Genomic DNA, 72,089 nt, shown 5'->3' with positions numbered 1-72,089 from the left:
TTTCAGATTTGTCGAGAGTGCCATGTGTAGGCTGGGAAGGGTACTTCATATCTGTTTTTAGTCTCCCCTAGGCCTATATTCTCTTAGTTTTTCTCTTTGAGGAAGGAAAAATCCCCCTAGGGTTTAGAGTACACCTCCACATTGTTAGGAAGAGATTGGCTGAGTGAGGAGTCTAAGGTTTTCAACATTTTCAACCACTAATTTTTAGAGTTTGATCCATTACTTTTCAACCCTTTTGGATAGGTTTATTTTACCTTTTATCCCTTTAGAGTTTGGGTTTTTCCTTTCCCCCTTAGGATCCTGTTGACACCTAATCCTCAGCGGTTGGGTGTACCCGGAATGTGAACAGTCATCAAGTAGATGAACTGATCAGTCAAATTCCTGTATATAAACAATAGTTACCTAATGAAATTTATCAATCAGTTTTCTTCTGCCAAGTCTGGAGTTACCTGGCCTGACATGGTATCAGAGCACAAGTCCCAGGTTCCTTTTTTTGGCGTGCCTTGTAACTCCTCTGTCCCATATTCTGCCATAACGCATCTGCCTACTGATGTTAGTGTAATTGCATCCGTTGGTTAACACCTTTGCTTTATTCCCTTCTGTTCTTGATAATCTGCCTCTGCCAGCGCTCTGTCCACTAACGCATCTGTCCACTGACCTTTCGATGCCAAAGATCTGTTGTGACGGTTGAAGGGAAAGCGACTGCTGTTTGAGGGGACTCGAAAAGATAGTGTTGAGAGAGGGATAGAACCATTAGCCATTGTTATCACTGTATTAACCTCGTACCTCTTGTCTAATTCAAATGCATTGTAAATCGATCCCAACACCCAGAAAGCTGGGCCTGCTATCAGAAGAATATGTACATATGATTTATGGATTGATACCAGGAGGTCTTCGTATCCGAAAGTTATGAAACCGGTCAATGAAGATTTATCCCTGACAGACCATTTAAAACTTCTCGATGCAACCTCTTTATTACCCCGTTCGATCTTATGGCAGTGCATACCATGCAATGGGTTTAATTGACGGCCAAAATAGTCACGATTTGGCCTGTATCTCTGCCTGAAATTGTTGGAGGTTTCGAGGATTTGTACTGGGAAGGGGGCCGAACCCACGACCGCAAGGATATGGTATGGTAACTGACATGGTATCATGGCAATAGCCGTCTTTTTAGGAGAAACGAGTGAAGAGACAAAGCGACACAGACCCCAAGATATGACAGACAAGATACGTTGATGCTGTGAGGTTGGATTCCAGATCAATACGTTTATTATTTTCGATCCAGATTTTGTATTGTTAAATCTGAAAGAAAATGAGATTATGTTTGATGTATTCGACTTTCAAGAACGTTTTCTTAACACCTTTATGACCAGCTCTTTAATGGATAGTTTTCTATGGTCAAATGTTGCAGAACATAACTTGAACCTATAATTTTGAATGGGCACTCACAGATAGTAGTATAGGTGATGCGAACTGCTTCCATTATTGTTCTTTAATCTATAAGGTTTCTGATTTGGTATTGCGCGTTTTATTCCATTAGAGTGTGAATGTCCGAATGGTAATGCTGTGAGTCAAAGTATTGCGCAGTTTATGTAAGCAGTCAAAGTATTGTGCAGTTTTCAAAGCGTTTATTTATCATTCAGAGTATTGCGCTGTTCTTCAAAGTGTTTATTTATATCAATCAAAGTGTTTGATATTGCGCACAGTTTTCTTTTGAATGATAATGCTGCATTGAAAAGTTATCATTTCAATGTTGATGCTTCTAGCAAACATTAGAGGGATTTGAAGGTTGTAATGTAAGGAAGTTTTTTTTTATCAGCAGAAGTAATTTTTTTTACAGAATGCATTCAATCATTTCTATGGTAGGAATAGTTCTCACTGGCAAGGAGAACTATCCTGAATGGTCCCGGATGGTAAAACACACCCTCATCTACAATGAGTTGTGGAAGGGAGTGTGTGTTGGAGAAGGAGACAATGACCCAGTACAGCCTACATCAGACAAAGAGCTCGTCATTTGGGAAAACAAGAACAGCAAAGCCTATGCATTAATCGCAGCATCTGTAAATGAAGAAGTAAGTCACCATATTTCATCATATTCAACTACCTTTGAAGCTTTACAAAAGCTGAAAGAACTTTATGACTCACATTCTACACTTGAAGTTGTTCAGCTCATGATTAAACTCTTCACTCTTGAACTAAAAAATAATGATCCTCTTGCTCTTGCATCTGAAGTAAAATCCATAATGCATGATATCAAATCCACTAAGGTTGAGATGGATATCCCTCTTATTGCTTTTCTCAAGGCACTCTATCCTACTTACTCCAATTATCTTGAGTCTTTACAAGCAAATGGAAATCTTAAAGATATAACCTTTGACTCTCTTGTGAAAAAGTTTGCTGAAAGAGAGAAAGCCTTTGGAAAGAAGACAGTCCCTGAATCTTCTGAAGAGACTGTCTGCCTTGCTCATAAAGAAAAGCATCCTGCTCATGATTCTACAAGACGAAGAGGTGGACGAAGAGGAAGAGGAAGATACTTCAGAGGCAGGGGGGCAGACACTCTCAAGCAGAAAAAGCAGATCTGCATTGCATTCGCTGCAAACGAAATGGATCACATGATGCTTCTACATGCAAGCTACCATGGGACAAAATTGAGCAGAAAAGAAACCAGCAGAAAGGTAAAACTGATGATACAGACAAAGGTAAAGCACCTGAATCCGCTCACTATATTGAGGCACAATGTAACATTGGAGTAAATGAAGATTTGTTTAATGCTTCACTTGCTTCTTCGAAAAATGATTGGTTGCTTGATTCAGGAGCAACCTGTCATATGACTCATAGGAAAGATTTTTTTGAAGATTTCACTGACAATGTTGATGGAGCAGTATACTTTGCAGATCAGTCAAAAATCAAGCCATCAGGGCTTGGCACAATCAGGCTTAAACTGCCTGGTCTTCCAGACTTTCTTCTGGATCATGTTCTATATCTCCAACAGCTCAAGAGAAACTTGCTGTCCTTGGTCCACATCCGCCAGCAAGGTCACTCCATTCATATGTTTGATGGCAAGCTTGAGGTAAGAAAAGCTTCTGACCACTCACTTGTCATGAGGGGAATAGAAGAAGAAAGGCTTCTCAAACTGTAAGGAACCTCTGTTCATGCACAACATTTCTCATATATTTCTCATCATGAAGAAGGTACACTTCCATCAAGTTTATTATGGCATGCTAGATTTGGACATTTAAACTATGACAGTCTCCGCTTATTGAAGAAAAATGTTGTTGCTGGTTTGCCTACAATTCCTAGAAAACATAAGCAATGTGATGCTTGCATTCTAGGAAAGCATAGCAAACAGTCTTTTCATGATTCACATTCAAGAGCACATAGGAAGCTTGAACTCATTCATTCATATTTATGTGGTCCAATGCCTGTTCCTTCTGCAAATGGAAATAAATATATCATGACATTTATTGATGATTACACCAGAATGTGTTGGATTTATTTATTGAAGAACAAATCTGATGCTTTTCAAACATTCAAGAATTTTCATAAATGGATTGAAAATGATGCACAATCTCATATTGGGTCTATATGCACTAATAATGGAAAAGAATATACATCAAATGAATTTGAACACTATCTTCGCCAACATGGGATCAAACATCAAACAACTGTACCTTATAATCCCCAACAGAATGGTGTAGCAGAAAGAATGAATAGAACAATCTTGAATATGGTACGATCCATGCTTTTCTTCAAAAATGTAAAGATAATGTTTTGGGCTGATGCTGTTCTATGTGCTGCATATATAAAGAATAGATGTCCATCTAGTGCTATAAGAAACAAGACTCCTTATGAATTGTGGTATGGACATGTTCCTTCGGTAAAACATCTCAGGATCTTTGGTTCCACCTGTTATGCTTTAATACCAAAGGTACATAGAAACAAACTTGGTGCTAGAAGTCGTAAGTGTATCTTCCTGGGGTATTCAAACACATCTAAAGCATATCGTCTCTATGATGAAGTAAATAAAAAGTTTGTTTTGTCTAGAGATGTCATTTTTCTCGAATCATCCAAATCTGACAATGTTGTTGAGCGGCAACTTGATCGCTTGGATAGATTCGCAAAAACAAAATCATTTCAAGAATTTGATAATCAGATTCCACATCTTGAAGGGGGGATTCCTATACTAGAACAACATGTGGAATCTTCTTCTGAAGAACAATCTCCCCTGCATGAAACTCCAACAACGGATGATGCTTTAAGTGATGTAATTGATAGAATTGGGAGACTCAATCTTGATTCAGTCCCAACTCAATCAACATAGCAACCTGGACCATCTCAGAAAGGTCCCCCAAAGTGGCTGACAAAGACACTTGAAAGTGTTCATCCTGATGAAATTGGAAAAATAGGAACCAAAAATACAAACCGACAAGATGGAGGTGATGTAGATGACTCTAATTCACCTGTTGATATGGATGTTACTTATGATTGTGAATTGAACTTGTCTATAGATTTTGAACCAACTTCCTTCAAAGAAGCTGCTTCTCATGATGAATGGAAAGAAGCAATGCAAAAGGAGTATGATGCCCTCATAAAGAATGGCACTTGGAAGCTGGTTGATCCTCCATTTGGAACCAAACCAATTGGTTGCAAGTGGGTCTACAAGAACAAATACAAAGTTGATGGCTCACTTGACAAGCACAAAGCTAGGCTTGTGGAAAAAGGTTTTGCACAGAAGGAAGGGGTCGATTATGAGGAAACTTTTTCCCCCACAACAAAATGGGCCACCATCCGGACACTCTTTGCACTAGCTGCTCAGAAGGGTTGGAAAGTCCATCAAATGGATGTAAAAACTGCATTCTTGAATGGAGATCTAAAAGAGAATGTTTTTATGTCCCAGCCTGAAGGATTTGCTGTGAAAGGACATGAACATAAAGTATGCAAACTTGTGAAGTCCTTGTATGGCCTCAAACAAGCACCACGAGCCTGGTATGAAAAACTAACAGAGCATCTTCTGAAACTCAACTTCAATCATTTTGATCTTGATGATGCAACTTTATTTGTCAAGAAAGTTGGCAAAACAGTTGTATATCTTGTGGTATATGTAGATGATCTTTTAATGACAGGGAACAATGAAAGCTATATTGCATCCATAAAGAAAGAATTAGGAAATTTTTTTGAAATGACTGATTTGGGCTATGTTCATTATTATCTTGGCATTGAAGTAACCCAACATCCAAAATCCATATTTCTTTCTCAAAAGAAATACATTGGAGATTTGTTAAACAGATTTGGCATGACAGAGTGCAATCCTCTTTCTACTCCAATGGAACAAAACTTAAAGCTCACATCTATTGAAGGAAAGGAATTTGAGGATGCAACAAAGTATAGACAGCTTATAGGAAGTCTCATCTACCTCACTACTACCAGACCAAACATTTCATTTGCTGTTGGAATCCTCTCCAGGTTTATGCAAAAGCCTTGTGAGGGACATTGGTCTGCTGGAAAAAGAGTTCTAAGGTACTTAAAGGGAACTCAAGACCTTGGAATCAAGTATACACAGGTGGACGACTTCAGCTTGATTGGATACTCTGATTCAGACTTCGATGGAGACAAAGAAACTGGAGTATCTACTTCAGGATATGCTATCAGTCTTGGATCAGGAGCTGTCTCTTGGAGATCACGCAAACAATCAGTTCCAGCAGATTCCACAACAGAAGCAAAATACGTGGCAGCAGCTGAAGAAACAAAAGAAATTGTGTGGCTCATGAAAATCCTTGAAGATTTGCAGGTAAAACAAGTACAATCAACTCCACTCATGATTGACAACACCTCTGCAATAAAGTTGGCCAAGAACCCAAAGTTCCATGATCGTACTAAGCACATCAATACTAAATATCATCTGATCCGACATCATGTTGAGGCCAAAACAATCCATCTCCGTCATTGTTCCACAAATGAGCAAATTGCAGACATCTTCACCAAAGCGCTTGGAAGAGAAAAGCTTGGAATATTCAGAACGATGCTTGGACTCACCAACATCCCTTCAGATTAAGGGGGGGAATTGTTGACACCTAATCCTCAGCGGTTGGGTGTACCCGGAATGTGAACAGTCATCAAGTAGATGAACTGATCAGTCACATTCCTGTATATAAACAATAGTTACCTAATGAAATCTATCAATCAGTTTTCTTCTGCCAAGTCTGGAGTTACCCTGGCCTGACATATCCCCTTGAGTATCCTAGATTTTATAGCTTCACACTTATCCTTTGCAACATTTTTCACCTCTAATTTTTGTTGCTTGTCTGCACCATTTACATCAAATTATTCCCTCTAGATCTCAGTACGTTTGATATTAGTTATTTTAGTAATTTTATGTGCCTTTGAGTAGCTTGTTTGCCTTCTATTTCTTAGCTGCTTGATAGCCTTTTTGGGCGGGGTTTGCTTGATTGGATGTTTATTTTTCTGTCATTTTTAGAATTATTTACAATATTTAAACACTTTCTTTTAAGTAATACATGGCATCATAAAACCTGCTCAATTAATTGAAGTATAAAACTTCTGAATAAACAGAATTAAGTAAATATTTTATTAATAATTGAATGATGATTACATTTTTTTGAGAGGCCCTGACTATATACTGCCTTAGGTGCCTCTTGGTGAACCTTACAACTAACTAATTTTTACATAACATTTCCTTCCTCTCGAAAGAATGCTTTGTCCTCAAAGCATACGTAACAACGGGTGTTGTTAACAAAATGTTGCGGTCTCCCAAGAAGCTTCTTCTTCGGGTAAGTCCTTCCACTTAATCAAGTATTCCTTGATTGTATGATGTCAAAGCTTTCTTTCTCTAGTAGATAAAATACCTTCTAGTTCTAGAATGACCCTTCCCTCATCATCCAGGGATGGAAGCGTTGTTTGCATTGATTGATGGTCGTCTACTGCCCTTTTAAGGAAGGAGACATGGAAGACATTGTGAACACGACTTTTCTCTGGAAGGCTTAAACCATATGCAACTTGGCTGATCTTTTTGTTCATCTGATAAGGTCCATAGAACTTTGGTGCCAATTTATTTTTTCCTTTCTACTTTAAGGACAATTTTTTGTATGGTTGGAGCTTGACAAACACCCATTCTCCGACTTCAAATTCTCTTTTGGTTCTGTTTCGGTCTGCTTGTTGCTTCATATGATTCCTTGCATTATTCAAGTTTTCTTTCAGTATTTGGACGATTTTTTGGGTTTCTTCTAATTGATTTTTAACAAAAGGTAGATCTGCCTAGACAAGAGCTAGATCCTTCCATTTTGGGGGCTCATATCTGTACAAGGCTTGAAATGGAATCATTTTTGTTGACGTATGATAAGTAGAATTATACCACCATTCAGCAAGATGCAACCATTGAGCCCACTTATTTTGTTTTTTTGTAGCGTAGCAATGTAGGTAGGCCTCCAAACATTTATTGACAACCTCTGTTTGTCCATCTGTTTGAGGGTGATAAGCGGAACTCATATTTAGGTAGGTTCCTATGAGGTTGAATAACTCCCTCCAGAAATTACCCTTGAATTTGGCATCTCTATCACTCACAATGACTTTCAGAAAACTGTGTAATTTATATATATTTTTGCAAAATATTTCAACGATTTGTTTAGCTGAATATGATTTATTTATTGCCATAAAGTAATCATATTTGGTGAGTCTATCGACCAATACAAAAATCTTGTCCTTGCCTTCAAATACGAGTAATCCTTCAATAAAGTCCACCGAAATTTCTTCCCATTTCTGATTTGGACTGTTTAAAGGGTGAAGTAATCCAGGTGTCATAATATTTTCATTTTTATTCCTTTGACATGTGTCACACTCTGCTACATACTTCTGAATATCACAACTCATTCCTTTCCAAAAGAAGGATTGACATGCATTGTAGTAAGTCTTCAAGAATCCTACATGTCCGGCGAACGATGAATCATGTGATTCCTAGAGTATCTTAAATTTAAACTTGGAATTTGCATTTAGATAGATTCTTCCCTTGTACCATAGAATATCATTTTTCCATTCAAATTTTGAGTTGTTGGGAAGGTTATTGATTATCGCCGTTATTTCGGGATCCTTGGCATACTCACTTAGAATCTCGTTAAACCATTCAGGAACAACTGCTGAGATTGCAAGTAGTGTTGGTTCTTCGTCTTTCCTGGATAGGGCATCTACTACTACATTGTCTTTTACCCTTTTATGTAGTATTTCCATGTCAAAGGCAACAATTTTTTCAATCCATTTTTGTTTTTCTTTGGAAAGTGTTTTTTTGTTGAAGGAGGTGCTAGATACTGTTATGGTCTATTCGAATGGAGAACTTACTTCCAAAAAGATATTGCCTCCACTTAGCTAGTGCGTGCATAATAGCAAGCATTTCTTTGTTGTATGTGGACTTGAGGCGTTCTCTTTTATTGAGCTTCCTGCTTTCAAAAGCTATTGGATGCCCTTCTTGCATTAACACTACACCTATACCGAATCTGAAAGCATCACACTCGATGATAAATGGTTTAGAAAAATCTGGTGTTGCCAATACCGGGGCATTAGACATAACTTCCTTTAATTTTCAAAACACTATCGTGCTTCCTCATCCTGGCATAGAAATCAATTCTTCTTTAAAAGGTTTGTCAGAGGTGCAGTTATATGTGCATATTTTTAAATAAACCTTCGGTAATACCCAGTCAAACCTAAGAACCCTCTTAGCTTGGATACATTAACTGGTTTGGTCCATTCCTTTATAGCTTTGATTTTATTAGGGTCCACTTTTACGCCTTCATGGGATATAATGTGTCCAAGGTATTCTACTTCTTCCTTTCTGAAGGTGCATTTGGATTTTTTTGCATAGAACTGATGCTCTTTTAGTAGTGTCAGAACTTTATCCAGATGTTGTAAGTGCTCCTTCCAAGTTTTACTGTAAATTAAAATATCGTCAAAGAATACTAATACAAACTTTCTAAGATCTGGACGAAATAATTTTTTCATAGTTTGCTTGAAACATTGTTGGTGCATTGGTTAACCCAAATGACATTACTTTAAATTCATAGTGACATTCGTGTGTTCAGAATGCCATTTTGGTATGTCTTCCAACCTGATTCTAATTTGATAATAGCTTGAACTTAAGTCCAATTTTGAGAGGTATTTTGCGCCATGTAGCTCATCCAACATTTCGTCAATAAAGGGAATTGGGAACTTGTTTTTAATTGTTATTTTGTTTAATCCTCTATAATCAATGCATAGCCTGAATGAACCATCCTTCTTCCTTACCAATACCACTGGAGCAGCATACAGACTTTTACTTTTCGAGATGATCCCACACTTTAAAAGGTCTTGGATTAGTCTCTCAATTTCTGTCTTTTGGTGGCGTGGATATCAGTATGGCTTGATGCTGACAGGGTCTGAACCTGCTTTGACTTCTATTGTATGCTCAATTTCCCTGTTAGGAGGCATTTTCATAGGCAGGTCTTGAAATACTTTTTCATGCTTCTGAATTAGATCTTGTATTTTTGGTGACTCTTCATTGATCATATTTGCAGATAACATTTCTAATTGGTGAGAACTACATAAGGGGGTGCTCCTTTTTGAATCATCTTCATCATCTGAGATGATGATACAATTTGATTCTATGGTGCTTGGAATCCGTGTAATTTGTACCTCTGACCTCCCCATTTAAATCTTATGAATTGTACTTGATGGTTGGCAGCATAAGTGCCTAGAGTTCGTAGCCATTGGATACCTAAGACCACATCTACTCCACCTAATGGTACAGTGAAGAACGAAGACTCTAAATTAAAGTCTTGACTTTGCAATTTGACCTTATGGCATTTCCACACCTTTTCAATCTTCTTACCATCAGCTACCATCACCTTCATGTTTGGTAAGGGAAATGAAAAAATATTGAGTCTCTTTGCCACGGTTGCATCTAAAAAATTGTGTTTGATACCAGAGTCGATGAGAACCACTACGTTGTTCTTCTTTATATGTCCTTTCAACTTTAAGGTCTGAGGTTGTGATATACCTGTCATAGTTGATAGTGACACTTGCAGAATACTTCCATCATCTAATTCTGGTGAGAATTCTAGGGCATCTTCTGTTCCTTATATGTCAGAATCCTTACTATTTGAATCATTAGTTGCTTCAAAATTATATAGGTTCTTTGGTTCTTTTCCTTTAGCACACCTATGTTTGGGGCCCCACTTCTCACCACATCGTTTGCATTTGCCTTCTGTTATCCTTTGTCTTTCCACATTAGATTTTTCACCTTCATGACGATGTGGTGGAACATATCTTGTATTATTTGAATCCACAGACTGGGGTACTCTTCGTCTTGAATATAATTTTTCCGGTTTTGACCACAGTATTTGTTCAAATTTCTTTTCAACCGTTTTTGCTTTTCGTCATGCTACTTCTATTGACTTAATGTCATGAAGGTCAAGTTCTACTTGTAAATGAGTTTTAAGTCCGGAGATGTATGATTGAACTAGACGAGACTCTGATAACCCATGTACCCGTGTCACTGAGGTTTCACATTCTTGAGTGTACTCATCCACACTTCCTTTTTGTTGTAATTTGATGAGTGATGAAAAAAACTCTTCTTCCCTTACACCTTGGAATCTTTTAAAGAATGCATCTTTAACTTTCCTCCAACTGATGGCGATTGTTGTCTTCTTCCACCACATATACCAATTATATGCTTCTCCTTCCATTTTCATGGATGCGTGCCTAAACCTTTCATCATCATCGTTGATGTCATAAATCTCAAAGTATTCTTCTGCTTTATTTATCCATGCAACACTGTATTTTTCGTTTCCATCGAATTTAGGCATCTCGACTTTTTCCTTTCGCTAATATGTCACTAATGGTTGAGTGAAAAAAGGATGTTGATTGGTAAATGTATCCCAGAGTTTCTTATTTGAAAAAATCGCGTTACTATTTTCTTGGTGGGGTGTCACTGATTTTTTTGAAGATTTAGCTTTTTGAGAATCTGTTGATTTTGTTGAGTCTGATGAATTGTGCTCTTGATTTTCTCCATCTTCTTAGAGTAGTTTTTTTGGTGTAATATCATGCTTTCTACACAAGTGGTTCAGCAATGCCAAGGTATGTTTTTGATTCATTTCGGTTTGGATATGGTTCTACCCCATATGTAGTTCTATTTGATTTGTCATATCCTGAAGCCTTTTGATATCGTCAGAGTGCCCATTAAACTTATTCTGGAAATTAGCTAAATTTTTATTGAAATCATTAGAGTGGTTAGTAATCCTATTCTCCAATTCAATCAATTTTTTATTGAAATCAGCTATTGACATTGACATTGAATGAGGGGTGTAAATTTGTCTGCCAGTTTAATTAATTAATTAATTAATTAATTTTTTTAATTAATTAATTTAATTTTTTAAATTAATTAATTAAATTAAAGTTATATATGTAATTATAATTATATATAGTTTTAATTATATATAATTTAATTAAATATATATGTATATATATATATTATATATACGTAGGACAGTCACGTTTCGCTGAACGGTTACCTTACCTGAACAGTCACGTTACTGTTTGATCGTCGACTTGTGCGGATATCACACAGAGCCCACCGCAATGGACGAGGGACACAGTGTTGCAGGCGTATGGTTAGCAGATGACAGGGACGCGGTGCAGCAAGTACAATCGGAGCCGGGCAGCGGGCACGACAGTGGTGATAGGGACAACGGTGACAGGGACGTGGTGTTGCAGGACGGATGGACAACAGACGAGAACAATGGAGGGAGATGACGAGGGACAACGACAGATGAATTTTTGTGGACGGATGGATGCAGGGTGAATGACGTAGACAGGGAGGCAATGAGAGATGTGGGGGAACACAGTGTCGAAAAAATGACAAGGGAGAGAGCAAGGTGGAAGGGGTTGGGGAACAACCGAAGCGGAACAAACCTAGATTATGGGGTGACAACAGCAAAGCGGAATGACAATATGAAGCGGATGTCTCGGTGTAGTGATTTGCTGGAAGATCGAACTCGCTCCGATACCAGATGAAGTATAAAAATTTTGAATAAACAGAATTGAGTAAATATTTTATTAATAATTGAATGATAATTACATTTTTGTGAGAGGCCCTGGTTATATACCGCCTTAGGTGCCTCTTGGTGAACAGGCATGATCTTTGATCATGCCCTTTTGCCTAATAAACTACAACTAACTAATTTTTACATAACATTAACTCATCCACTTGACAAATTATTTTCACACACCCACACCCTAAGTGAACGTGAGTTTGGTTAACACCTGATCCAGGTGGATCTTCAAAAAAGTACCAGTGGCATGACAAAAGGCTCAAAAATCAAAGTTGTAGAATCTGGATAAGATTAGGATTGGATCGAAGTGCTCTTCATCCTTATTACAATGGTGCGAACGATACTCAAATCTGAGTCCAGATGACAAAGTTAAAGCAAGCCAAAGTTTGAGTTTGACTTGTTCGGGTAGTAGGGAGAAGATGACATGGCATAATTTCAATGTATAAGGGAGTTCCATGTGGAAGGATGCCACTGGACCCCGCATATTGCATATCGGTGAAAAGGAGGAGCGCTTAAGGAAGAATTGACCCTTGACATTCTTGGCTGCGATTGTGATATCGCATATCGCAAGCTAGAGGAGTTACAAATCAACCCTAACAGGAATTAGTTGCGATGTGATATACATCGCATATCACAATCACACGAAAAGGCTTGTGCTTCCTATGTGGTTCGGGGGAAAAGTGCTGATTACGATTTTGTGGTGTGCACCATTTGTGATACTACTATAAGGGGTCCGTACTCGATATACTATATATTATGCTTAATACACCCAGCGGGTCTGCAAATCTTGTAGTGTGCTAGATCAGTACACCAAGGGTTTCACATAGATTGCGATAGTGTGATGGGAGATACAAATGTGAGAAGTTATGGCATACGGTGAATACTCCTGTCGGATCCATAGATATCATAAGATTCTTGTTTCCAGGTTTGGATTGTCCATCGATAAGCTAGAATTGTCGGTAAACCCATCACCAATACCCATGCATTGTTGTAATGAGTTTTTTTATTAGACATTGGATTTTCTATTGCGGAAGGGTTGTTGCCGTGAATCCTTCCGCCTGCTAACCTTGGGTATTATGTTGGAATTGCCCCGATTTTGAGGGATGTTGCCATGCTCTTATATATATGACTGCTGTGTTGGAGAGAGGTAGGGAGGACAGGCTGAAACTCATATTCTATTGTATACAACAGACCTTGATCCTTGGAAGCAGGACGAAACCTCACCTTGAGCAATAGGGAGGTTATGAGAAGGTGGTAGAAGGCCCGATTATCCAAATTGGGAGTTTGGATATGCATTTTTGCACTGTTTTTCGCCACGAGTTCAGTGGTTCTGTCTGTTTTCAAAGCTTGGCTCTCCATTATCTGCCCATCTATTAGCTTGGAAGTATAAGGGTTATAATTGTTTATTGTTGTACTCTTATATCTTTTATGCCGCTAATAAAAATAAGGTCTCCCCACTATTGACTAGGGCTTGGAGATGTATTCCAAACTAGACGAACTCCGTAATCAAATCATTGTGTCATGGTTTTTGTGTTCTTTTGACTATTTCCGCATTGTTATGTGTTTTTTTAAGTTCCATGGTTAACTAACTCGGCTATATGTAATTATAATGCATCTGTAAGTAAAATATATTGGATCAAGTTTGGTACCAGAGCAGGTCTTTGTAGATGCGAATTGCATGAGTTTATGCTAACACGGAACAAGTTGCGAAAAGGAGAAGGAACACTTAACTCCTTTGATCCTGAAGTAGGATGTGAACAACAAAGAAGAAACATGGCCAATGAAGAATCTCATTGGGAATAGGAACATAATTTCTGAAAGGTATTCTATAATATGGCAGGAAAGGTAGACAAGATGTTCACATAGTATGAGAAGGCACTTGGGCATGAGAAGAAGGATGTCGACGATCATGAATCAAAAAATCAGGAAGGTGGCAGAGAAGATCCTCCTCCCTCTCCTTCCTCCAGTGATAATTCTCATCACTCTCATAGAAATTCCAAACAGAGCTCTAAGAAACTGTTCTTCAAGTTAGATTTGAAGTTCGACCTGCCCATGTACAATGGAGAATGTAGTGTAGAAAAACTCAATAACTAGATTAGACATATAGAGGTTTACTATTAAATCCAGCAGATCAAAGAAGATGAGGTGAAAGTCCAGTTAGCATCTCTTCAGCTGAGTGACACTGCTCTCGTTTGGTGGGAGAGCAAGTTACAAAAGGGCAGCATGAAGTTAGGTAACCTTCTATCCTCTTGGTCTAGTTTTATTTTTACATTAAAGGACCAGTTCTATCCTCTGGGTTATAAGAAAAAGGCACTTATGTACTGGCAATATTTAAGGCAAGGTAAGGGCCAAAACGTACAAAGCTTCACGAAGGAATTTCAGAAACAAGCACTGAATCTGGGCATCTCATTAGATGCGCCCGAAACTGTAACTAAGTACATAGGTGCACTACATAGTTACATCAGACACTCATTATTACTGTTCGAGCCTACTTCAATTGATACGACCAACATTAAAGCTATACATATTGAAATCTGAGGCAAGAATGATCAAGATGACAAAACCAAGAATATGCCATTCAAACCTTAGCATGGAAAATTCCAGAAGAAAGGAAAAGGGAAGGATAAGAATACCGTCATTGCGAAGAAGGGGGACAAGAAACATTGTCGTGCACTCATTGCAAGAAGGATGGGCATGATGAGGACCACTACTAGAAGCTGCATTTAGAACTGAGACCAAAGAGATTTGGTGGAAAAGTGAAGAAGAAGACAGTGGCAACAATGCAGGACCTTGGATCGGATTCCAGCGATGAAACATTGATCACAACTGTGGGCGTAAGAGGTACTCTTTCTGTTAATGATAGTTCTGATTCAGTTGCAAGCACTAGTTATTTGAATGAGCCTGTGAGTTGTGAGTGAAAGAGAATTGAGTTGTTCTACATTAGAGTTGTCATATAGCACACAGGTGGAAACTCTATTTGATTCAAGTTCCCAAGCAAACTTAGTCTCAGATTCCTTAGTGAAAAGGCTAGGCCTTGAAACTAAACCTCATCCGAGTCCATACCCACTTGGTTGGGTAAGTGATAAAGCCAAATTGCAGGTCACCAAGCATCGTAGGGCTAGATTTGTAATTGCTTCTAAATTAGTTGATGATGTAGAGTTAGATGTAGTAGCTTTGGACATATGTGGAATCATCTTGGGAAGCCCATATTTATATGACAGAAAGGCCGTTTTATTTCAACATGAGAACAAATACCACCTCACCAAGGATGGGGTAGAGTATATAGTCAGAGTTCATCATAGAAAATTTAGTGCTAGTCTTGTCAGTGTAGGACATATTAAAAGACTAGTTAATTCTAGTAAAGGGTGCATGCTCATGGTAGTGAGGGAGAAAGAAGTCGAGACATATGACGCTTGTAGAAGTTGTGAACCTGATCATAAGAAGGAATTATTTGAAATTGTTTGTGACTATGATGAATTGTTTCAGGAACCAAGAGGATTTCCCCCTAAAAGGGAAATCCAACATTGAGATCCATTTGTAGCAGGATGCCCCTTTACCAAATGTTGGCATGTACAGGATGGCTTCTATTGAGATGGAGGAGGTCAAGAAACATGTTCAGGAACTATTAAATTAGGGAGTCATCAGACCAAGTTCTTCTCCTTGCATCTCACCAATAGTGTTGGTGCCAAAGAAAGACGGTACATGGAGAATGTGCATGAATTACAAGGAATTGAACAAGATCATGGTGAAGACTCAATACCCTCTCCATCACATTCATGAATTGTTAGATCAATTAAAAAATGATGTTTATTTTTCCAAGCTGGATTTGCATAGTGGTTATCACCAGGTTAGAATTGTAGAGCAGGACGTTTGGAAAACTGCGTTCAAAACCAAGCAAGGGGTGTTCAAATGGATGGTGATGTCATTCGGACTGTGCAATGCTTTAGCCACATTTATGAGGGTAATTAATGAATTATTTCGGCCATTTCTTGATAATTTTGTTCTTGTGTATCTAGACGATATTCTTGTGTACAGTAGGACATGGGAGGAACACATGTGTCACATAAAGAAAGTGCTTGATGTTCTGAAGAAAGATAAATTATATTTGAAACTTCCAAAGTGTGGGTTTGGAAAGAATTCTCTGATTTATTTAGGCCATATTGTCGGTAATGGGAAATTAAGGATAGATCCCTCTAAAGTGGAGGTGGTAATGAAGTGGCTTGAGCCCACAAATGTCACAGAAGTCCGAAGTTTTCTAGGTGTAGTTCAGGATTGGAGAAGGTTCATAGCAAACTTTTCCATTATCGCAACCCCCTTGCACGCCTTGACTAGTGTGAAGAAAGCCTTTCAGTGAGGAGGAAAATAACATAAATCCTTCAACACACTAAAAGAGAAGATCAACATGGCCCTAGTGCTAGCCTTACCAGAACTTCAACAGCCTTTCAAAATTGAAACAGATGCCAGCGGATATGCCATGGGTGCTGTATTGATGCAGCAAAGAAAAATTGTTTGTTACCACTCGAAGACTTTCTCCCATGCTGTTGTGAATTATCCTACGTATGACCGGGAGTTGTATGCCTTGGTCCAGAGTGTAAAGAAGTGGAAACACTATCTGATCGGCAAGGAGACCATCATCCACATGGATCATCAACCCTTGTAGTATCTTTAGTCATAGGCCAAGCTTCAGCAAGCCCATCACTTCATATGGATGGGATTCCTCCAATAGTTTCATTTAGTAATAAAATATAAGAAGGGTGCCAACAAAAAAGTAGAAGATATGCTTTCTCGCCCTCCTATTTCTGCATCTGTAGTTTTGCAAAATGTTTCTTTGTCGTTATAAATTTATGTTAAACAATATGCTAACGATAATGATTTTAAAGAAATCTATGCAAAAATGACTCGTGGATCGCAGGTGGACAATTATTACTTGCAGGGAAATCTATTGTACCACCTTGGAAAACTGTGTATACCTAGTAATGAAAGGGTTCATGTAATCCGAGAGGCTCATACCTCTCTAGTGTCTGGTCATTTTAGCATTGAGAAAACTTTATGTCATTTGCAAAGGTTTTGTTTTGCCTCATATGAAAAACATTGTGACTTTCTTTGTAAATGGTTGTGTGTTGTGTTCTATTTCAAAGCCCTCTAATAGAAAACTTGAGCTATACACACCACTCCCTATTCCGAGTCGACCATGGGAAAGTGTGTCCATGAACTTTGTAGGAGGTTTACCAATGTCTAGAAAAGGTCATGAATATTTGTATGTCGTTGTGGATAGGTTTAGTAAAATGTGTATTTTAATGCCTTGAAAAAATCATGTCATTGTTGAGCAGACTTCTTTTCTTTTCTTTCAGCATGTTTGGGTCCATTTTGGGTTTCCCAAATCTATTGTGTCAGATCAAGACTCCCGCTTTCTTGGGGAATTTTGTACCAACTTGTGGAGAATGATGGACACCAAGATGAAAAGAAGTACAACATTTCATCCATAGACTGATGGACAGACAGAGGTTGTCAACTGCATCGTGGTACACTTGTTGCAAGGGTATTGTGGGAAACATCCCAAGTTGTGGGATGAACAACTTCCTTATGTGCAACATGCATATAATTGAGCAGCACATTCATCTACACAGAGTTCACCGTTTGAGACATGCTTTAGCTATCTACCCAGAGTTCCCTTGGACATGGTCTTTGGGAAAGAGGAGGATGGAAATGGACAAGATGATAGGGACAAAGCACAGAAGTTCATTCAGCGGATACAGGTAATTCATCAGGCAGTGCAGGAGTAGTTGGAGAAGAGTCAAGCTCGGTATAAATCGCGACATGATAAGCACTGAGTTGACCATCAATTTCAAGTTTGGGACAACGTATGGATCCATATCAAAAAAAATAGGATGAAGGGAGAAGGGAAGAAACTGAGACCCATTATATATGGTCCCTTCACCATATTGGCAAATATTGGAGACAATGCTTTTCGTCTTGATTTGCTTGCTTATATCCAAATGTGCTTTGTGGTAAATGTGGAAAACCTGAAGCTTTATGAACCTCTATAGCTTATGGATACCGAGCAGGTTGCACAGATTCCTACAGTGGATGATTTTGTACTTGGTATCTAGATAAGTTTCCCGAAGATATCATACTCGACTAGAGGACCAGAACTTCACAATGGGGAGATGTGGAGTACATCCGTGTTGGCTTCAAAGGAGTGCATCCAAGCAAATCTTGATGGATGGAGAAGGAAAAAGTGAGGGAGAAATTTCCTCACTTACCAATTGACTGAAAAGTCTTTTGGTGGTCCAAAATCTCTTAGTGGGGAGGATTGATCCAGGGGGATCTTAATAGAAGTATTAGTGGCATGAAAAAAGGCTTAAAACTCAAAGTGGAAAAATATGGATACACCTAGCATTGGATTGAAGTGCCTGTCATCCTGTTTCCAATGGTGCTAACGACACACAAATCCAAGTCCAGATGACAAAGTTTGAGTTTGACTTGTCCAGGTAGCAGGGAGAAGATGACATGGCATAGTTTTAACGAATAAGGGAGCTCCACATGGTAGGATGCCACTAGACCCCACATATCACATATCAGTGAAAAGAAGGAGTGCTTAAGGAAGAATTGACCCCTAGAATTCCCAGCTATGATTGCGATATCGCATATCGCAGGCCGGAGGAGTTACGAATCAGCCCCGACAAGACTTAGTTGTGATGCGATATACATCTCATATCGAAATTGCACGAAAAGGATGGTGCTTGCGATGTGGTGCGGGGGAAAAGTGCTGATTGCGATTTCATGGTGGTCGCCGATTGTGATACTGCGATAAGGGGCTTGGGCCCGATATACTATATATTATGCTTAATATACCCGACATGTCCGCAGATGTTGCAGTGTTCTAGATCAGTGTGCCAAGGGTTTCACGCCATTTGTGATACTTCGATGGGAGAGCCGGATCCGAGACATTATAGCATACGGTGAATACTCCTGTCGGATCTATAGATATCACAGTATGCCTATATCTGGGTTTGGATTGTCCACTGATAAACTCGCCACTGATACCCATGCGCTGTTGTAATGAGTTGTTTGATTAAACATTGGATTTTTTATTGTGGAAGGGTTTTTGCCATGAATCCTTCTACCTGCTAACCTTGGGTATTATGTTGGAACTGCCCCGATTTTGAGGGATGACGCCATGATCTTATATATATGACTGATGTGTCAGAGAAAGGCAAGGAGGACTGGCTGAAACTTAGATTCTATTGTATACAATAGACCCTGACCCCTGGCAGCAGGCCGAACCTCGCCTTGAGTAGCAGGGAGGTTCTGAGGAGGTGGCAGAATGCCTGATTATCCAAATTGGGAGTTTGGATAGGCGTTTTTGCACTATTTTTCGCTAGGCGTTCAGTGGTTCTGTCTATTTTCAAAGTTGGGCTTTCCATTCTCTGACCATCTATCAACTTGGAGGTATAAGGGTTGTAATTGCTTGTTTTTGTACTTTTATCTCTTTTATGCCACTAATAAAAAGAAGGCCTCCCCACTATTGAGCAGGGCCGGGAGACGTAGTCCAAACTAGAAAAAATCCATAATCAAATCATTGTGTCATGGTTTTTGTGTTCTTCTGACTATTTCCGCATTTTTATGTGTTTTTTCCAAGTTCCATGGTTAATTAACTATGTTATATGTAATTCCAATGCATCTGTGAGTAAAATATCTTGGATCAAGCATATCTAGCCAAGACTTGAACACTACACCTTAATAACTCAACCTACATAGTTTAAGCCCACTTGGGCATTAGGGCCAACCAATATTTGTAGTGTAGGTGTAGGATCGGTGGAATATGCTTCATATAACACCCACCGATCACTTTCATTGAGACATAGAAGTTGACATACTAGGGAGCTTAAAATACTTCACCATCCCACGGTCCAAAGATGGAGTGTGTTAGAAACCCAATTCAGAGGGGGTTAGGCTAGGTCATCCTGCAAGATGTTCTCCTCGAGGCAATCCAATCCTTGGCAGGGAATCCCGTGCATTGGCTGATCACCAAGAAGCTCAAGACTTGACCACCCCCATTGGAAAAAGGTAACCATAGTGACCAATCTTAGGAAAACACCTTGTAGGACTGGTTGTGGGAAGCAATTGGTTCTCTACTTTACCTTCCTCTAGAAAACTCTACTTGTGAGGATGAGATTTCGTTGAGTAAGAAGTTCTTTGGAAGGCCATATGAAACAATATATTTAGGATTGTTTGAGTGTTTATACCACCTATAAGATAGAGGTATTTTTCTTTGATATGATGTTTTTGCTTGTATTAGAGTAACATCAATAATATAGTTAGTTTACACTTGGCACCATTGCACTAAGTGTTTTCTTGTTGTTTATTGCTCTTTTATTCTTATCATCACCCTTTAGTCCTTTGAGTCATTGTTGCCTTGACATCATTTCACCCCCTAGGCGTTTGCTGCAGAGAGTTCGAGTTCTTCACTCTCAGTTCTCGTTAGGACATATTACTCCTCCCCGTCGAGTTAGAGTACATCCTCCCATTCCTCCATTGAGTCATCATTCTGATTCCCATTCTTCTGATTCTTCCAGTTCTTCCTTTGATTTCATGTCTTCTCAACCCCACACCATCACCATGTCAGGCACCAACTTGGGTGCGAGAAACCAAGGTGGTAACCCAGGTACCAACAAGGGTAACCCCACCAGCGGAACCCCCACCGATGTGGTCACTCCTCCTCCGTTTCTTCCTTTTATGGCTATTTTGAGTCTCCCTGATCTTAGCCATCTCATCAATTATCCTCTTCTCCATGATCCCACTTGGATAGCTTTTCCCACTAAACTCCCTTCAGACATCCCAAAGTTTGAACGTAATCCTGGATAAGATCCCACTAATCATGTTCGCTCATTCCACATGTGGTGTTCATCCAATTCTATCACTGAAGACTCCATCCATCTTCGCCTGTTCCAACGCACTCTTACTGGAGCTGCTGCTAAGTGGTATGTCGATTAACCCAAAGCCACTCATTCCACTTTTGCAACTCTTGCGAAAGTGTTTCTTGCCTATTTCCAATTACCTCTCCGTTATGACACTGGTACCGAATTATTGTCTTCTTTCTGTCAGACTTCTACCACTCACCTATCCAACCATGTTTAGGAATGACGTAGAAGGAGGATCATCTGTAGAGCTCTTGAATTCAAAGACTACATCTATATGTATTGGTTCCTTAGATCGAATTTGTCTAGCATTGCTAAAGATGTCGCATCAGACTTACCCCAGTCTGAGGAAGATGCATTCCAAGCAGCCTTAAAATTTGATCTGATCTATGCCTAGTCAGGTTATGTTTATACTTTCATCCCCGATTTGTCTTGACCCGGTGCTGCAGATGCATCGAGGGAATCTCATGCCACAGATGGCATAGTTGGAACCATTTCACACCCCCAACCATATGCTCCACCTCCAATGAGTTATGGTCAACCTCAAGGAGGGAATAATTCCTCTTACATTTATCCCTCCATCAATCCTCCACATAGAAACTCTTATCTAGGTCCCAGCATGCCATATGCATATCCCCATCTACATCAATAGATGCCAGGGCCAACTGTTGCAACACCTATTTATCCCAATCTTTCCTCATCTCCTTATTATCCATATGCACTGCCTAACATTCTAGCCCCTCCAGCACCAGTGCCACATCCCCCCATGCTTGCTCCCCCTCTGCCACGACAACAACCTCCTCCACAAGGTAAAGTTTATGCTCAGCAGAGCGAACCCAATCTCCCTAACCCAAAGAAAAGGAACAAGGGGAAAGGTAACTGAAAATGAAAATCTCAAGGTAATAAAGGTAGCCAGGGTCCACTATCGAATGCACCTTAGGGACCCCAACCTAATCCCACAACCCAACATCAGGGCAGACGAACCAAGAAAAAAAAAGGGTCTTCGTATAAACAAACTTGGTGCCTGTTGCAGCATATATGGCCATTATACTCATGAGTGCCCCATTTTACCTCAGATGCATCAAGTATGTGAAGCTCAAGCCTCTCCTACTTCATCTCAATCGGCAATGCTTACCAATCCTTTTCCTCACCAAGTATATATTGCTTCCTAACCTATACAAGGTCAGGAAACTCTGCCAGCTCCACCATCTGGTCACCATGATTATCATATTCTTATGATGAATTTTGATGAGGTAAATACCAAGAAATTCAACCTATAGACTTGATCACGCCAATATGACAAGCCACCCGCTAATTCAACCACTGAGTCCCAACCTCAAATTTCTACTGAGTTGTGGTCATCCAATGGTACCTTACATATCCCTCTGCCTAAGGTAGAGGTTATTCCCAATATCCCGAAAGGTCCATTACGTCAAAACACTTCTTTTGCTAAATCCACCCATACCTATAACATAGTAGATGACTTGGAATAGTCTCCTACTACCATGTCAATGCTAGAAGTTCTCTAGACGTGCCCATCCCAACGAAAATCTCTACTCTCTACTTTGAGTGTTGTGGATCCCCAAGATGATCATATGATTGTCTTTCATGTTGACAAGTTAGAAAATCCTCCCCTATCTTCATCTGTTGCATTTCAAATACCAGTCTCCATTAGAAACTCCACTGTTTAGTGGTGTATCATAGACAAAAGCGCCTCCACCTATGTGATGACTGCCTGTGTTTGGAAGGAACTTAGTTCATCTGACCTGTCTTCTTCCACCATCACTCTCTGTGGTTGGAATGGTCATCCCTCATAGCCCCTTGGCTTATATCGCAACTGTCTTATCACGTTTGCGGAAAGACTACCTCTATTGATATAGAAGTCATCGATGCCCCTTTAGATTACAACATCCTTTTGGGACATAGTTATACCTATGCTATGTTAGCTGTCGCATCTGCGGTTCATCGTAAGATGTGATTTCCCCACAATGGAAAGATCGTCACCATCGATCATTTGACATACTATGATCCCAAATCTCAGACTTCACCTCAGACCAAAATCTCTTCCATGACTGACAATAAGTTTGTCTCGTCCTTCACCAATGTTTATCTTGGAGTCTACAAATATTCCACTCTGCTTGGTGCTTATTATGGTCCACCACCTACTCCTTCTGAGCCTAGATCATCCAGTGTTTGTATGCTCCAAGCATCACGAGCCGCCCACAAATGGTCTGGTATGCCTTCATAGTAGCCAACATCTCCACAACCTACTATTCCCAACTCAAACCAACCTTCCGGTACTACTCCTCAAGGACCATTTCCTTCTGATGGTATCTCTCCTAATCCTTTCTCGCTCAGAACCATTTCCCCGGCCTTAACCATCTCGGAGTAGTTCCCCTAGGCCATTACCCTTCTGGTCAGATACTATTCTTATTACCCCCCTAGAGTTTATTCTACACCTATCATGACCATGTTGAGTTTGCCTAACATTACCTTGGTGATCCCAGTCTGGTACATTGATCATCCTACAAACAATCCCCCCAATCAACTCAAACCTTACACTGCTTTGACCCCATTCCAACCTATTTTTCCTACCCCTACCTTTGCTTCAGTTCCACAAAAACCTCTACAAGAACCTACTCCTATTACGAAAGCATCTGGCATGGGGGGAAAAGCCCAGAAAAATGGAACCAAAGACATGGAACACCGAAAAACTCCAACTCCTCCTAAGTCACGAAAGCCTATTCCTCAATGTGTTTTGTGTGATGTTTTTGGTCATTCCACTAATAATTGTCATAAACTCCCTCATGTAAAGAATGTGATCTCTGACACCTTCCCTGGTTCTAACATTTTTGAGGTCCATGTCACCTTACCTAAGTCAGCTAAGAAGAACAAATCATTACGCATGAATTGCCCATGTGATTTGTGTGATAATTATGGCCATTATTCTCATCGTTGTCCCCATATCAAATATTTTCACAATACACTCCTATTTCTTCACGAATTAGAGATCACTCATAGTGATTCCACCTCTCCTTTACATGCGAATCTTGGTCCCACTCCTACACTAGAACATGAGGTCTCTCAATGATCCATTGTGATCCCTCCCCCTGATGTCGAGATGATGGATATTACCACTACCATTCTCTACCTGTCATCATCCATGATACTGATGCATTTTAACTCCCTTTATTTCTCCTATTGTGATTTTGTTGAACCTTCTTCGACAAACACTCCAGTCTTAAGATCGGTAAATGTCCCATGTACTAGTCACATGTCTCCCAACCTTGATGAAATGTATGTGAACCTTGTCTCTCATGAAGATACATCAAGTATCTCTTCTTCATCATGTGGTATCCCTTCCTCTCATCCCCCCATCTTCCATTCTGATGAATGCATCATGGAAGCCATGACCATCCCTGATTATCCTTGGGATGATATGCACCGTTGTGAATAATTCCTTCTGTAGCAAACCCATGAACAATATGATTTTGAGTCCAAAGACTCCATCCATGGTGAGGTCGATTGGTTCAATAACCCCTTGCTTCAAACCCATGAATTCGAACCACGTCCACCTTGTAGCCATTACATTTCCACTCAATGCTTGGGTAAGGGGAAATCCACTTTTGAGAGTCTCGGAGAAGTAATTCTCCCTAATGCCCCTAGTGCATTTGGTAGTATTGAATCTAGTGCCACTACTCTTCCCCATATTGAAGAAATTCTAGATTCCAATATCACTCCAGAGCACCATAGGGATGATACACTTAATCATTCATCCACCTTACATCAACAACCCAGTCTCTTAGACATTGTTGTTGTTCAAACACTGTGTTGTTTAAGTAAGCATCAATTCATCATATTCGAAGCCATTGTTTGGCATGGTGACACCATGTATGCGAACCCAAAAATTCAGTCTATTTAATTCATATATGTAGTACCAAGCGAGATTGGTAATACACCATTTCCTTTATCTTACTGCATCCACTAGTTCTTCCCATAAGAAGACAACCATAAATAACAAATTCCCCTACATATTCCCCTACATCTCCTCATGATCCTCTACAAGATCTTGTGCCAGTAGGGTCGAATGCTTGAATCCATTATTTGAGCACTTGGAACACAATGGTGCTCCACAAACTCCTCTTGCGAGGGGCATCATTCCCACCTTTGCATACCCAATCAGTCTCCTCCATCACATATGTTTGGGGGTAGTATCTCATGCTTGGGGGCATGATGACACCCATGGCCACCTTCTCACTTTATTAGCATAAATCTTGGCCTAGACCCCACAGATCTTGGTATGGTTGATTATCCTTTCATTTCTTGGATAGTTTGTCCTCCCAACCTCTCCGATGAGCCATATATCCATCACATATCGTAGATGCTTGATACCATATTTTCAAACATCTACTCTATGTGATGCCACATTTACCATTTAGTCCCCATGTTTGACTTGATGGGCGAGGATGATCCTAGACCTTTTCTAGTAGTTCATTCCGGTGTTCCTTTATTACTTTTATTATTCTCCAGGAACCATTATTCCAAGAAGCATTAAGGCCATTTTAGACAAGTAAGGTCACCTACCTGAATGTCGCAGATCCTGATTATGATGGTAGGTTTGTACACTATGATATCCACAAGATTTAGGGCCTTCTCCTCCTCCCCAAATTCTACAACAACTAACTATGAAAATAAATTGGATTTGGGGAAAAAAATCCCTTTTATAAGAAAAACCCTAGTTTTTCCATCGCCCATTGTGACCAAACCGTAGCTCTATTCAACGAACCATCAACACCATTGGAAAGCTCTCACTAATTTATATAATGGATCTCCATTTTTTTTGGTAATTTGACAATTCAATAGGAAGCTATTTTTTCCATGAGGTCTCACTTTGCTACCTATTAAAATCAAATTTCTTCATTTGGACCACCCGTATTATGGTACCACTTTACCTTTACACTGGTTGAATCACATGTCTATTTTCTTCATGAGTAACCATAATTTACTCATGCTTTTATGGTACCCTTTGGGCCTCCCCCATGTGGCAACATAATCAAGTCACCCTTGTCCAGAGCATTCGAGATGAGTTACCCTTATATCTATGGAGTATGTTATGAGTCCCCTTGAGTCTAGTTACAATGTTTCATACATATTTGTGTCGCATCCACCCCATTATATTCATATTTGGACTCTAGATCTACTGCTCTGTCTATTCCAAACTCCCATTTGAGTAATTGATCATCCCCTATGGAATCAAGTCAATCGCTGCTAGGTTAACCATACATACCATGCTTTGACAAGTGAAGTTGTCAGTCTGCTACTCATCTTGTTTCCTTCCATCATCATCCATGGTGTCAGTCCATAATTCACTCTACTATGATACCTCATGCCTTTGTTAAGGATTCCTTATGTCCTTGACTTTGGCAGATCCTCTTATGTTGACTTCAACACATTTATTCCAGAAGAGTGGTCTAGAGGGAAGTGTACCTTGGTTCCAACTTCCATCCTTGTTCAATGCCTCAAATCAAGAAAAGGGAATCATCATTTCCCTTTGACTTGGTTGTTTCTCACATGCTTGACGCCAACTCCTTATCACATGACTGAGAATCGTACACTTGATGGTTTAGTTATCCAGATGATTGTCCCATTGCTTCTCGGGTGTGTGTGAGATGTTTTAGACCTCATGATTGGGTGGCCCTTCAGGTATCCCCCCACATGCCTGAATTTCTGCCGATGTTGATCCAATCTTAGATTCAGTTCTGTTTATGTGATGGGTTCGATTTTAGCCGCTTGTAGCATCCACAACATGCATGTCTCCTTCAGATGATCCATTCAAATTTTTAGAGCCATTTCCTCTTCAGTATGGATTCTTGGGTTGCAACCCCCCCCTCCCCCACCCCACCCGCTCTTACCATGTCAGCTTGAGGGGAATTATGTCTCATGTACTTAGATGTTATTGTATTTAGTCCTGACCTATGTTTTTTCAGGTGCATTATGTATATGGGATCCATTGTATTATTTTTTGGCCCATTGATGCCAACATATCATGTATCATGTACTTTGTAGCTCAATCCCACATTTCGGGGCTCACCATTATTCTTTGTATGTAGTTATCTTGATGGGTATGGGTATGCTCCCCTCGCCTCATTTTAGATCGTGTACTCCAACATAAAAGGATACTTCTATCTTTTTAGTAGGTCTCGCCCCCTTCATTTTTGTCCTTCCTTGCATTTCTTCAATTATATCTCTCTCTCTCTCTCTCTGACTTCCCTTTGGTGTCTTGTGGAAGTGTAACCTACAACGTATTTCGGTCATATGATTTTCTCCTAAAACTCATATGTTAGGGGGAAATCTGTTATCACCAAAAAATGATCACCTAGCCATTTCTAATTAGGTGGATCAAAATACACCATGTAGGATTAATTTACCATACTAAAATCACTTTCACCATGGGAAATAATTTAGTTAGCCATTTTTATTAAATTATTTTGTGATTAAAATTAAAAACCCCGTGAGAATAATTTAATAAATAAATATTTGTTTATTTTTCTCTAGGAATAATTATTTAAATAATTATTCCTTGGCACATTTGACTAAATCCCCTAGGAATAATTAAATAAATCACTATTTATTTATTATTCCTTATTTCTATTGTTGGAATAATTGTTAAATCACTATTTAATAATTATTGCAATTTTACACCATTCTTAATCCTCACGAAATAAGTAATAAATCATTTTATTTGTTAATAATTTCTAAATAAAGATATTAGACCATATTGAATAACTTTTCCCTCTCTAAAAAATATAATAAACTATTCCTAACGGTTAGATCTTGATTTGGTCAATATTATTTTATTATTATCCATTTTCAAAATTGACTCAATACCTTGTTATAAATAGGAGGGTTTTTCATTCATTCTTCACCATGATCATTATCATCGTCATCATTATTGTCTCTTTTCTTTTGAGCTCCTATTTGAGTTCTTCACATTGTTTTGGGTTTTTTACATATTGAGAGAGAAGATCGATTACTGAAGCATCAAGGACAACAAATGACCCATCCCATCGAGGGGGATTTGTAGACCCTTTTTGTAGATCTCCTTCACCAGGTGTCATCAATAAAAGAATTTATTCATCTTACATTCTTTCCATTTAGGCTATTTCATTGGATATCTATATTGTTGTTTGCTGCTTTGGATCGTATGTTATTTTTATTGCAAGTTTTTCCACTTTTTATTGTAGATATGAAGTGTAAGAAGCCACAAATTGTTGTTAGGGTCACTTGTCATATCTTAAGTGAAGTATTTTTGGTACACCTTCCAAGAAATTTCACTCTAACATAAAAAAACTTTTCATTTTATTTGATTAACTTTATTTTGTCTTATAAAAAGAAATTATTTTAATCACTAAAGTAATTCCTAAGGTTAAGGGTGTATTAGACGACTTTTGCACCCCTAAACACTTAGGCTTGATTTGAAGTACTTTCCTGAGCTACAAACATCAAAATATTGCTCCATAATGCATCATGATAACTAATAGGTCTAAATTCTTATGGTATTCATCATCAATTTGCTAGAATTTTGCGTTCCCTAGACTTATCCCAGATTAAATCTTTAGAAAAATTGAGAAACAAAAACTACATATTTCTGCAATCAGTGTATTAAAAAAAAAAAAATATATTGCAAAAGACAAATGAATGTCATTGTTCTCATAATCTATAATATGGATTTGTACTTTGAAAAAATTTCAGACTTTTTTGTGTTGGCCTTTTGCTTATTTTGAGAAAGTAAGAATTTCTAAGGTACAGATCAGTGAACTTGTTTTTCCAATCCAATTTTGATTTTTATGTTAAGTAATTTTAGTCTCGAGGCATTGAGTATTCAATTCTCAATGGGTCTCATCATTTGGTTGGATTAGTTATTATTGTTACATTTGTCATTATATGAACTTGGTGGTGGAGAAGCTCCAATTTTTAATTTCGTTGCATATGATAGCTATTCTTTTGTGTGCATAGCTCTTTTTGTTTTGGCATGGATTATTTGGTGTTATTCATACCATGTTGTGATGCCTTGGATGTGCTTGTGCATGGAGACCATGAAGATAATCTTATTAGCTAAGGCTAGGAGTTATGACAGAGATTCAAGTGGGAATCACTACCTTCCTCATTTCATGGTAGTTGCTCAATTTCCATTGTTCCTGTGGATTGAATACAATATTTCCTAATTGAATTTATACTTGCTTCTATACATTTAGTATCTTGTGTTGGAAATACTAGGGGGGGGGTGAATTAGTATTTCTTTTTCCGACTATTGTTTTACCAGTTAAACAAATTATATTCAGAACACAAGATGAACAACAATAATAAATGCTTTTATTAATACAATATTTGCAATAAAAATAGATACAATATATAAGTGGTTGCAATCAGTTTCCAAGCTCCAACTTGGATTTTGGTGAGGCTCCAACCTCCAGAGCACCAATTCTATTTCGCCAAGACACCAATCTTGGACTTAGGAGCACCAATTCCCAAGGACTTCAATCCTTCCAGTTTCTAAGACACCAGTCCCAATGACTCCTATCCTTCCTACTTCTGAGGCATCAACCCCAAGGAATCCAATCCTTCCTACTTCTGAGGCACCAACCCCAAGGACTCCAATCCTACTTACTTTTGAGGCACCAGCCCCAAGGGTTCTGACCCAATCTTGTCAAATCACATTTGATAGTAATGTTATGCTCCCAGAACTCTTCTCTATTGAGTTTTGTCTATTTATAGCTTCACCTCAGTCTCCAAGCTACAGCATCAATGACATCCAGTATTCTTATGAAGAATTCTTTACAACTCTACGCACTACCCACACATAGTCTCCAATAGCCTTCATGCTCTCTGATAATGTCTTCACACAGCTTTAGTCAGTCTACTATTAGCTGTACTAAGATCTGCATAAAGAATAACTTCCTGTTCGAGCTTATGTTCTCTGCTGGCTACTTCTCCCCTTCGACTGTCTGCTATCCTATTGGCCCTTCAACCCTCTTTCTATTCTGCTGGATCCTCTCGCTACCTCTATCTCCTCCAGCTTATTTCCCCAAAAAATTTCAACAGAGTTCAACAACCTTTAACAGCCTTCAACCACATTAACAGCTCGTTGTTCTCTGTTTTACCTGTTTTATTCGTTCCCCATTCCTCTGTCTCCCGGTTTCCTCTCTTCACTGGCCCTTTAGCTTCCTCAACGCTCGTTGTCATTTCCTCTGTGCTCGCTTGCTTCTTCAGCTTCCCGGCTTTCGGTTTCCTCTATCTATTCATGCTCACAGGACACGTTGATTCAATGGCGAGGACCAAGTCATACGTAGAGGACACATTTTCAGAAAACTGTAACAGTGCTCATGTTTTCTCATGATAGCAGGCATACACAGGGATGGTATTGTTTAATGGACCTGCCATGTCCTGATCGCAATCGCCATTGACATTAGTTCAACCTCTTGAACTATTGGGAGCATTCTGTAGTGTATTTTTGCCTCTAAACACCGCGCAAGCCAAAAATTCATTTACACAGGAAACATAGGCAAAATGGCTAAAGGGCGGACTTCAATTTTAATTCACCCGCAAGTATTCCTATATCGGATCCACAACATATGTCGCAATCGGCACTCAAGGCTTCCAGGGGTCCTTTATACATCAACCCCATGACATCGCCGATTGCTGATGGGTTGATCCTCTAGCGGATGCGATCTAGCATTAAGTTGCGCTACAATTGGACCATCGGGTCCGTGTTATAATCGAAATCGCAGGTTCAGGGGTGATAGCTCTTTATTCATTGCGATTACCGCAGATGCCACATAACAATAGGGTGTGATATAATAGGACCATCGGGTCCACATACATTATTGTAATCAGAGGTTTCGAGGGTGACACTTAATAGAACCCACTGATATAATATACTGCTCTACCTCCGATAGTGTATTAGTAATATATATGCTTTGGCCTCCATTTTCACCTCCAATAGTGTTAAGCGCATATACGTATGGTTTTTGCCGCCATATGTATGTTTATGCCACGGATAGTGTTAAAGCATATATATATGGGTTTTGGCCTTTGTTTGTGTTAAATGCATATATATATGGTTTTCTCCTCCGATAATGTATTCTATGCATACAATATAAAATCTGGCTTTTCTGCTTCGTTAGTGTATTTGCATATATGTCTAATTCTTCCACCTCCGATAGTGCATTTTCTAGCATATAAATATTTTGTGGCCTATACGGCTCTCGATGGCTTCCGATAGCTTTCTTTGCTTCCTCTGTGGATCGGATAGCTCTATTTTCTGCCTCCCATGGCTCTGTTTGCTCCCTTCGATGGCTCTGTTTGTTCCTCTGTTGCTCTAATGGTTCTGTGCATCCTTTGTTTGCTCCGTTTGCTCCTGTACTTTGGCATATATGTATGGTATATGGCTCCTCCTGTTGGTTCTTCTTGGGCATGTATTACATGTAGCTCTCATCCGATATGGCTCCTCTTGCTCTGATATGCCTCCTTGCTATATGTTTCCTCCTGTAACTCCTCTTGCTCCAATGTGGCTCCTCTGGCTTGGCAGTGTCTTTAGAATACCTCTTTGCATATATGAATGCCTCTCTTGCTCTGATATCCTGTGATATGCTTTGATCTGCCTCCTTTGGTAGCTCCTCTTGCTTATGGCTTGGCTATCCTGATGGCCTTGCTCCTGTCTCTTCATGGATATACTCGGCTTCCCCTTGGCTTCATGTCATTCTCTAGTATCTAGAATATTGCCCTATTGACATCAATGACAACCTAGGTCAATCTCCCCCTTTTTTATTGATGGAAATATTTTTCTTCTCTCCCCCTTTGACATTAATGGCAAAGGAGTGCTCTGGGACTCCCCCTATCAACCTGCTTCTGTTCTTCATGAATGGTAGATCTTCATGGGTCTGTGACTGCCCCTGTCATAGTGCTCTTCTTCTTTTTACTCAATATAGAAGGATTGATGCTTTATCATCAATTTGCACATTATTCCCTCTTCATGTCTCAGATCTACTTTATCACGGCTTCTACAATACTTAAAGGTGCTCTACTTCAATGCTTACAATCAGATTTCAAATAGCTATACACCAAGTATCCAAGTCCAAGGTTTTATGCTTCAATCCATATTGCTGTCTCCACAAGCAGAATTCAGAGACCTTCATAGTCCGAATCTAGAGAAAAATGCCACTGAGATTGTCTTTTTGGTTGTCTTTCTTCAAATATGAGTTCATTTGTGTCTATGTGCTTCTCCTTAAGTTACTGCCATCTAGTATTCAATCATCATTGTATTTGGACGAAATTGTGAGGAGTTGTGCCTTATTGTTGCTATAAATCTTAAGTGATCTATATCAGCTTAAGTTATGCTTGACTGCACAACATTCTCCTTCCTATGAGCCATCGTTTCCTTGTGTTCTTGTACATGTCTCTGCATGTTATTTCTACTAGTAGATTTAGATATACAATCTATGACTGTCTTTTAAAATCATTATGTTGATTTGCATTTATTTGCAATGCTTCAGTTTGTTATATGCTGCCAGCTACTCTTACTTCAAACTCCATTCTAGATGTATTTGGTTGTTTGAAGATTGCCTGTATTAGTGTCCAGAATTTATCTATTCTCACATTAAATTCCCGAGTTAAGAAATAAACTTCTGTGATAACAAAACCATGGTTTTTTGCCCTATTTTCTCTAGCATTAGATGACTTTCTCTGTTGCTTCAAATACTACTTAGAGATTAAGTAGAAATCATCTTTAGCAATAGTTGACAGACTGGTTACAGGATCTTATTCTTCAATGGAGTACTCCTGAGAAATGATCTTCATCAAAGAATGATTGTTAATATATCTCAACAAGGATTTCATAAGGACCCTTTCACTAATAGCTTCAGCAATAATGATCAAGAATCATAGGCTCCCCCTAACTGTATGCATCATCTCTTTTGGCAGAGTCTTCTCATAAAATGCTTAGATTGCCAAAATTCAGGCCAATGACATATGCTATTGGCTAGAGAGCTCAAGGGACTTTTAGATTGTATTTACTTCCTTCTCCAAACTTGTGTAACTTTCTTCTTTTGCATGGTTCTAGCTTGGGTAAGAGCCTGAGTTAAGTTACAGTCACGTGCCATATGACCAATGTTATGACACTTTAAGTATTCTACATTGTTCATGAATAAGAATTCATGTTTTCTTCTTGCAAAATTGTTTCTTGGAGATTGTTGGGGACTACAATATCTATTCCTATGAGATGGTCAGGGACCATAACATCTATCTTTATGATATGCTTTACAGTCTTTTTCCATGTGACCAAAGTTTTTACAAGAATAATAGTAACCAAAAAATGAACTTTGGTACCTGGGAGGTGGAGGTTTCCTTGATGTACTTCTGAAGCCTTTCTGCCTTGAGATCCTTTGATGATAACCATTACCTCTCGCATTTTTGACATCATCTACATTTCTTCTTGGAGCATGATTTCTTCTATTGTAGCCTTGATTTTTCTCCTTGCCTTTGCTATAACTGGGAGCATCACCATTTCTTTCTGGCTTCTTCACATCTCTTTTGTTTGAATCATTTTCATTCTTGTTTGAGGATTCACCTGCATACTCGAGACCTAATTTATCACATGGACATCTGTGATAGTTGAGCATGTCATCCAAGGCCTGAGAGCTCTTCAAGATTTTTTTCATCCCTTCAACCTTTGTTCTAAGGAAGGCAAACTCTTCCAATATTTCACACTCACTATTCTTCTTAGCAAGTTGTTCCTCAGTTTCTTCCTTGATGCGAATAGCTTCATCTGCTTTTATTTTAAGGGAGATGATATCTGACTTCACTTTGAAGATTTATTCATTCTTTGCTTGACTGCTCTCCATTTCATCCTTGATCCTTGTAGCTTTACATGTTTCAGCCTTGAGAAGCTTGATGTTAGATTTTAATTTGAATATTTGTTAATCCTTTGCTTTCAGTTGACAGATCATGGTTTTTCTTTCCTTTCCTGCTTCATCAACCTATCCTTCTATGACTTCTAATGCTTCCATGGTCTTTTCAGCTCCTTGTCCTTGTTTCCTTGCTTCTTGTAGTTGAGACTTGAGAGAGGAGACCTCTACCTTGTACTGACCAATCTCTTCTTCAAGTTTGTTCAAGATCTTGTGCCTTTGTTCAAGTTGATTTGACAAGTTATCTTCCTGCTTCTTTGCTTTATTCAATTGATTTGTCATGGATATGAATTCTTCATGATGCTTTCTTTTACTTTGATGAAATTTCTTCTTAAGCTTGGCAAGCTCTTCATCCCTTTCTTGTACTTGAAGCTTGATGAGGTCAACTTTCTTCCTTGCTTGATCTTGGTCACCATCTAGAGCTTTCTTCTTAAGTTTCTCATTTTCCTTTTTCAAATTGTTAATCTCTTCCATGGCAGTCATAAGTTGAGCGAGAAGTTCTTCCACAAAATCTTTTTCATTCTCTTCATCTTCTAGGTTTGTTTTAGCCTTGATGTCATCATTCTCATGTTCAGCTTCTATGATGGGTTCTGGATTTCCTTCTAGATTTCCATCATCTTTTTTACTGATGATCATGGTCAATGCTCCTTTTGAGTGAAGATCATGAAGTTTGTCCCATATACCCTTTGCTGATGAATCTTTTCCTAGATTGTTCTTTACAGAATCAAGTAGGCCATTCAAGATTGCCTTTACTGCTTTTGCATTGTACTCCTTGGATTCTTCATCCATCCTGCTATCAGCAATCATTGATTTCCAGATTTCAATGCTCTGAGTCTGTAGGAAATTCCTCATTCTTGCTTCCCATATATTAAAGTTCCCATTGAGCCTGGGAGCCTCCTCAAATTGATTGTCTTCTATTTTCGTAGTAGAGGGAGACATATCCTTAGGAGGATTGGAGACTTTATTCCTTGACTTCGCCATATGTGTTCTAAAGATCAACCTTCAAGTTGTTAGGCTTTGAATGAAGGTACTGAATTTGATACCAATTGTTGGAAATACTAGGGGGGGTGAATCAATATTTCTTTTTCCGACTATTGTTTTACCAGTTAAACAATTTATATTCAGAACACAAGATGAACAACAATAATAACTGCTTTTATTAATATAATCTTTGCAGTAAAAATAGATACAATATATAAGTGGTTGCAATCAGTTTCCAAGCTCTAACTCGGACTTTGGTGAGGCTCCAACCTCCAAAGCACCAACTCTATTTTGCCAAGACATCAATCTTGGACTTAGGAGCACCAACTCCCAAGGACTTCAATCCTTCTAGTTCCTGAGACACTAGTCCCAAAGACTCCTATCCTTCCTACTTCTAAGGCATCAACCCCAAGGACTCCAATCCTTCCTACTTCTGAGGCATCAACCCCAAGGACTCCAATCCTTCCTACTTTTGAGGCATCAACCCCAAGGACTCCAATCCTTCCTACTTCTGAGGCACCAGCCCCAAGGACTCCAATCCTACTTACTTCTGAGGCACCAGCCCCAAGGGTTCTGACCCAATCTTGTCAACGCACATTTGATAGTAATGTTTTTCTCTCAAAACTCTTCTCTACTGAGTTCTTTATTTTTTTAGCTTCATTGCAGTCTCCAAGCTACAACATCAATGACAGCTAGTATTCTTATGAAGAAGTCTTTACAACTCTGCACATTGCCCACACATAGTCTCTAATAGCCTTCATGCTCTCTGATAATGTCTTTGCACAACTTTAGTCAGTCTACTGTTAGCTTCACCAAGCTCTGCATAAAGAACAACTTCTCGTTCGAGCTTTTGTTCTCTGCTCGCTACTTCTCCCCTTCGATTGTCTGCTGTCCTATTGGCCCTTCGGCCCTCTTTATGTTCTAGTGGATCCTCTCGCTGCCTCTGTCTCCTCCAGATTATTTCCCCAAAAATGTTCAACAGTGTTCAACAGCCTTTAACAACCTTCAACCACATTAAAAACTCGCTATTCTCTGTTTTACCTGTTTTATTCGTTCCCCATTCCTCTATCTCCCGATTTCCTCTCTTCACTGGCCCTTTAGCTTCCTCAATGCTCATTGTCATTTCCTCTGTGCTCACTTGCTTCTTTAGCTTCCCAGCTTTTGGTTTCCTCTGTCTATTCATGCTCATAGGACACGTTGATTCAATGGAAAGGGACGAGTCATACACAGAGGACACATATTCATAAAATTGTAACAACGCTCCTGTTTTCTCATGATAGCAGGCATACACAGGGACGACATTATTTAACGGACCTACCACATCCTAATCGCAATCGCCATTGACATTAGTTCAGCCTCCTGAACTATCGGGAGAATTCTGTAGTGTAGTTCTGCCTCTAAACGCCACGCAAACCAAAAATTCATTTACACAGGAAACATAGGCAAAATGGCTAAAGGGCAGACTTCAATTTTAATTCACCCGCAACTATTCCTGTATCGAATCCGCAGCGTATGTCGCAATCGACACTCAAGGCTTCCAGGTGTCCTTTATACATCAACCCCATGACATCGCCAATGGCTGACAAGCCGATCCTCCAGCGGATGTGATCTAGCATTACGTTGTGTTATAGTCGGACCATTGGGTCCGTGTTATAATCACAATCGTAGGTTCGGGGGTGACAGCTCTTTATTCATTGCAATTACTGCGGATGCAACATAACAATAGGGTGCGATATAATAGGACCATCGGGTCCACATACATTATCTCAATCTGAGGTTTCGAGGGTGACACTTAATAGAACCCGCCGATATAATATACTGCTTTGCCTCAGATAGTGTTAAGCGCATATATGTATGGTTTTTGCTGCCATATGTATGTTTATGCCATGGATAGTGTTAAAGCATATATATATATATGGGTTTTTGGCCTCCGTTTGTGTTATATATATATATATATATATATATATATATATATATATATATATATATATATATATATATCTATAGTTTTCTCCTCCGATAATGTATTATGTGCATACAATATAAACTCTACCTTTTCCGCTCCATTAGTGTATTTGCATATATGTCTAATTCTTCCACCTTCGATAGTGCATTTGCTAGCATATAACTCTTTTGTGGCCTATACGGCTCCCGATGGTTCCCGATAGCTTTGTTTGCTTCCTCTGTGGCTCCGATAGCTCTGTTTGCTGCCTCCCATGGCTCTGTTTGCTCCCTCTGATGGCTCTGTTTGTTCCTTTGTTGCTCCGATGGCTGTGTGCATCCTCTGTTTTCTCTTGTACTTTGGCATATATGTATGGTATATGGCTCCTCCTGTTGGTTCTTCTTGGGCATGTATTACATGCAGCGCTACTCCGATATGGCTCCTCTTGCTCTGATATACCTCCTTGCTATATGGTTCCTCCTGTAACTCCTCTTGCTCCAATGTGGCTCGTCTGGCTTGGTAGTGTCTTTCAAAGACCTCGTTGCATATATGAATGATCTCTTGCTTTGATATCCTGTGATATGCTTTGATCTGCCTCCTTTGGTAACTCCTCTTACTTATGGCTTGGCTATCCTGATGGCCTTGCTCCTGTCTCTTCATGGATCTGCTCGGCTTCCCCTTGGCTTCATGTCATTCTCTAGTATATAGAATATTGCCCTATTGACATCAATGACAACCTAGGTCAACATCTTGTATAACTAAACCTTGAGCCACTTTTTTTCTCTTGCCATGGCCTTCAAGTTTTATGTTGATGCCTGCTAGTGTTTATAGTACGAGTTACTGACATTCAATTTTTTTGAAAGGATTTTTCTTTGAGAAATGCTGCTATTTACATGGATAACATTCCTTAGAATGTTGACTAGTTTGTTAAAGTTATTATTATCAATGCAAGATCCACTCTAGAAGCAGTTTCATGTTTTGTTTTTTGTTTTTCGTTTTTTGTTTTTTATCCACAATGAACAACACTCCACATGAATTGGACTCTTGACCTCCTATATACAAGTGCAATGTCCTACCATTGAGCCAAAGGCTTCACATATAGTTTCATGTGTTATCCTATGCTGCAAGCTATTGAAACTATTATTTTAAAAATAGGATCCAGAGTATAAGTTAGTGCTTGGATACTATTTTCTATTGAAAAATGTATTATTTCCACAAGAGGGATGAAAACCATATTCAATTGAGTTCAAGTTTCAGTATTCTTTGTTTCTTTTTTCATTGATTTCCATTTAATATGCTGCCCTAAAATTCTAAACATCTAGTAACATCTTTACTTTTCTAGTAAGACTGTTATTGATTAGGAACAAGTTCAAAAGATTTGAAAGGTGTGATGTTATCTGCAAGGTGATACAATGTTTCTTTTATCGCAAAAAAAAATTGTATATTTCATTATCAAAATGGAAATTAAATTCAATATATGTTTTTGAGAAATCTAGGGGCATCTCGATTAGATGTTTTCTCTTACTTTGATAATTTCTTGTGATGCATTTCAAACTTAAATTAATTAGCTTCTTATTTCACTTATTATTATTATTATGTTCGTATCATAAAAAATACCAAACCATAAAGAAAAATGAGACAAGAGGAAACAAGATATAGGCTGTTATCCAGGGCCAAAACCTCTCCTTTTAAGAGGAAAACCCACAAGAACTCTTCTACTCTTATAGAACTTCGAAAGATGAATTCCAAGACCTATGACCCTTGACTAAGACCCCTCCAAGACCAATTCAAACTTCTCCTTGAATCTCTTCCTCAACTCAATTCAAACTTGCCTTAGAGAAATGCTCACTTCTCCTTTGCCCAAGAATTTCGACCTACAACTTTGACTGCAACTTCAACCTCTCTTACTTGTAATTTTTTTCCTCCTGCAATTGTTGCACTTTGCACGTGTGATGGATTTGGGGAAGTTTATATCTCTTCTTACCTTCGCTTGGATAGGCTTCTTTTTCTTGACTACTTGGCTTGTAATTTGATGCTTCTTTGACCCTTGATCCAAATCCCTAATTTGAATATAATCCAATCTTTCTATAGCTGAGAATGTGCCCTAATTACAATCCACATGTGTGCGATATTAGCCTAAAATAGACCTCCAAATACTTCGATTTATATTTCTTCTTGTATCTTCCTTATTTGCTTGATATGAGACTTATTCTTGTATTGAAATCGAAATTATTAGATGTGAATGGATGTCCTTTGAATGAGGCAAAGTACCGTTATTTATAAGCTTCTTTGAGTGCCCTAATAGGATGACTTGTTCCTCTAGGTAGGCTGACTTGTGATCCTTTGAAGGCTGACTTGTTGTAGGATTATAACAAGGTATTGGAGGGTATTTGAGTCTATTTTGACTCAAATAATTTTTTATTTACAATATGTAACTTACCTACAAGGGTCTTCCATACAAGAGAATGACTAAATTGACTTGTAGATGCAATGACAAGCCCTAGAAGCACTCAATGGGTGCTTGACCTATGAATAAATTTTCCTTGAGCATGAAACCCATGCCTCAAGAATGAAAATAATAAATTATTATTCTCTTTACATCAAATACATAAAATCATGACTACATATGTCATTATGAAGGTAAAACCTAGTTACATATTTCAACGCTCCCTCTTATTTAGGGAGGTATTCATAATATATATAAGGTACTTGGACATTCTCAAACTAAAGAATTCTCATAAGAAGAGTCGGATTTGTAAGCCATCTCATCAGATGCTTCCTTAGCTTATACCAAAGCATCTCATCATACCAACCAACATACATATCAAGGCATTAAATAACAACTCTATCTCTCCACAATATCAGAGCATAATGCTGGCAAGGCAAATGTCTGATAAACACCATCATCATTGTCTCTCAAGCCACATACCCCACTAGGGTGTTCAAAGGGTATATTCTTTTAGGACAATTCCTATCTTGGAATAACACATCCTCAAGGAATTTCCTCTTTGAATACTCTTACCTATTGGATGCCCTACCCCATCCTCAAAGAGTATCGAAATCAATCTCAAATGCTTACCCAATCCTCTATTCTTTCTTCACAACATGAAGACAAGAATGTTGTGTCTATCTCTCCCTCTCTACTAGGGAATATATACTCATTCCTATAAAAGGAATATACCCAAGCTCCCTCTTACCCAGAGACTTGTCCAAGCTCCCTCTTAACTAGGGACTTGTTACCGACAACAACTATCTTCACTTTGGTGGAGATCATGGTACTATCAACTACTTATAGCACTTGTCCTTTCAATGTCATGAACTTCATATTCTTCATTATGGAGCCTTCATCTTCTAGATTTTATTTGTAGGGCATCGACCATCCATCAATTTCCTTTCAACGAAGCATAGTGTTGAAACAATAGTCATGTCATCCTTATTTGCATCAGAAAGTACTCTCCTTCAGTAGCCCTATTTCAACCCATCTAGATGTTATTCAAAATTTAAAAGTGAACATCAAAGCAAAGTTACCTTTTATGATGGATTTTCATCATGACATCTTCTTCTTGCAACATCAACATCGTGCACATTTGTAAACATATATCCAATACTTTCAATGTCAAGGGTCTCCTTCCTTTACAAACTTTATCAAAGTCTTCATATCTCCTCTATGGAGATGTCATAGCTAATTCTTCTAGTTATTGGATGTTGATCACTTATCATATCTTACATGACTATAGTTGCCTTTCTCATGAATTCTTCTTCCTTTCTTCACATATTGTTCCCTAGGAACGTCTATACATAGTTCCTTCATCTTGTCAACCACATCGTATTCCATATGAGGACATACAATGTTGATTTGATCTTATCAATATGTGAACACTTTCAAGGTATATGCCTTCATGCATATTTCTAAAGGAAGAGATTCTTATTTTTCGATTATGATCATGAGATAGAGCATTCAAACATGCTATCTGCAACTATATGATGACATGAATTAATCTATCAAATACATACATAACTCTTTTCTCTTTTTTTCCATCTAGATTTCCTTGGGCAAATTCCTTTCCTTGATTGAAAGTACTTCAACCATATTCACATGCTTCACTCCTATGTTGTCATACCATCATCCTTATAAACAAAGAATCCCACACAAGGTGGAATGTATACTATCAACAAGACACTTTCTTCTTCCAAGTAGAGGTGAATCTTCATATAAATATTCTAGTGAAGGATCTCGATGAACCTCCTTATGTAAATGATCCTTAATAATGATGATGTATGATGACCTTTATATATTCTATTATGCTAAATTACTTTCTTCAAACCATACATACTACTATTTTCGATTGTCTTTCCATTCTTTCAATGAGGATATCATGATCTACTTCCTTTTTATCATGATGACTGCTACAACCATGTAGACTTCTACTTCAACTATCATTTCAAACTTATATTGTTATACAAAATCTATGACTGCGGAAATAAGTGTCTTCCCTATGTCTGGTGGGTTGGCCTAGAACAACAGAAAGTGGGGACTATAATTTCTTCCTTAAAGTAAATGGAAAATGGGAAGAAGCCTACCTAGAATCCATCACAAGCTTCGTTCCTCTTAGCTTGTATACTCCAATCCTAGCTCCGATAACTATAATTAGAACCTGAACAATTAAACAACGAAAGCCAAATATCTACAACATCTATGTAACATCATCCAATCAATTCATTGAATATATCAACACGGTATTGAAATACATGAAATCATAACGTCACATATAGGAATGCAATTTACTTCTTGTATTAATAGAAATGGAGAGAGTTACAACCAAATATAAAGTTGATCTTGTAGACAATCTCCTCCAGGTTGACTTTTCCTTCCTTGTCACAAAGTGTATCTCTATGTTACCTTAATGCATGGAATAATGACTCTCACAACAACAACATGAGGGTAGAATATATCTCCAAAATCCAACACCTAGCTTTTGGATGACAATAAATATATATATGAGGGGATGGTAGTTTAGAAATCTATATCCATTTATCAATCTAGGCTTGAGATCCACTCTTGATAGGAGGATGAACTCAAGGGTAAGGAGTGAAATATAAAAGGTAGAATAAGATAGGACTTGAGGCTTTCATCAAAGGTAAATGGTTAGAACAAATCCTGGAAGCCTCTGGGAGAGGAAGCTTCTAGATTCTTTTATTTTCCCCGAATTTCTAGAATTAGTGCATCCACAACAAGGGGCAACCTGCTGATGATCAACTCAGGTCCATAGAAGTTCAACCTACTAGTGAACACAGTCTCCTAAAGGGCCAGGGTACGTCGGGCCTTAAAATCATTGAAATAAAGTAGTTAAAGGTAGAAACTTTGGGATTAGGGAGAATTATTGTAATATCCCTGGTGAAAATTCCATGTAATAAAAGTTAATAAAGGAAAAATAATAACGACAGTTGATGGGACACTTATTCCAAGCTGAATTTTGGGTAATACATCCTAGTGTGGGTGTTCATTTTGGTTAATGTGGCTAAGGAAATTGGCAAAGGAAATGGCTAAGGCTTTGGAAAGGAAAAATGGATTTTTTGGCACATTTATTTATGGAAATAATGGAACTTAGGAGAAAAGGGAGGTGAAAGGTCACAGGTTGCATGTGAGGAGGAAAATGAAGGAAAATAATTGAAAATGAAGAAAATAGAGGCCTCATTAATAAAAAGGATTTTGAGGATCAGTTCACAGACTTTTGTTAGTTTAGTTTTGGAGCTCTCTCTATTCTCTCTCTCATATTCTTGGACACTTAGAGTTTCTTGGAGCACTCTTGGAGGAGTGTGGCATACTTGGAGTTTTTGGAGCAATAAGGCAAGGGAAGAGCAGGAAAGCGTAAGAGGACACCGAGATCAATGGATACAATGGGTTTTCTTACAAGTACTGAGTTGCATGTATGTTTTCCTCACTAGTTTTGGCATGAATGACATATGAATGTGGATTATTGGTCATGATTTGTCACTGGCATGGAGTATTTCCTGTATTAACAATGGATTTGCCTAGCCTTACCATTTACTAGATAGCCATGGTGTTGTGGATTTATTTCTTTGTTTTCTGGTTGGTTCTTATGTTTTGTTTAGGTTGGGTTGAGTTATTATTTCCTAGAAGCCCTGATTGGACAAACGATTTGGAAGCTTTGTAATAGCTTGGGTTGAGTTAGTATTCCTGGAAGCCTTGGTTGGAAAAACGATCTGGAAGCCCTTGATGGGTTGAGTTACTAGTCCTAGAAGCCCTAGTTGGACAAATTCTCTAGAAGCCCGACAACGACTATGGGTTGAGTTACTAGTCTTGGAAGCTTTGGTCAGAAAAAATGCCCTGGAGCCCTAGAAGGTTTGGGTAGAGACCAATCTAGTGATGGTTTTGTGATGTCCAACTGTGAGGTGGAATCATTGTTTGATGAGTTGAGGTGGTTTTCCTCTAGAAGCCCTATATGGTTTTGGATTGATGTGATTTATGAGATCCCACATTCATGCTTGGAATATGGCACAAGGGTGAATGGATGAAGAGAGATTTGGCTCAGCCATTCTACGATTGGGTGGAACATAGTAGCCCCATCCCAGGCTTGGATTTTGCATCATCAATATGAGGCTATTTATCCTTGTACTTCTATGAGTATTATATTGGTTTATATGTGGATTAGATGGATGTGATTTCTTTGGTATTTCTGTTGCTATTATGTTGGTTATGTATATGTTTTATGACAGTAGCTATGTATGGCTCTCATCATGTTTTTACTTGTAAATGGATGAACAATGTATCTATGACCTGATGGATGAAAATACAACTAACGTGTTGAGGCATAAATGCTTCTTAGTGATTCTCAGCTGAGTATGAGACCCCTATGATTATATTTTTTATTTACACCTGTAGATTACATATTTGTGATATGTTTGATGAAATGCCTATCATGGCTAGTAGGGGTCCAGTCAAGGGATTGTTTAAGTAATTGCACTTGTGTCATCATTTCCTGGGTATCTTTCTCTTCTGAAGGTTTCATTGAATTTTGTGCAGAGATTTAGGCTTTGGGCCTAAAAAATGGCTCAAATCCCAGGGATATTGGCACAACATTGAGAAAAATAGTCCATGGACGCTGGCATGCCTTGTCCTGAGAGCATCCAAAGCCTCTTGGACATTGTCAGGCCCATAGCATGGGAGTGTCCGGGGGTCAAGTGGTCTAAAACCTTAATGGGACCCATGGACTGGTTACCAAAAAGGTTGGGATGGTTCTTCATAATCATGTTGCTGATGTTGAAGGTCTATATGGTGTGTTTCCGTCGGTTCCACTTCCTTATTGTGACTTAGGAGGTCTAATCATATCATAGTAACTTCTTTTTGTTGGGAAAAATACTAAGAGGGAGGTTGAATCAGTATTTAAAAACTCACAATAATAATTTTCTTTTCTGAAATATGTACAAGACTTTACTAAACCCAACTCGCGTATGTATGTAACTGTTGTAAAAGAAACTAGCATATGCTTAGTAAACTTGTAAAATAGCTAATTCTTTATCTGTTCAACTTAAACCAGAATGTAAGAGATTTATCAGGCATTTGATAAGTAGTAAGCAAGTGCAGTAAGAAAAGAATAAATTATCACACATAAGCAACTCATATGAACACTAGGATTTAAGGTGGAGACCCAATGTGGGAGAAAACCACCGCTAATGTCATCTCAGTCTTCAAACTTATTAATATAAAAGATTGCATTTGGTGTAGACTCATGCCAGTACATAGGAACCCATCTTCTAAAGGCTACAACCTTCACTCATTCTCCATCTCCTGCTGGAAGGGACATCCAACCCCCTATTCTGATTACCATCTACTACTGGAAGGAAGCTTTGACTTCCTCACTGAAGGCTCCTAACCTTAGCAACATTTGTTGACCACGTTTCATAAATTTTCACACTGGATCCACCTGCTTTAATACATCACAACTTGTAGATCAACTGAAGAAAACACCAATTTAATTCAAACATAAAAATTAAATCATTGTAATCAGAACACATAACTGAACTCAAAACAATGCATCAACACACAAAATCATCTGCAACCCTGATAATTCATATGCCAACATGTATATGCTACTTCTCTTAAGGAAACCTGCGTGTATACACACTTTTCTGTGGAGAAAACTACGTACATATCTCAATATAATAAAAACTTGTAATTCTAAATCATACACAAAGTTGATCAGAGTTATTTTGAAATATTCTGTTTTCTTATAGAATCCTCATACAGTTAGCAGCATCAATAATATTTTCAACCAATCAAAATGTAAACAAATTCAACTTCATCATTCAATAAGTTCTACTTCAGACATTATCACTTAACCTAGATCAACATGAGAACATCATTGACAAACAACAGAGATATAATAACACTGATCAGGTTGATCAAACATTTATGAACAAAAACCTTTCCTTTATGTACGCGAATTTGAAGAAATGAACCCACATGTATACGTGACTTGAGCGAGACCAACCTGCATACAGATCTAAAAGATTTGGCCTAAAATTGCATAGCTTTTCAAAACTTCAAAAAGACCCAGATCATAATATTCATAGATAAAAAAATGTGTCAATACTTAGATCTATTCAATCCATGAGCAGATCATACAATGGAAATTCATTTCAAGTCTCGTTATAATGATCCATCGTTGTATTCATCGATGCATAATTATTTCATATCTATGTGTCAACTAAGGCCCTTACAATGAAAATATACTTCAGATTGAAGTATTCATCAAAACCCTTTCACATGCACACTTAGCACTTTGATCTTCACCTCCTTATATAGTTAGAGACATAGCCAATTCCATGAGTCAAAACTACACTAGTGCCGGTGGTAATCTTGGACGGGATCAAGCAATCGTTACTACACTCAATATTTTGGGTTAATACCATGGTAAGGATCCTTGGTATTCTTAAATTAGTGTGCCAGTATGTACGCAACTTGGCCTTAACGAACCCACGTATAGATCTTCAAATATTCACCTTTATCAAACTTCTGATTCTGATCTGTAAACCTTTGTCCCATCATTATGTTATTATGTTCCATCAATCTATCACCTCTGAACTGACCTATGGATTCATCTAGTTACCATATACTTGTTTTGTTACAAGTGAGTTTCCATCAAGGACAACACATGCATCATAATGCCAACAATCTCCCCTTTTGGACTTGATGGAAACCATGTTGGTGTTGATCACCTCAAGCTGTAGAAACTTGTTAGATACATAAAATAACCATTATTCAAACACCAAGATACTCTCCCCCTTTGACATCAAGGGAAAAGGGTGAACCAAAGATCCCCCTTTGGATCTGATTTGCACTATACTGTCCATGCTCCCCCTAAGCACATGCTGAATCTTCAGAAAGATTTTCAAATGAAGAACATGACTCTATAATTCAACTGAGTATGACCTTCCTATCACCAAGGACTCATACTTACATCAATCACCCAAGTAAGTGGGGATACATATTTGACTCAACCACCCAACCAAGTGGGATTACATTTTTTACACTACCACCCATCCAAGTGTGATTACATTTTTTACACTACCACCCAACCAAGTGAGATTACATATTTTACACTACCACCCAACCAAGTGGGATTACATATTTGACATGACCTCAAAAGACCATACATGATTGAATATGCCAATTATTACATCATAGGTCTCCACATGACCTTTACATCAAATGACATATATGACATTAATAATTGAGACCAAAATATCTTAATAGTAGGATAATTCAACAACCTTAATGCAACAATGCATTATATTTTGCAAGGCTAATGCTCCCCCTCAACTTGTGCTACCTATTCATTGTCAAAAAATCATTCATCAAAGCATCTTCATCAATAAGATAAATATCAGTGAGAAAAACATGACTGAATACCATATCAATAGGATGTACCCATCAACACCAGACCAAGAAAAATCAAATCATAGCGGTCAGTAGCATGTCAGAGGCTGATCATGAATCTGTCCCACTATTTTTCTATCAAAGAAAACATACGCGACTGTCTGTAAAGAAACTCGTGTATATACGTGATTATACTTCATGAAAACCATGTATAGAAAACGACCTTCTGAATTTTCACCTGTGGACTGAGCAAACTAGAGTAACAACAAAATGAGGCAGAGCCAACTCCCAATTTATGTCTGAGATATTCAAATGCTTCTCTGGGAAGAGGTTTACTAAATATATCAACTTTTTCTTTGGAGGGAACATACTCCAATTTAACCTTTTTCTCAAGCACTTTTTTTGGTAGAAAGTGATACTTAACTGGAATATGCCTGGTCTTGGAGCGCATAACAAGATTTTTTGAAACACTAATAGCACTTGTATTATCACATAGGATGGATATGGGTGGATAAAGTTTGATTTTTATGTCTTGTAATTTTTGTGTCATCTAGAGAATTTGTGTGCAACAATATGAAACAACCACATATTCTGCTTCCGATGTAGATAAGGCAATGGAACCTTGTTTCTTGCTGAACCAAGATACTAATCGGGGCCCCACGTAAAATGCACCTCCACTGGTGCTTTTCCGGTCATCAACATTTCCAACCCAATCCACATCTATGTATGCATGAAGGGTAAGATCTGCATCTTTTGGATACCATAGACCAAAGTCTTGGGTTCCTCGGAGATATTTGAATATTCTATTTACTGCCTGAAGATGTGATTCCTTTCAATTGGCTTGAAAACATCCAACAATCCCAACTGCATGCATGATATTTGGTTTGGTACCTATTAGATAAAGAATACTTCCAATCATAGACCTATACTCTGGCTAGTTTACTGCGGGAGAATCATCATTAGAACTGAGGCTACATCCTGTCATCATGGGAGTACATATAGGTTTGCAATCTTCCATCCCATACTTCTTCAAAATCTGCTTGAGATATTTTTTTTGTGAGAGAAAGATGCCATATTTTTCTTGTTGCACTTGTAGACCAAGAAAATAGGTTAGTTCCCCAAGTAAAGACATTACAAAATCTTGGTGCATAACAAAAGAAAATTTTTGACTCATATATTCTTCATTACTGCCAAAGATGATATCATCAACATAAACAACAATAATTAGCAGTTTATCATCCTCAATTTTTGTGTACAAGTTGCTACCTGTGAATCCTTTTGTGAAACCTTGTTGTTAAAGATATTTGTCAAGACGATAATACCATGACTGTGAAGCTTGTTTTAGCCCATATAAATCCTTTTTGAGTTTGCATACAAGGGTTTCATCATTCCCCAAAATGAATCCTTCTAGTTGTTTAGTATATACTTCTTCTTCTAGATCTCCATTAAGGAAAGCAAATTTTACATCCATTTGATAAACTTTGAAATTTCAAAAACTTGAAAATGCAAGAAACATTCTTATGGCTTCAAGTCTGGCTACTGGTGCAAATGTTTCTTCAAAGTATATACCTTCTTGTTTAGCATAACCTCTACAAACAAGTCTAGCTTCGTTCCTAATGACCTCTTCATTTTCATTCAAATTATTTTTGAATATCCATTTTTCTCCAATAACATTTTTATCATTAGGTCTTTGAACCAATTCCAAAGTATCATTCTTTTCAATTTGATCAAGTTCTTAATTCATGGCTTTAACCCAACATTCATCTTTACTAGCTTGATTTACATTTTCTGGTTCAATGGTGGATAATAAATCTAGATAACTAGGAGATCCTACAAGGGTTCTTCTTGTTTGTACCCTAGATTCCTTGTCTCCTAGAATTTGAGTTTCTGGATGATTCTTTTGAACATACCTCGATGTATCCTTTTCTTTGTCTGATGTGTCTTCTTCTACTGCTTCATTAGTTTTTTCTTCTATATCATTGCAATTTGATGTGGGAAAGAATTCATCATCATCATCCTCTTTTGTTGATGTTACCTTTTTGGGATTTATGCATGTTTGTATCCTTTGCTTCTAGATGAGTAACCAAGAAGTATTCCTTCATCTTCTCTAGCTTCAAACTTACCAAGTTTTTCATCATTATTTTTGAAGAAACATTTTCTTCCAAAAACTCTAAAATTCCTAACAGTGGGAGGCTTACCATACCAAAGTTCATACAAAGTTTTATCACTATTCACACAAACATGAGCCTTGTTGAGAATATTCACTGCAGTATGTGCAACTTCACCCCAGAAGGTGTCAGGAGTTCTAGACTCATCAAGAATAACATGAACCATTTGTTGAACAGTTCTATTCATTCTTTCTGCCACACCATTTTTCTGAGGAGTTTTAGCTACATAAAATTGTCTTTTTATGCAATGTTGTTCATAGAAGTCAAAAATTCATCTGATATGTATTCTCCTCGGTTAGATTTGAGAAATTTGATTTTTAGATCTAATTCATTTTCAACAAATGCTTTGAACACTTAAAATTTATCAAATGCTTGATCTTTGTGTTTCAATAAACGGATCCAACACATTCTAGAAAAGTCATCAATGAATAAGCTATAGTATTTTTCTCCACGAGGTGACTTTTTCCTTATTGGTCCACACAAAATAGTATGTATAAGTTCAAGAGGGTTACTTACTGATCCTTCTTTGTCATTGAATTGTACTATGCTTTTCTTACCGAATTGACATGACTTACATATGGTACTTTCTGGTAGGGTGATGTTGGTTAGATCACGGACAACTTTGAGCCTGCTCGATTTTATTATTTGAGAGAAGCTTAGATGTACCAACCTTATGTGCCATAATCAATTTTCCTCTGCCTTGCCTAGGTAACATTATTCTTGGCCACCTTTCAATATATAGAGATTGCTCATGGTTCTTGTTCCTTTTATTATGGTATTTCCAGTGTCAAGTTCACAAACCACACATTCTTTTGATAAGAATACCACTTCATTTCCTTGGTCACACGTTTTGCTAACACTCAACAAGTTATGATTTAATCCATAAACATACATAAAATTACCAACTTTAACCTTTTCTTTTAGAAAAACAAAACCTTTACCCTTAATGACAACAGGTGAGTCATTTCCAAAAGTGACATTATTTTCTTTCTCTAAATCATTGTATGAAATAAGTTTATCTTTATCACCTTGTTGACATGGCGAATTTTCGCTACACCAACAAGGGGAACTAACCCGATCACAGACCCCAATTAGGTCCGCTTTCATTTGGGATGGCTAGCTCCAATGGGTTTTAAAGGACCTTTTAAATTGCTAAATGTGTTGAAAGATTGCTTATGGGAGGAAGACTTCAATTAAATCAACAAAAGGAAACAACTAACCTATATGTATCAAATCCTATCTAAACTACTTAAGCTAGTCCTAACTATCCTGCAGGAGAATAGCAAAAAGAGGTTAAACAACATATATAAATTCCAAGTCCAAATGAATCAAGTACTGGTTCACATAAGAACAAGGTTGCATTAAATCTTAATTGCAATCTAATTATTCATAGAAGAATACACATCCATTTTTATACAAATAAAGCTTGCAACTGATGTCTAACATAGTTTCAAATCAAGGGTTTCTCATGAGTTAACTATGATGAAGAATTACATTCAAACAACCAAGGCTAATCATAAGTTGTATCATTATCAATATGCACAAAAACAAAACACATTTGTATTTATGCCAACAACAACATCCTATTTCAAAACACATAATAATAAACGAAAGTAAATTAGAAACAAAAGGCTCCTCCTTGAACCAAACAGTCTTATTTATTCATAATAAATCAAAGTTTTTCTCTCCAAACAAAAATCCCTCCTCTCATCTTCGGAGGTAATACTTATGCAGAAGCCACTGACCCTCGGTCTTCCCCTAACTTTTCACCTTCCTCCTCTTTTCAATATACAAATTAAAATATACAGGCCTCGAATCGATTGGTGAAACGGCTGAACCGTAAATGCCACATATGATGGGACATTTCATTTCCTGGGGAAATGAACAACTTCCAATTGAAAGGAGGAGGTATGCGTGTCATTTCTTCATGATAAGGCCTGAGACCGCATAGCCTTCGGAGCACACAGGTAACACGTGGAAACATGACCGCCAACGCCTAAAGCTAGATCTTAAGACAGAACACAACCCGAAGCCATACTTGAGGCTTATGCATCCTTTCTTTGGCCTCGCTTGCCTTCTCTCGGTCCTCGCCTACAAAGATAACCAACATCAGCTATTCTTATGAAAATATGATAGAAATGCTTAAAAACACAGATCTGGCCTTCATTAAAACATTTATAACATCAAAAGGAACAAGAGTGAAAGAGTTGGCCCCTAGTTTTTAATTCATTCATTGATTCAGTCCAGGAAGCGTAAATCCGATTTATATTGAAAATCTTCGCATAACACAGAACTGGATCCAAAATACGGACTTGAAATATTGTAGACGGGAATCTATACCCTATCGGGTCCACGAACACTATCGCATTGCATCGCGCCGTGTGTTTAAGCTTTGGGCTCTGCTGATTGTGACTTGCGATTGGCCGAACCTGAAATATATATGTGTTGCGTTTGATAATCCCTTTGGGTCCGCCATATCGCCCCTTCCTTTGAAAACCCCGACCACAACGCTTTATTGAAAAACACAGGAATATACGGGAAAACCCGCGGCCAACCCATAAGGTCGGACTTCAAATAATATATATCTGGGCATATCATTATCGTCGGGTCCGCCTAATCACATTGCGCCTTATGTTTGAATGCTGAACTCCACCGATTGTGATAAGAAATGGGGGAAGCGGACCCAGAATAAATATGTGCCGTGGTTAATAATCCTTTTGGATCCGTTGTATAAGACCTTCCTTTGAAAAACTAGACCGGAATGCTTTATCACAATATATGGGAATACATGAGAAAACCCGTGGTTGACCAATCAGGCCGGACTTGAAAATTTATAGATCTGGGTGTATAATTATCATCGGGTCCGGTAGATAGTGGTGTGCCTTATATATAAGCCCTAGACCCCACCAATTGCGATATGCAATGGGGCTCCAGACTTGAAAATATATGTATTCTAGTTAATAAAGTCGTTGGGTCCAGTGTATTATGGCAAGCATTGTGTTTCAATGTTGTTTGCAATAAGCAAAAAAGGGTGAGTTAGGCATGTTTTCGAGTATTTCTATCATAAAGAGTTATAATGGAAATGAATATGCGATAGAATGTTTTGGGGGTTGAAAAAGTCTCGATGAACGATATGAATGAAGGGCTTAGAAAAGGTTATAGATGAATCATGCGGCATAGGTTTATTAAAGGGGCTTAACCATTATTAATTGAAGATTTGACTCAGCAGAGAGTTAAAATCCTTGGGATAAAATAGATCATTCGGAGAGGTGCAAGATCAACTTCTAGGGGACCCATTAAATATTGCTACCAGGGAAAATTTTAACAGGGTGATGGTTGTGGCCACAACAAATGGCGAACCACTGGGTAAACCAATTATCTCTATTTCTAAATAAACCTTGGATTAATAGAACATCAGGGTGTTAAGATAAACTTGAAATGAAAATTGTATAGATGGACAAGCATGGGTTCCACTTCAACATTAATTGCTTTAGGTGGGATAAAGACATATTGCTTCTACTTACTGATAGGGTTTTGACAGGAATTCTCCAATGGTAGTATTATGGGATTTATTGACCCTCCTTTACCTATTTTCTACTTTCAAAAATCCTTTTGGGGCCATCACTAGTTTGTCAATACCTGTTTTAGGTGTGTGCCTTAGCTCTTTATTTCTCATCAAACTTGATGTAGATATGTTATCTGCACTTTATATAAGAATTTCAGTGCTATATTTTCATATGATTGAATGGGGCGCAGTCATGGATCATGCCATATTTTAAACCGCTTAAGCAAGGTTGGGCTTGCTGTGTCAACCGGTAATCTGAACCTAGCAATAGTCCCTACTCTAATCGGCTTCCCAAAAAACCTGTCCTTATAGATTGGCACAAGGACTTGACATTTCATTTTCTTTTAAATAAGTCCTTCCAGCTTCAAGCACAAGGACTAGAGCACAATTGGATTTGCCACGGGGTATATGACAGTGAGCTTAGCCCATGAAAGGAGGTATACTTGTAGATGACAGGTATTGGAGAATTTAGTGTGGTGGATGGGACCAATGGAGAATAAATGCAAACCTTACAGGCAAGTATAGGCTAGGTCTGAGTGGGATTTATATAAAAATGCAGCGTTCCTCCATGCCAGTCCAGCTGTAGTTACACATTTTTTTGTTTTATAAAGATGCCACTACATGCTCAGGTATCCAAAGTTATCAACAGATCTCACCTAGTTCACAACAGATGCTAATGAGTGGCTTTGGTTTGAATTCCAAACCAAAGCTGAAGGTGGTGAATGAGGGCAATCTGAAAAAGGTAAAAATGAGACTGGAGGACCAAAATCAGTTGGCTGAAAAGGACTACAATTCAAAACAGAAGGAAAATAAACTTTGCAGAAAAACAAGAAAGGAAAAGATAGAAATGTAACTAAATTAACAACGAAAATAAAATGAATTCTAACCTACTCAGGAGGTAACCACCATGTGGTGGCTACTGGAAGTATCTCTTGAGATGTTGGCCATTAACAGGGAGTTTTTCAATTTCTCTCTATAAAGTTTTCAATCTGTAAGTTCCCTGACCAATTTTTTCCACAACTTGGAATGGGCCTAGCCATAAGTGTTGGAATTTCGCGTGCTTACCTTTTGGCTCATTCAAATTGTCCCATTTCAGGACTAGCTCTCCGACTTGGTAATCTTTATCTCCTTCCAGATGGTGATCAAACCATCTCTTCACAATCATTTGGTGATTTCTGAATTTATTTATGGCTTTATCTCTCAATTCCTCCAACCTCATCAGTTGGTTGATCCTCTCTTGAAGGTTGAAGGGGTTCCTCTTGAAGCTTGGGAGAGCTGTAGAGAGGGAAGGGTAACGTTGGGAGGCAAGATGGCTTCCCGTCCATAGATGAGGAAGTATGGGGAGTTTCCTAAGGCCACTTTTGGGGTGACCCTATTAGCCCAAAGGGCGTTTGTTAGAGCATTGTGCCAATTCCTCTAGTTGTCGACGACAGATTTGCGGATTATGCGGATGAGATTTTTATTCGAGGAATATGCAACTCCATTTCCCTGGGGGTAATAGTTTGATGCATACCTATGTGAATTGATTTATCAATAGCAAATTCAGTCAATTTCAGTGATGAAAAGTAAGAAGCATTATCAAATATGAGAGCGTCAAGGATGTTGAACCTGTTGATAATAAATTTCTCAACAAATGATATTACCTCATCTTCGTTTACCTTCCGAAGCGGGATGGATTTGCTCCATCTGGTGAAGTAGTCAGTCACCGTGAGTAGATACTTATGCTGTTGCGAAGAGTTTGGAGTGATCTCGCCTATGACATCTAGGCCCCATTGCTGGAACGGGCGATAAATCATAACAGGCTTGAGGGGAACAATTGGTTTTCTTTCTCGTCCTGCGGCAATTTGACACACCTTGCATTTGCGAGCATAGGCATGCGAGTCTTTGAACACTGTGGGCCAATAATATCCAACTCTTAATATTTTGTGAGTAGTGGTCTCTCCGCCGTAGTGACCACCTGTTGGGCCATCGTGCATTTCTTTCAAGACATGATCAACATCATCCTTTTCCAAACACCTCAGCCAGATTCCATCATAATTTTTTCTGTATAATGTGTCATTGACCAAGTGATACTGATTAGATTTCAATCTAAGCGCTCTCCTTTGTGATGCATCCATGTGTTCAGGACATGATCCCCGTGTTAGATAGAAGAGTATGTCGTAATACCACGACTCAAGATCCAAAAGGGCTTCCGACGCTTCACATTCATACATCAACATCTCATTATGGACCTGAATTCTACTTGTGCATATTGCATGCTCTGTGCTTCTAGTTCTATGGATGCCCCTTCTTTATCTGCCAAGGCTTCTTTTGCTAGCTTGCACAGTCCCTGCCCTCGAACTATCTTCGCCAGCTTTATCTTGAGGTCGAATTCTTGAAGTGCAGTTATCCAATTCCCTCTCTGTTCACCCATTTCTTTCTACACGAAGAGGGCTCTTACAGCAGGATGGGGAACGATTACTTTAGTCCTGGCCTTTAATAAATAAGGGCGGAAATGTTTTACAGCTTTAAAAATTGCAAAGCCTTGTTTCTCCATGTCTGGTTAGTTCAATTCTGCTCCCTAAAGGTTAGAGCTCATATAAGAAATAGGGACTTCGTTGCCATCATCATTTTTTTGAGTGAGGATTGTGGCATATGAAATATCAGAAGCAAAAGTGTACAAGAAGAAGGGTGAATACTGCGGGGTTACTTCAAGGTTCTTAGGGTAGTTTTCTTCACTTTCAGACTCACTTAACAAAGGTCTATAGCCAGCTTCTATAAAAGTTTTTGGATCTTGGCCACGAGATCTCTTTCTAGTGTCTATTCTATATCTTTTTCCACTTCGCGTTGTCCCAGTCTCTTCTTCGGATATTCTAAACATAAGTAACTAATAATATGACTGCATTCGTAAAATCCCCTTTTCACACAAAATCATCTTAATAAAAAATTTCAAATATTTTAAGAACTTACCTCGCGGTCCTTTGAAAAATTTTATTTCTGCTACACTATAAGACACAATCGAGTCTATTGTGAACTTAGTAAAGAATCCTCCTAAGATGCTATCAAACTAGAAATCAACAACTCTTGAGATCCTATTTTCGGTGTTCTTGAGTCGATGTATTAATTCATGGTTCAACTCCTTAGGTTCGTCTCCTTTAAAGTAGTCTTTTCTCTCTGTCAACCTAGATATCTACTTGTATAGCTCCACATGGAACGAGATGAAGAAGATTTCGTATTGATTTTCAAAAATATACTTCTCCAACCACCTCCTAGTTCAGAAAGACAAGGGCTTCTATTTTCTTGTTCTGCAAACTCTCGTTCCTTCTGTTCTACCAAATCCTGAATTTCTTTCTTCGACAGATGCCGCATAAACATCCATCAAACAGATTCTGGTCCCGACAATGGAACCATTTGTTGGCTTAGGTTGGGATGACCCAAGTTTGGACTTTTACTGCACACCAACAAAACCCTCAACCGCTAGCCTTCTCGGCAAAAACCTGCAAGAAGATTGCAGTCTCACTCGAAGTGATTATGGGAGGTTGTAGAACCAGGTTTTTGCAGCCTTAGGGATACTGTGTTGTGGCACTCTTGTATTTTCTTTATGCTTTAATACTTATGAGCTTACTTCGCATACATCAATTACTTCGCACTTATATATTACTTTGTGGAATTACATTCATCATTTAAACATAACATAAACATCCATAAACTTTACAGTACTGAAATAAAGTGCAGATAATAAGAAAAACACATGAAGACACATATTTTACTATGGTTCATCCCAATGTCGTGTAGGAATTTACAGGGTAAGTTCCTCAAACAGAACACCAAAGGACACCGCTCACAACCAGATCGCAGATCAATACACCGGTATTTTGACGTGGTTAAAACCCTCAAAGAGGGAAACAGTCCACTGCCTGAGCCAACGCGGCCACTTCAGGCAATTTATTAATAAAAGAATGAAAATTTACATATGCTTCTCTCATAGACGGATTACCCTACAAATGACCCTCCATGCGCTTTAAATAGAAATCATGGACCAATCGGGTGTTAAGCCACGGATCAAGTGTCGGTAATACCGAGGAGAGAATGAACCGTCGGATCACTACATATCGTGACCGTCGGATTGTAAGTTACAAAATGTACAAGGTAAAGAAACACACTTTACCTAACTCTATACCTAACTCTATACTAGACCAAGTTGTACTTAACTATTTCCTATGTGTCGAAATATCCTAACATCCCCCTTAAGAACAACTTGGGATAGGATTGAAGGATTTACAAATATGACACAATAGGAGAAGGAAGGAGGCACTAGAGCCTATCCCCCCTTAGTGACAACTTCCTGAACTCCAACCATAAAACGAAGTTTAGTGAACTTCGCCTCTGTGAGAGCCTTTGTAAAGATGTCTGCAACTTGATCATCTGTTGAACAATATTGCACTTCAAGAACATGGTCATGAATGAGCTTTCTGATGAAGTGCATGTGCAGTTCAATGTGTTTGCTATGCTGATGTTGGACTGGATCTTTGCATAGCTGAATGGCACTTTGATTATCACACCAAAGTGTAGTCGGATGCTACTGCTGAAAGCCAAATTTTGACAGGGTTTGATGAAGCCACAAGGCTTCCTTACTAGCTTCTACGGCACCACGATACTCTGCTTCTGCTGAAGAAAGAGAAATGGCACCTTGTTTCTTACAAGCCCATGTAATAGGTCCTGAACCAAGAGTGAACACATAACCTGCAGTAGACTTCCGATCATCAGGGTCACCAGCCCAATCGGAATCAGTGAAACCAACCAATAGAGGAGCTGCTTTGGCACTGTAATGGATCCCAAATTGAATTGTACCTCGAACATAACGAAGTATTCTTTTAGCTGCTTTCCAATGACTTTCACGTGGGTTTTGCATAAACCGAGCAACAAGGCCAACGGCAAAGGAAAGGTCAGGACGAGTATGGGTTAGATACAAAAGTTTTCCTGCAATTTGACGGTATAAGGTAGCATCAACTTTAGGAGAAGTACAAGTGACTGAAAGTTTGACTCCAGACTGAAAGGGAGAAGGGGCTGGCTTACAGTCTTCCATGTGAAAATAGCGTAGAATATCACAGGCATACTTGGATTGGGAAAGGGAAATACCTTCCTTGGATTGCAAGACTTGAAGACCGAGAAAATAATGTAAGTGACCTAAGTCTGTCATTTCAAACTTCCTTTTAAGGCTAGACTTCACATGGTTTATAAGGTTGGGATCACTGCCGATAAGGATAATATCATCAACATAAAGAACAAGAATGATAAGAGACTTGCCCACTTACTTGGTGTAGACATTATTGTCAGAATGACACCTAGAAAAAGCAGATTCTAAAAGAAAGCTATCCATTTTGGCATACCAAGCTCGAGGAGCTTGCTTGAGACCATAAAGGGATTTCTTAAGCCGACATACAAGGCTGGAGTCTGTTTTTATGAAGCCAATGGGTTGTTCCATGTATATTTCTTCATGCAAGTCCCCATGCAAGAAGGCAGATTTAACATCCATCTAATGGACTTCCCATTTGAACGAGGCAGCAAGGGAAAGAACAAGGCAGATAGAGTTCATTTTGGCAACAGGGGAGAAGGTTTCAGTGTAGTCAATGCCTTCAACATGTGAAAAACCTTTAGCAACAAGATGAGCTTTATGTTTATCAACTTTCCCATCTGGTCCATACTTGGTTCTGTAAACCCATTTGCATCTAACAAGTTTTCGTCCCGTTGGTAGAGGAACAAGATCCCATGTATCATTTGCCAATAATGAATGATATTCTTCATTCATAGCTGCTTCCCAATCTGGATGGCCTGAAGCTTCTGCAAAGGTGTCAGGATCATAATTTACTGGAGCTTGAGCCAGTAAAGAAGAGGCTCTGTCAAACTGAGAACGTGTGCGTCGTTGATCTGTAGGATCACCGCCAAGATCACCTGCTGCATCTCGAGTAGCACGAACCCATTTTGGAAGCTGAGGAGCTGAAGGAGGATCCTGAGATGGTGGGGGAGGATTATCATCCTCACTTTAATCATCTGAAGAAGAAATGTTTTCAAAAGTAGAAGAGATAGGGAGAGGTGGCACATCCGTCGGACTAGGCTCACAGGCTGATATATTTTCATCAAATTTTACATCTCTTCTAATGATAACATTTTTGGACTTAAATGGAATAAGTCTATAGCCTTTGACATCTTCAGAATATCCAACAAAAGTACATTTTTCACTCTTAGGTTCTAAAGCTTTATGCTTTTCATCTGGAATATGGGCCCACGCTTCACTTCCAAAAACATGAAAGTGACATACATCTGGTTTGATTGAGCTCCATGCTTCTTCTGGAGTGATATTCTTTAAAGCCTTAGTAGGAGTTTGATTTATTATGTAATTTGCACAGTTAATTGCTTCTGCCCAAAAACTAAGACCAAGTCCTTTAGATTGTAGCATACAATTAGCCATTTCCTTTAAGGTGCGATTCTTCCTTTCAGCTACACCATTTTGTTGTGGAGTATATGGAACAGTATGTTGCATTTGAATTCCATTCTTAGTGCAAAAGTTGATGAATGTGTTTTTAACATATTCTCCGCCATTATCAGATCTTAGCTTAAGAATTTGATGTCCAGATTGTTTTTCAACAAAGGCCTTGAAGGCCAAAAATGTGTTAAATACTTCACTCTTGAGTTTTAAGAAGTATACCCAAGTGCGTCTGGAGAAATCATCAATGAAAGTTAAGAAATACTTGTAGCCAGAGAATGAAACAACTGGAAGTGGACCACATAAATCACTATGCACAAGCTGTAAAGGGGCTGAGGCGTGCCAAGAGGCACGTTTTTCAAAACTATCCCGATGATGTTTTCCGAGTACACATCCGGAACAAACACCATCTCTGCAAGATACCATAGGAAGACCTGTCACCATATTTTCTTTACATAGATGCTGAAGGGAGCAATAGTTTAAGTGACCAAATCGCTCATGCCAAAGTTTGCTCACTTCATCGTTATGAGCAACAAATACTGAGGGAAGATTTGATGACCCAAATTTGTGAAACTTATACAACCTTGTAGAATCATCAGCAATGCCAGTAGCTAAAATCTGTTTAGGATCTCTTAGGTCCTTGATTACAACATCATGAGGTGAAAATTCAACGATTTTACCTTCACCTGAATGAGTTATCTGATATACAGATAGAAGGTTGCAGGATAAGGTTGGAACGCATAATACATTATTAAATTGACCATTGTCTAGATGAACAGTTCCAGTCCCTACAACATTAAGAGATCTATCATCACCAACATATATATTTTTGGTGTTACAATCATTTAAAGAAGAAAACATGGCTTTGTTTTTGGCCATGTGATAAGAAGCTCCAGAATCAATGAGCCACTCATGAGAATGAGAAGAAGAAGATACATTCAATGCATAACCAAACCGAGATGATTGACAACCACATGCAAAAAGTGCCATTCCTGAAGATGAAGTTGAAGTTGAAGAATGCTCCAAATGGATGTTATGTTTCTTCATCGCTGCTTCCAAGGCTTCCATCTTCTTAAAGCATTTGGATTCTAAGTGGCCATCTCGATTACAAAAGTTGCAATGTCTATCAGTTTTCTTCCATTTGTTTTTATTTGTCTTATCATCTTGTTGAAATGATTTTTCATTTTGAGGCTGAGATTGCTTAGGACCCTTGTTTGGTTTAGGACATTCTTTTTAGGATATGACTTCTTAGGATTCTTTGAATTTGGTTGCTGCTGGGTGGCTAACGCTTTCTTGGAAGAGTTTCCAAGATTAAGAAGACCAAGGTGTAAGAGTTTTTCTTGTTCTCTTATTAAAGAATCACAAAAAGAGTCAAAGGAAGGGGACTTGTAGTCTGTTCCTTGAGAAATGAAGGCTTCTCTTGTAGAATGGAAGGTGGAAACAAACATAGAGTAGGCTGGTCCCTACTTAGTAAGAATGGAATAGATAAGGTTACTATCTTATTTCTTAACCTTAACACCTTCCAAGAGATATCTAAGGGTCTTGAACTTGGACAAGAAATCTTCAATGCAAGAAAAATTATTAGGGTCCAATGTAAGCAACTCATTTTCAAGTTGATGGGCTCTAAGTTCATTTTTAATCCCAAAAACTTTATTGATTTGTTTCATTGCTTCATCAAGAACATCAAGTTCTGCAATATGGAATCTAAGATTTGGAGAAATAGACATCCCTATCAATCCACGTGCTTGATCTTTCCTATTTTCCCATTTAGCAGCCTTATCTTCATCCTTCGGTTTCTTTTCTTGGCCTGAGGCTATTCTGTAGAGACCTTTACTTCTAAGTAAATCCTCAATGTAGGACAACCATTGGAAGTAGTTGGTGCTATCAAGGGTAATTTGGTATTGACTTTCCATTTCAATGGAAACTAAAGCTAACGATGCTGAAACTAAGTGTTCCAATGGATAGATCTCGAAAAATTAGACTAGTTTAAAAAAAACGGCTTCTGGATGAAGAAGTTATGGATTTTTGAAAAAAAGTTGTTGAAGATGCCGACGAAGTGCGGAAATGAAAAATCCGCCCTCACAAAAAGGAGATTTGAACCCAAGACCTCTACTCTCTTAAAATAGCTTTGAACCAATTGAGCTATGGGTGATGCTTTGGGTTGCGTGCTTGCTTTGAGAAGGCTCTTTTTCCCTACAAAACAAAAAACACAAAACCCAACATGGACATACAAAAAAAACAAACCTTGCGGCTCGAAGTTAGCTTTAGCCGAAAAACTAAATATTTTCAAAAATGAACCTTGCGGCTCAAAGTTAGCTTTAGCCGGAAACTAAATATTTTCCTCAATGTTTCTGATTTTCCGAGATCACACTAAGGCGCAGCGGAAAAGAGCATACGCATGAGAAAAATCCTTCCTTTCTGTTTCTGATTTGCCCAGATTGCACAGAGTCGCAGGGCAAAGAGCATACACAGAAATGAAAGGTATAGATCCGGTAATAAAAAAGCTAAATAAACCGAAAACCGAAATAAACAAAGAGAAAATAAATGTAAACTGCAAATAAACACTGTATACCTCCAGATCTTAAAAATGACGCAGCTAGGGCTACCGGAAACCTTTTCGCGTGAAACGAAAGGGGTTCCTCACTAGAACAGATGCTCCCAACACAACAGAGCAGTCCTCTTGGCCCAAAAGAAGTCAGAAACAGTATATCTAGGAAACAGCAATCGGATGCAGTTCTACCGGCTTCAGATTTGGATCACCAACGGACGCGGCCCTCAAATAGCTCTGATACCATGTAGGAATTTACAGGGTAAGTTCCTCAGACAGAACACCAAAGGACACCGCTCATAACCAGATCGCAGATCAATACACCGGTATTTTGACGTGGTTGAAACCCTCAAAGAGGGAAACAGTCCACGGCCTTAGCCAACGCGGCCACTTCAGGCAATTTATTAATAAAAGAATGAAAATTTACATATGCTTCTCTCATAGACGAATTACCCTACAAATGACCCTCCATGCGCTTTAAATAAAAATCATGGACCAATCGGGTGTTAAGCCACGAATCAAGTGTCGGTAATACCGAGGAGAGAATGAACCGTCGGATCACTAGATATCATGACTGTCGGATTGTAAGTTACAAAATGTACAAGGTAAAGAAACACACTTTACCTAACTCTATACTAGACCAAGTTGTACTTAACTATTTCCTATGTGTCAGAATATCCTAACATGTCGGACTATGTCCACAAGAACTATTGTTTATAATATAGAATTTGTACAAAAAACAGTTCTTCCTTGCGCAAACAGTTGCTTGGTGTCTACGCACTAAGTTGCAGACAGTCTGTGCACTCAGCTGCAGACCCAGGCCTCCGTTCACTCAACTGTGGAGCCTTTCCCCTTTCTCTGAAGTACATATCAACAAAATACAACCATAAACATAGATTTCGATCAATACTTGTCCTCCTTTATTATTCATCCCTATATATACTATTACATGAGGGATTACATCGTTATATTACCATGGACTCGATACCATGGTTTCCAAAATACAAGGGACTATGGTCCAAAACCATTAATTTTTAAAATATTCTATGCTTTTTACAAAAAGGGAGGGGCTTTGCCACAAAGCCCCTATGTTGCGCGTATTCGTTGTGCTCTGCTGCTCTACTGTGTGGTCCACTCCATACTCCGCAACATGTTTCTACTATGCGCTCCATAAAACTCGGAATTCTTGCCCAAAATTTGGCCAAGTTGGGTTGCGCCCAACACAAAGTGTTGGTTAAGAATTCAAAATATGAAGCCCATTGTCTACATGGTTTATCAACTGTTCTCTAACAACAAACACTATAGTGGTTTATCAACTATACCTACAACAAGCACCAAGGTGGTTTATTGGTTGTTCCTAGCAGTAAGCACCACAATGACTCACTATTTCCTCTAAGTTCATTCATAGGGATTCACCCAAGGTTTAAATGGGATATTGTTTAGCCTTAAGAGTTGGAATCCACTGTCTAAGAAGTTTATCAGATGTCTTTTCATAGCAAGCACCACTAGGGTCTGAAGTCCATTATCTAGGTGGTTTATCAACTACTCATAAAGCATTACCCGTAATTCCTTGTCCATGTGGTTTATCGGCTATACAACAAGCACCACAGTGATTCCGTCTTATGTTGAGCTTCCCACTAACCACACATGCTTAGAAAATATAGTTTAGTGGTGTCACATAGTTCACAGGTATTTCTTCAAAATTCAAAGTGGTCTAACTCTTACACAAGGCTCTACACAACAATTCAAACATCATTTTTTCTTTTACTATCAAAGCCCAACCACATCAAAATTCTCCAACATTCAATAGTGCACCCAAAAGGCCATTCTATTGAGAATGGCAACACAAAAATTATCCAACGCCTAAGAGAGAACCAACCAATCAACTAGAGAGCCCCTTCTCTTATACTATGCCTACCTCTATAATCTTCTTGGGTTTTTTTGTGTCTGAGAGTTCGCAAACCTATCTCCTCCAACATGCCAAGGGAATGGGCACTGTTCTCTATTATTCCACCACCCAAATTGTACCAATTAAATTTTTTGTCAACTAATGGCTTAATTCCAATTGCACCACTTAATTCGACTCTCAATAAGTTGGCTCAACCAGGCCTGCCAAAGGATGGATCATTAGCTTCAATAGTTACGTCCAAGGCTGGTTTAGTGGCCTTTCAAGCAAACATACAAACTCCCTTAAACATTGGGATCTGAAAGGTAATCCCATCCTCCAATTAGTAATGAAATTTAAATGTTTTAAACACACATCGTATCACCTAATTGTCGCTCTACTCCCATGCTAGCATTATAACCACATTTCATACTTGAAAAGGTTATCACATAGACAATCATCACTTTAATGATAGTTGAGAGTTTCACAAATTTCCATCCTTTCACAATTTTCACCATTGAGCTTGCTGTCATCACTATGATATTTATTTCCCCTACTCTCCATTATGGCTTGTTCTTAATTGCCAACATCCAAGAGAATATCTTCTTGTGATATAGTAAAAAAAAACCATGCACAACGTCCTATTCTAATCCCACAATGCTGTTGTCAACTGACAAAGAAATCAACCAACACATTCAATCTCTGCCGTGAAAGTTATTTTACCAAACTTTTTACAATTAGGCTTGTGACATCATTTGAAAAGGCCCACACCATCTTATAGCAAAATATTGCAATGAACTTACAACTGCATCCACAACTTCTATTTTATAATGCCTCTACAACCTACTTGCAATGTAGCTCACCGGCTTGACTGCCGGCCATAAATCCCTTGATATGTTCTTTATGTGGTGCTTATGCAGAATCACCACAACTTCCTATTATACCATGACTACTATTCCAAACTCTAATGACTGAAACAAAATTTAAAAACAAAGTGAATATGCCAAATCTCCACATTAATAATCAATATTTTCACGTGATTGCTAGGTGATTTGACTTCTCCATATAACTTCAATGTATTCTCAGTCTTTTGACTTCCCTTTACTCATCGAGGCTTTAACATATTGAAATTTTGTTGCATCCATCTGTGAATGCGCTCCACAGAATCAATTTCTATCCACAATGCCCAGCTGGAGCCGAACCACCATACTCGACAACTTCCAATGATCCATGGAATGACGTTTTGGATAAAACAAAATGAAGAAAAAATGATGGCCATTGTTATGTCCATGAGATTCTGCCCACGAGCTTCAACACCATAATGGCCTTTTTCATTGTTGTCAATCCTTTGTTGTTTCTTCACTGGCCATAAATTCTCATTTGACGGCAAAAAATCTGCTTGAAATGATCTTCACGTTGCAATTTATTTCTTAAATCCCAACATCCAGCATGGATGCTTCAATTGAAAAATGCCGCCATTGTTGTTACAGTCGATATACACAGTGCCAATGCCATCGCTCTGCCCTTCCATCTCACGTGCACAAACTCAACTCAAGGTGATCAATCAAATTTGCAGCCACATACATACTTCCATCCCTCCCACTCCATCCAACACAACTGATCTTTTAATTCACAGTATGATGTGACCATATTGTGATCATGACTTCTGCGATATATTTTGGAATTTGGTAATCTCGAGTTGCGAACTTAGATTGTGATGAAAGATCCTAGATCCATGCATATCCAGGCTTCAACCACGACCAATGTGACTCAGGTTTGCGAACTCAGAGTTCAGTGAGACCACGCGTTTATTGTATTGAACCCTTTGTTGAATGTAGTTTTACGGTTAGTGGTTTTTACTCTATTTGGGCAACTATTCCCGTTAATTTTGGTTGAAATTTTTTGGGAATTTTTGGAATAAGTTTAGGTGATTTAATATGCAGAAATCTAGTGCCAAGGGTGTTTAAGGCGTGAATCCATTTATATATTTAAAAAAGTATTTTAAATAAATATGTCACAAAAAAATTGTAAAGTCAAAGTAAAATAAGTCAAAAACTTCTAACAGTTAAACTGCTCTTTTGTTGATGGTATGCAGAAATGTGACCTTCATACATATACACTCAAATCTCTTTTAAACAAGTTTATTAATGATGCACTACTTTTAAAGCAGCCAACAACAACTTCAATCTCTCCAATGCTATGATATCTAAATGTTGGTTATAATAGTCAATCATGAAACAAGGGACATACTTGTTGATGCAAGAAACCCCTCGAAGGAAAATTATATTAAATAACCATTCCCCTGTGTTTGTATTGTACAAATGGTCACGATATATAATGATAGTTGACCATAACAATTATGATAGAATTAGATTTTAAGTTGAAACCATTTTCTTACTTTCCTCCATAGTATCTTCATAAATTTCTCAAGTAATATTCATCCCTAACATCACTTATTTCTCCCAACCTCTTATTCTTCCCATAAACTTCTATGCTTGGTTTACTTCATTAAAATTTCATCATAGAATTTAAACACTAATTATAATTCACAATTAAGAGTTATTCTTTCAATCAAGACCTTCCTAGTAACTTTATGGATTTGCCTTCTCTCCAAGAAATCATAATGAGATTTCTTATGAAATAATTCCTTTGATATTGATTGCAATCACCTTTGATATGATTTTATAAATATAACTATAGAAAGAAATGGATTTGAAATCATCAAAATATTTAAGCTTTTCTTTCTTCACCATAAGGAAAATAAATATGGAATTAAAACTCACAAGCATCCTATCAAAGTTCTTTAGTTCATTGATCACTCTTAAGATTTATTCTTCAACCAAACCATAGAAATGAAGAGAAATTTCAGTACTCTACATATGAAGACTTACGATTTTGTCTTTCTTAAAAAATGATAATATTATTCTTAACTCCTCCTTTGAGACTACCTTAGAGATTATCATTTTATTCCTTATACACAAATTTGGGGATGCTACTTATTTGATAGCCTTTTCTATATCTACCTAGTTAGGATCCTAATAGATATTTTGAAAATGTTTAAATCCAATAATTACTATCTCCCAATAACTTCTTGTGTATTCCCCTTTCTCATCTTTCATTTCTCGAATTACATCATGTTTTTTCCTTATGGCTAGCAAAATGTGGAAGAAGTTGGTATTCTCCCCACCATTTTCTTGATAAAATTCTATAATTTTTAGTGTCCATATTTAACAACATTCTAGTCACTTTCCATTCCATTTCATTTTTTCCTCTTCATTAAAAATCCCTCTTGTGTTGTTTTTATGTTGCCTACTTATCTCTTCCTTAACTTCTTTTAATAACTTATCTCTTGACTTATAACTTTCGACAACCTAGTCCATTACCTTTGATTTTATGGCCTTTCAAGGTTAAGTAAATTGAACACTAGTTATAAATCCTTTAGTGTCATCAATCCTCCTCCATTAACCTTTTTTTTTATATCAAAATTGAGAGCTCCTTCTCATCCAACCAACTAGAATTGAATTCATAAGGAAATGATGTTTTTTCATTGTTTGAGTTTAGTAGTAAAAGAATAGGTCAATGATTTGAACCACCACCACGACCAACCCATGACGTAGTTTAGATGTAAAAAAATCTATCCAATTTTTTTGATACTTCATCATTTCCCAACTTACTAACTTTTGGTTGTAGAACTTGATTATCTTCTTTATTTAGAGGTTTTTTTTTTTAAGTCATGTTTGGATTCCAATTCCTCACAAGTGGAGTGGGGGGTTTTCTCCCCACTATTGTCACACAGAGGTCCATGGGAGGTGAATCTTTTTTTTTGGAGATCCCTTGGTGCAAGTTTGGGGATATCACCATCGAAATAATTTTTTTTTGAAAAATTTACCTTGTAAAATATTATAATTTCGTAGTCAAACTAGTCTATTCATCTTTAGGTCATAGATCCAGCAATATAAGTTATGTTAGGTTTTTCTTTTTTTTCACCTTAGAAAGAAACCTTCTTTTTATGAGGGTATTGTATTATGTGTATAATTGAGAGAGCACGCAATTGTGAGAGAATAGACTATGAGACTAGGAGGTTGCATTGGATGTGCTACAAGTTGTATCCCTTCATTTTGTTGGACAAAATACAAGGAAGGAATTACTATTTCTTTGTGGATGTATTCCAAATTGGGTGAACCTAATATATTGGTGCCTCCTTTGTTTTACATCATTCTATGTTTTATTTGTGCATTCATTTTGATTTTATTTCTTCACGATCTTATTCCTAACACTATTTCTCCAAGTTGGAGTATGATCGATTGAATTAACATTAATGAGAATTGCCTACTCAAAATTAAACCTAAAATAATCTTCTAACCTATCAATTCCATCCAATGGACCCCTATCTCAAATCTATTCCATGTGTAATTTAAATCTCCATCAATAACCACATAATATTACTTTATAACATTGAGATGCTTATTTATCCTCATATGGCCCATAAAGAGTTAGAGTGCAAACTAAAATACCCAAACACATTAACTTCAAAATGTGTACATAAACTTGATACAAATTGTAAGAAAGTATATGTTGTCACTCACTACTATTCAATCACCACCTGCTTCAGAAAGTTAAATATCAGTGATGTTGGAGGTTGATTCTTGAGTCTCAGAAGTTGTCAAATCTTGATCAGACCCCCCCATGGCTTAGTGCTCGGAAAGAGCTTTCCAACAGTATAAAGAAGTCCAGAAAATGGTTCTTGGATCAAAATATATACTCAATTGAAGAATCCCTTTGGAAAGCCTTGAAAGCATGACAATGAGAAAAATGGCTAAGTGTTGGAGAGAGAGATTGCAATCGGGACAGTGGAGGCATATCAACTATTGGAGAAGTCAAGAGGCACTCATTTAAGACCTATCGACGAAGGCGAAGGCCGGTTGCAATATGGACCAAACTGTCAGGGGAGGCCGATTTCTGAAATACAAAGAAAAAGCACTGCAAAACAAGGCTTGGGCTGCTCCTTATCTCACTTCCATGTGTCGCCCCACCAGCGAGATCGCATATCGACCATCGGAAAAATCAAGAGGCTCAAACTTGAGATTTATCGGTGGTTAAGAAGGCTTATTGTGATTTACGATTCCGCATATCACAATCAGTGGTCGATGAGTTATAAGAGTTCAAAGACCGTAGTGGGGGATAATATTGGGATATGCGAGGTTTTTTCCTGATGCGATAAATTATAAGCTACAATCTATAAGTACTTCGGGTCTGCGAAATCCGCCAATAAGGGTTTCATTGCGATATAAGGAAAAAGCCTTCCCCGCACATTATGGAGATCCTTAAGAACTTTACAGATGGGTCTCTGCCTATGATCATATGAAGAAATTCATAAAAGGGGTTATCAAAGGGGGCATGAGACTTATTTAAAAAAAAAATCCGGCCTGTTCGCCGATTTTCCTGTTCAAAGCTGCCCGTCTGCCTGTTTTGAATTAAAAGCCTGTGACCAAGATAAAACACTACCAGGAGAGCTTTTAAAAAATCGAGGGGGTGGCGACTGGAAATTAATGAAGTATGGGCATAATCAAGAGAAAGACGACCTGTCATGCCTTATTAGTCGGCGCTGAACAAATTTTCACTGCTGAAATGACTCAACATCCATCGAACCGCCTTAAACCGCAAAAGGAAGCTCAGAACAGCAAGAACGTGGCTTAACGAGCTTCCACTGAAACATCAGCAAGACACCTCCTCCTTCCTTTCTCAATCCTCTTCCTCTTTGTATTAATGATTGAATTTTTTGAAAGGGGGATTTAACCCTGTTGTAATTAATTTTTGGGGGGCAGAGCTTGACAGAGCCGCAACAGCTCGTCCTGTGTGACAGTTGAGGGCTCAGACTTGGATTTTTGTAAACATTAATGGAAGCCTCCCCTTCTCCTCTTATAAAAGGGTCAAAACAATATGTAATAGGGGGGTTGGTCTTTTTGGGAGTTGGGAGTTCTAGTTGCAGAGATTATCAGACTTGTGAGGGATGATCTCTATGAGTCGATTTAACTCAATCTACTTCTAATGAGGGCTTCCCTCACTTGAGGACTTAATAAAGGATTGGTTATTGGACCGTAATGCATATGGAATTTTCTTCTATTGATTCCCAACATGTGAATGTATAGTAAGTCCTCCCTTTGTGATTCCATTTCAATATGTTTCATTTCTTAAAAATATAAAGGAAGTTATGATTTTTGGCTCATTTGTGGATTTATCTTCGTTGTGAGATTGCCAACAATACCTGCGTAATTACAAATTTGTTTAAGTTTCCTACTAACATTAAAACACATGTTTTCTCGATTTTCTTCTTTTAAGTAACAATTTACAACACCTATAACTATTCAGATTTACCCTTGACTATTTAGCAGATTCTGGTACCCATCATACACAACTTGAAGTCTTTAAACAACTCCCTCTATAGCTCCCATTCTACCTTATTCTTCTTTCATATTTCTGCTAGAAATCAGTAACTAAAGATTATGTTTTCATAGCCTTCTCCAAATGATTTCCTCCTTCTCCTACCTTTCTTCATCACCACCACAATTTCAATTCAAATTGTTACATTTCCATGTGTAGGCTAGCAGAAGAAGAAGCCATCCCTCTTTGAAGTTGTCTCATACACCCCCTGCATTTAAATCCTTAAATTGGCTTGAAATTCCCTCATTAAAGGCACATTGAATCAGAGTTAAACCCTCTGACCACCATCTCTATTTTGTGACAATTGGAGTGCTGCACACCCCTTTCAAACCATTTCAAAAGCACTCCTCTACCCAAGATTTCCTAGACACTGGTCTAAAATCAACCCAAGGATGTCTCTAGGAGGTTAATCTTTGCCTTGTGCTGCAAGTCAAAAGACTTAGCCACAACATCTTCTGGCGCTGTTGTCGGGGAACAAATTAGAATATTTTTCCCTGGGTACAGCAAAACATTTCATTTCCTCTGATAGGTGAGCATAGGAAGTGTGGGTTGAAGATTTCTCAGCTTTGCGACTCCATTGTCAAATCTATGGTAAATATCCTGGCGACTCCACTGTCTAGATCTCTGTTCTGATCATCTTGGCCTTTCAAACAGCCTCATACTCACTCATACTACAAAATTCAAGATGGCCATTCCTGCATTCTTGGACAACTAATTTGCACCACTATATTTCTCTGCTATTGTTTTTTTTCCTCATCATGTCCCTCCATTTCATGAGTGGAACACCTATTTTCCCAAATTCAGTGAAAAATATGAGAAAAAACCTTATCAACACCTCAAATACTTTAACAATTGCGTGGAAGAACACGATATATTTCTTGAATATGTCCAGTTGAAGCTATTTAAATTGTCTTTAGAGGGAGACACTAGGATCTAGTTAAAAAAGCTACCTCATGGCATCATATCTTCCTTGAAATCCTTCCATTCAACATTCTATAACTACTATAAGAGATTTTACCCACAGAATGCATTGTCCAAAGATTATTGCATACATTGTAACGAAGAAATCAGTTCTGAGGTAGATGAATATGCTGAAGATGCTTGTGGAGCTTCTCTTTAAGAAAGAATTCTTTCCCATCAAGAAACAATGCCTTATGAGCAAGAATAAGAAGGAAGAAACACCTATGATCTGCAAAACAACTCTTAGAGCACTTATTCTTTTGATTTTAATGTTTTCCCTTCTTATGATCAATATGTTTCTGATGAAGAGACATGTGAGGTAGAGCTTCCATTCTTTCAGCTAGGGGAAGTGTAGAAATTTTGAATAATTTAACACATATTCAATGGAGATTATCCTGATCATGTACTAATGCGGAAAACATACACAATACATAAGCTCCTCTATGTTGATCAAGAATATAGCAGCATCAATAACAATAAAACATCAAGAGCATTCACACATTAACACAGTATGTATCACGGGGAAAGCATCTCGCTAAAAACCCCACACTATCTGTATATTAATGATTGAGTCATGTAACATTACACAGCATAATACTTCTCACAAGTATCTCCACCTCTGTTACACACAATACAGCTCAGATCTGATCTCCAAATCTCTTCCACTGCTTGCCTGCCTCCACTGCTCAATACCTGCTCAAGAACTGATGAGAATTGCTTCCCAAACTCGATTTTCACCTGCAAAATAGTCACTCACTCTTTTTGGACGTGAGCAAAGGCTAAAATGCGGGCCAAATACGTGAGCAAACTCATTGGCATACTCAATCCTTTGATTGTGCAAGATCTGGTGCACAACTATAGTCACAACTGATAGCAATCTGATTCTCTACCACCTGTCCCTGTTGAACTGAACATGCACTGACATGCAACTGAGTTAACTGATGTATTCTTTAGTTGTATTATGAGTTAATAATTAGTTTAACAACTCATCATTAGTCTATCTGCAGTTAGACTAACTACAACCAGTTTAACTAAGTTAAACTGAACACAACTCCATCAACTGTACCTCCAGTCCACTAAACTCAACTCACTTGAGTTCTAACTAAAGTCATGCATGCAACAACTCAACTGACTCATAAGAAAAACGAATTTCCTTCTGACAGCTGCATGTGCCACTTCCGTAGCTCAAACTGAAGTGCTCCAAGAGAATAAGATTAAGTTTATAGTCCAAATATTATTGTGAGATAATAATATTTGACTTTT

Source organism: Pinus tabuliformis, chromosome 4_1 (genome assembly GCF_031772625.1).
Source record: "Pinus tabuliformis cultivar Carrire ecotype Pingquan chromosome 4_1, CPIR1, whole genome shotgun sequence".
NCBI classification, from domain to species: Eukaryota; Viridiplantae; Streptophyta; class Pinopsida; order Pinales; family Pinaceae; genus Pinus; species Pinus tabuliformis.
Note: the sequence above shows the minus strand (reverse complement) of the source record.